This window comes from Chenopodium album, chromosome 7 (genome assembly GCF_948465745.1).
Source record: "Chenopodium album chromosome 7, dcCheAlbu1.1, whole genome shotgun sequence".
Taxonomy (NCBI): Eukaryota; Viridiplantae; Streptophyta; class Magnoliopsida; order Caryophyllales; family Amaranthaceae; genus Chenopodium; species Chenopodium album.
The window spans coordinates 53,496,209-53,568,297 of record NC_137840.1 but is presented as its reverse complement, the minus strand read 5'-3'; the positions used below and the strand labels follow the sequence as shown (position 1 = coordinate 53,568,297).

The following is a 72,089-nucleotide window of genomic DNA, read 5'->3' as shown; positions in this document are numbered from 1 at the left end:
TTTTGTCGAAATTTAATTAATTTTCGACGGAATTATCTGTTAAAAGTTTACGACGGAACTTAAATCCGTCGTAAAATACCTATTTTTCAACAGATTTACAGAATTTGTCGAAAATATCCGACGAAATGTAAATCCGTTGGAAAATTAAGTGTTTCCAACGGAATTCCGTGTCCGTCGGAACGAATCCTTCGAAAATCAGCTGATTTCTTGTAGTGATTTATCATACACGTTTAGGGGAACGTTAGGCATCAGACTTAGAAAGGCATCTCTAAGAGCCTTCATCGGTCCATCTGTTTCCAATGGGAGGGAGAAATTCGCCAGTATATTCGAAGGATCGTGTTCCGGAGGGATGTATGAGTTAAACGCCATCGCCGCCTTATTTGCTACAGGATGTACCACTATCAAGCTTGACCTCTCTATTGGATAATCCACAAAGGTTTTATAACTCGGTGGGATACTCAACTATAGGATGATCGGAATTTGCCAATGGTTCATTGTGTTCACAAAAAAATTTTCACACTCCTTCTAAGGTTGCAGCTCTAACTGGGTCACAATAGTTTCTTCAAGTAAATTCTTTTTTTCCACTTTTTCCAACCAATTTAGAATATATGGAAATATTCGAATATGATTTCTTGAAGCTTGGTTTAGCAGTAGATAACATTCTATTTTTGGCACTTAATGGCCATCTATTATCCTTTCCTAAATTTTTTGAGGAATTAGAAAGATGATATTTTGGGAAGATTTTTTCTAACTATCACCCAAAATCTTTTTGTTATTCAGGATCCTATCTTTAACCAAATTAATATGATTATCTTTTCCAGACAAATTCTCTTCTAAATCAATATGATTGGTTTCTCCAATTTTATTCTCTTCCAAAATACACCGATTCTCCCTAGTCAACTGTACTACTTTACTTCCATAACACTAGTTTCCAAATTCAAGTCCGAATTATTCCCTTGCACAAACTCTATTTCCATATGATCATTTTCCATATTCCCATTGATAGAATCATCTCATAAATATACACTTTGGACAACCTCACCATTGGTAGTGTTACTTTGCCCCACAAAGGTCTTCGAAATTAGAGTACGTTGTATTTTGTATCTAATTTCATTGGGTATTTGGGGGGATTATAATTTTTTTTAAGATAAAAGGAAAAAAAATAGTGTATCCTAATTTACTTTAAAAAATAAATAATTAAATAAATAAATAATGTGTCTTGATGAATATAATAAATAATAATGATCAAATAAGAAGAGGTCATTTAATAAGCAAAATAAAGCTTTGGGTTTCGAACTCACCACCTTATGAGAAATAAAGGAACTATATCTCAGCCATCAAGCCACAAGGCCACACAAAGTACTACCATCATATTTTAACAAATAATTTATATAACTAATAAAACAGACTAAAGAGCTGAATAAATTTGGGCCCTTTTTGGCCGTGGGCCATGGGCAGGCGCCTTGGCTGCCCTGGGTCAGATTTGGGCTTGAACACTGGGCACTCCCCATCCTTCTGGCCACACTTGAAACAAATCATTCGAGGACCTTCATATTGAATACGCCAAACCCTACCATTCATCTTGAACTTCAACAATAAGGGTTTTGTAAGATCCACCTCGATGCAAAAACGAACATATTGTCCTCTGTCTTTCGATGCAATGATCCTATCAATCTTAATAACCTTCCCATTTTTGAACCTATTTTAAAGAGAAAATCTCTATCAAAATATTCAACCGAGAGTTGAGGCATTCTCACTAAAGTCGTAAGCTTTTTAATCGGGTCTTCATCTGAGACAAAATTAGGCACCCATTTTCTTATAGTGAGATAACTATCGCTAGTCATCCATGGTCCTTTAGTGATCACAAACTCATAGTCATCCTTGTTATTGAACCGGACCACACTGTATGCATGACCTACTTCAGTGAGGGTTATTTCTCCCTTCAAACTCTATTTGAGTGTTAAGCGCTTCATTAAGACTTCATAACTAAGTCATGTATCAAACAATTTAATAATCAAAGCAACTCTCCAAGGGCTTCTCAATTTCTTCTTTTCCTCCTTCGTTAGGTAAATTATTGGGCAGCTTTCATCATCTAAATCACAATCCAATGGGATTTCATCATCAGAAACCGAATCCTCGACGTTTAACAAACCCTCATATAGCAAATTGATATTCTTATCGAACCCCTAGGCCATTTGACTATATGACCTAGTTTGAATGACTTCATTCGAGTGATAATTCGTCTTTGGTACAAATGAGACCTCTTCCATGATTACCTCTTGTGGATTCTCCCTTATATATTATCATTACCCTTTCCATTCAGATCTTGTTGTCCTCTTTTGAATTTCTTATTCGACCTTTGCAAAGGTCGTTTTCTTCGCTAGATAGGCTGTTTTTTCTCTTGCTTTCGCTCGCCATTACTACTGATAGTAATACTATAGAAAAAATAGTGTTATATTTTTAACAAATTTTGTATGCGGCTGACAACATGGTGCGACAAGGGTTACTTATAGGATGTTACTTGTAGGTACTTGTATTCTGGGGTTACTTGTAGGGTGTTACTAGTTTTGGTTAGGGTGTTACTTTTATTCTAGGGTTACTTGTAGAGTGTTACTGGTTTGGTATGGGAGTTTGTTCAGGGATTACTTGTAGGGGTTACTCAAAATACAAGTAAAACCTACAAGTAATCCCAAAACACAAGTAACACCTACAAAAAACCCCTGACAAAACCAGTAACACCCTTCTAGTAATCCCTGCCGCACCATGTGACCTGCTGCACTGAAAAAACCTCTTTATCTTTTTTTTTTTAGAATGAAGAAAATAAAGTACCAAAATCCCAACGACGCGTTTCTGGTGCGGCTGACCGCACTGTGCGACAAGGTGCCATATCAGTTTTTCCTCTAGTAACCCCTCAAGTAACCCAACTTAAGTAACCCCCCTAAAAACCCCCCAGACAAAGTAACCCCTGACTAACTTAGTAACCCCTAATTAAGTAACCCCTAGTAACCCCCAACCTAGTAACCCCATGTAACCCCTAACAGACCTAGTAACCCCTAACCTAGTGTAGGGAATATTTCAAGCATTATCCCTAGCTTGAACCCCACTGTGATCATACGCTAAAGCATGGTGGCGTCCAAAGGGAAAGAAGTAGAGCAAAAGAGTCGCCAACAAGTTTTAGGAACTTGTAAACCGTTCACGAGGTGAAGGTTACACCCCTTAACAATCCATGAGATCGTCAACTCCAATAGGTCTGGAACCATGACTGGTAGTTCGGGGATGAAGGTACAAATCCAACCTAAAAGAGATTGAACCTGCCCTAATAATAGGCCTCTACTTTATTCTTCTCGTATTCATGTGCGCTTTCTGACTAACATGCAATCAATAGGATTAACCATAAACCTTTTTATCTATGTTGGTTGAATATTAATGCACAAACAAAACTATTATTGGCGATCACCTCAATTATAATCAAATTAACCCTAAACAAGATTATTAATTATCTTATTAAGCGTGATTATAAGTACCAATTCCCTTTTAACATGCATAAAAGGTATGATCAAGCAATAACAATAAATATAATCAAGCAACATAATGATAATCATAACAATAATTATAATAATAATCATCAATAATCATAATAATAATAATAATAATAATAATAATAATAATAATAATAATAATAATAATAATAATAATAATAATAATAATAATAATAATAATAATAATAATAATAATAATAATAATAATAATAATAATAATAATAATAATAATAATAATAATAATAATAATAATAATAATAATAATAATAATAATAATAATAATAATAATAATAATAATAATAATAATAATAATAATAATAATAATCATGTTAAAGCATAATATTAATAGCAAGATCCTAGGCATGATACTAGCATGATTAATAACAAACCCTAGCATGTCACTAAACAATAAAAATCAAATATTTAGCCCTAACATGATACTAACATGAATATTAGGAAGAAAATAGGAAGCATCGCAGGAATCATAATTGTCATATTTGATATTATAACCTTTTCTCTAAACATGATACTAGGAATCAAAATAGGAACCTAAACATGATTTCTATATCATAAAATATCAATGAAACAATTAAACAATTAAAGCACTTACTTGGATGCCTCGTACCTCTTTCTAATAACAAAATACACACGTTAGTAACTTCAAGGAAAATAATAAACAACAATTAAATTAAATAATTGTAAAATAAAGATTAGGGACCAAACCCTCAGAAATATCAAACCTTTTACGTCTAGGGCGAAGACAACTTCGAACTTGGCTAGGTGTGTCTAGTGCTAATGTATGAGGAATTGTGTTTGTAAAAGGGTTGGTTTAGAAAGGGAAAGAGAATAAAGAAATTCTTGATGAGATTTGATGATTAAAAAAGGAGATTTTAGGAGGCTATTTATAGAGAAAATCAGCCGCACGGATAGAAAAATGGAATCAGAGTTTCGACGAGAATAAAACACAATTGGCGCCACATGTTGGACATTAGCGCCAGACGCTAATGGTTGTCGTCAGTCGCTAATAATCAGTTTCACGCGTTTTCTTAATTTTGATAAAATTTAGCCGTACAAAAGGGCAAAATCGTATTTTCCTTAAAAACACTTCTTTTATTCTCATTAAAACTCTAAAAAGTCAACTAAAGTCAATTTATCAATGCTAATTAAATTAGGAATGAAAAGAACCTTCTATAAGAATCTAGAAGACTAAAATCAATTCTAATTGCATTAGGAATGATAAATTCATGTTAGGCCCTCCTCTAGATCATTGGGCCGCATATAAGATCAAACCGGGCTCAGTTTAGTAATTTGGCCATAACTTCCTCATTATTCATCGGAATTGGGCTTATAATATATCGTTGAAAAGCTCTTTTTGAAACCCATCCAACTAAACCATTATTGGACCCTTGCCATTGACCAAACCATACTGGATTGTCTGTTTTCTTAAAATAGGTTTTCAAAAACAGAGAGAAAGAAAAGAATAAAAACTATCCGCAACACTAGACTTTCCACACTTTCACTTCATTCGATTATGATTCGACGCGAAAGGTACTCATCACTGGGTTTGGTTTCTGGGAGACACAAATGGGTGTCTACAGAAGGCCCCACTATGACTGGAGTTTGGAGAAACGTAAGTTTCGAAAACAAAAGTCAAAGTATCAATAGGGACGGAGAATGATTCAGAACGTTCTGTAGTCCTAAATCATTCTTGTAACGCTGATACCTACAAACTATCATTAGTTAAAACAGATAAGAGATTTAAGAAAGGCGTATCTTGCATCGTCGAGCACACGTCTCTGAAGGTAACCAATTTGTTGTCGTATTTCTGTAATTACCTTCCACACGCTAGGGAACGCCATCTTACTATTTTGTTGTTCACTCGTCTCTGAACAATAGATCTTTTTTGGACATGTTCACGCGTCTCTAAACAAAGAGCTTCTTTTTCTTGAATCATAGTGACAACCTTCCCAATCATAGCAAAAGTCACCGAAGACTGCCTCATCACGAACCGCCCTTCTCAAATCTCGGTGAAAACCTCCACAATCTTAGCGAATTCCGTCGAAGACCACCCCTCTCATGCTATCTTCTCAAATCTTGGTGACAACCTCTATAATCTTAGCGAATGCCGTCGAAGACCGCCCATCTCGTGCTATCTTCTCAAATCTTGGTGACAACCCCCACAATCTTAGTGAATGCTGCCGAAGACCGCCCATCTCGTTCTATCTTCTCAAATCTTGGTGACAACCTCCACAATCTTAGCAAATGCTGTCTAAAAATAACCTCTCTTGAAGTCATCCTCAGTTGTTGCGATAATATTCCAAAGAAAACTACCGAAGACCAACGCTTGTCGATCCTTAAAGCTCGCTTGAACTTTGCTTTAGCCGGTACGTCGGCGCTTCTCCTGCTTGTAAACTAGTATTTCGGTGTCTTGGATTGTGAACCTGTATGTCGGTGCTTCTGAACCAGTATGTCGGTGTTTCTAATTGTATGAACCATTATGTTGGTGCCTTTGCTGCTTATGAACCATTACGTCGGTGCCTTTGCTGAGCCAATGCTTAGACGCTTTAAGCTAAGTGAGACGATCATTCATCAGGTCGATCACTTATTGCGACTGTAATCAAGCAGGCTACTTAATCATGTCAAATTGCTTATAGGGGCTGACTGGCGTACCAAGGAACCCGAAATTGCTGTTCTAAGAGGCCTTGAGCTCTGTCGCTACTGAAATATCTCTGGCACCAAGAATTGGCTCCGTCGCCAGACGCTGGGATGTAGCGCCAGGCGTTGAAATCATATTTCCAGACGCTGGATGTTGTCGTCTGGCGGTGGAGTCGAATGTTTCGGGTATTTTTTGGATTTCCTCGGATACTGGTCACGCTCTCCTGGAAACGAGACTGAGACACCTGCAAAACAACGAATATTCCTTTGTAGGAATATTCGCCTCCAACGATCAAGTTAGTGATCGGAAACAGAAAAGGCTAGAGAAAGAAAGTAGAGAGAAGTTGGAGCTATTTAATGCTCTTTTCTTTGTAATGTCGTAATCCACCCCTCCCATCATAAATGATTGGGGTATTTATAAGGGTGGAAACTTGTGCCCCTTTACGGTTTGTACCCTAAAATTACGTGACGTGATTGGCTGCGCAATCACGCGATGCCACGTGTAACATGGGGGCGCCGTTTTGCGGCTTTTAGGGATATCTCTCGGGATTTGGGCCATGATGTAATGAGGCCCCTTTTTGTGCTGATTTCATGGGTTTTATATGCCCTAAAAACGTGGCGTCTTCTTGTAGTGACACGTGTCACCCTTTCATTAGGCCACGTGTCGCTACAGGATTGGCCCGTGCACTGGAGTTCTTTTAACCTGAATGTGTGGCATCTTCCCATAGTGGCACGTGTTACCCTCTCATTGGGCCACGTGTCGCTATGGGACTGGTCCACGTATATGGGGTATTTTTACCCTAAACATTTGCCCCTTAATGGGGGTGGCTCGAACGATATTGGCCGCCTCCTCTAACTTTTACTAGCTTTGATGCGTACGAGTGTATTATGATTTTGACAGACGACTTTTGTCCGCCTAAAAATTTTAAGCGAACGCCTATCTTTGCGGAGGGAGCGGACAAAGTAGGCCCCAATTTTCGCATAAAAGCGGACGTCAATCTATTGAGGAGGGAGCTTTAGCTCCGTCTTCTTGTCTGTTTATTTTTAGACATGCCGTTATTAGGCCGTCTTCTTTTCCGTTCATTCTAACGACGTTGTCCTTTTGCCCCTTCAAATTCTAGGTTAAAATTTCAAATTATAACCGTTTAACTTTTTTAGGCGGGAAAGATGAATTTACCATCTTACCCCCAGAAATTTTACCTATATATACAGAGGGTTTGACCTCATTCTCACACTTTGGAACTTTGCATTTTCTAGAGTGAAGTCAGAGCTTTTAGAGAGAGAAAGTGCTATTTTCTTTGAATCTTCAAGAGCTCCGCCGTACCTTTGAGTTTTTCGGGTACATTTTTGAGTTTTCCGGTCAGCCCTCAAGACTTTTCAAGTTTTCTACACGTGCAGAGGTAGGCTGAATGCTTTCTTTCCCTTTACTTATTATTTTTTACTTTTCATTTTTTAAATCTGGCTCAACACTCGGCTTCGTCCGTTTCTCCTCATGAGGCCGGCCGTTCGCCTAGGACTGAGGAGTCTAGAGTGGACGGAGATGAGTCGTCTCCTTCATGGAGTTGATCCATTTCTAGTGCGTACCAACTCACTTCCACCTATTCTTCTCTGTCCCTGCAGTCGAATATGGCAAGAACAATGCAGACGCATGATCGTCATGCGGCCAGAAATCCAGACGGCAGTCTGGTTAACCCTAGAACTCCTTATGACCCTAACAATACTGACTTAGAAATTCCTTCCACCACTCCTACAACCGCTTCCACGGGCACTCACTGCTTGGCCGTGGAAGTAACTTCTTCTTTTGAGGAGCGCCAACGTGCACAGGACGTCTCCTCTGCTGCTGGGGTGTCCAGGCCAACCCCTGAACAAAGGTTTTCACAACCAACCAACTCGGCCAGACAATCGGCCGGGTTGCGATCTCGTGAGAGACCTCCTACTTCTTCTAGGGCGGCCGTTTCTAGGCCGTCCTCTTCAACTCCCTTGCCACCCCAGTTCCAACATAGCAGGTCGGACAGGCCAAGAGTTGGAATTTCTATCAACGAGCCGTCCGACCTGCCCCCTCGCAGTAACCCTTCTTCGGAAGCCAGGGCGGCCGCTGCTAATGACAAGGGAAAAAGTCCCTTGGTTTCTGAAGAGCCTCCCTTGAAGGAGTTATGTCTTCATCGTGTGCAATTACTAGATATATAAATAGATCAAATTATGGAGATAATTAAGTTCGTACATTTGGTACTAACGATCTTTGGACTAGTAAAATATCCCAAAGCCTAATTGGACGGATCCTATAAGGTCACACAAAGGGGCTAGATCGAGCATTAGCGGACGAGGCCCATCATGGGCCTCATCACTCTAGGTGGCCGACCATATGGGGATTAAAAGTGGTTTTGGACTTCGTGCCCTAGTCTAATTATAATGAGATTATAAATAGACTAGGTGCCTAGGTTTGCAAGTAAGCAATTGACTGATCAGAGTGATCAAACCCTAATTAGCAAACACGAAACCCAACCCCCTCTCAAAGTCCTCTCTCTCATGGCTCTCTCCTCCTCCTCATGACGGTGGTGGTTCGTGGTGGTGGTGGTGGTTTGTGCGGTGGTCGGTTGTCTATAAAGGTGGTGATCGCAGTTTTCCTCAATCACTCGACCAATCTAGTATTGGTTGACGGCTCATTCGAATCTCGTGGACTAAGCAGAGGAGCAACGCTTGGGGCTCTATTCTCTCCCTGATTTGCCTGTTGAATAGCTTCGTGGAATTCACGCGTCAAAGGTATGATTATGTGTCTTGTGTGTTATGCATGTGATCTTGGGATTGATATTTGATTGAATATGATTCATATTATTTCCGCTGCGTAGTACCTATAAACTCCTAAAGTGGTATCAGTTAGCCTCTTGCATGAACGTGCTAGATCATAATAATACGATTATTTGATGTCCATGTTAATTTTATAATCAATTAAGAGGGAGAAATTAATTTAATTATGGTTCAATTATTATTTTAATGTGTTTAAACTTTTGGAATCGATTAAATATGATTTAATTATGCTCAAATAGCCATGAAGTTGACCGAATTCAGCCCTAATATGTTCGAAATTTTCGAACCCCCTAACCCTAAATTTCGAATTATTTGAAAATACTAGCCCTAAAATATAATTTTTGTGCTTGATTTTGATTTAATTCGATTTATTTTATGAGGTGAGGGCGGCGGTCCTGGTGGCTGAGGCAGAAGCTGTGCAAGCGTTGCACGCTGCTGCCGTGGCTGCCACTGCTACGGGTGTTGCTGCCTTGCGGCAGTGGTTGCTGCAAAGCAGCCAGCCACCGTGGCTAGCAACCATGCAGTCACGGTTTTTCAAATTTTTTTTTTAATTATCTTATTTTAAAAATTATTTCAAGATAATTATGAATTATTTTGGGATAAAATCAGTTTTATTTTGGATAAGATAAAATATTTTAAAAAATATGATCTTTTATTTTAAAAGATAAAATTGGTTTTATTTGGATAAAATCTTTTATTTTAGGATAAAATCGAATACTCAAACGTTGTTATATTTGATATTATCCATATTTAAATTTGTTAAATTAGGAATTATCCTAATTAAAGTGGTTAATTTTGGATAAGATTGATTAGGATGTTCAGAGCATATTCTATAAGGATAATAATTGATTTAAATAATGTGATTATCCCATAATTATATTAGGATATAATTGATTTTTAAATTATTTGATTGACTAGTAATTAGGATAGAATCTCCTAAATTTGTTAGGATAATCATGGAAGATTAAATATGATTTATCTTTCTTGATTAAAATATGATTTGATTCTATCTCATGACTAAATTAAATATATGATAATTTATAAATAGTCATGAAAATATATGATATTATCTAATTATGAATAAAATATAAGATATATTATGAAATGCGTTGACTTTATTATGAACACTCGATGTTGTAGTTTAGACAAGCATGTTGAGTGATTTATTATATGGCACTTTTATAATATATGATATTATGTTGTTGTATATAGACTAGTATGGCCCATAGATTCTTCAATACGATATGCGCATCGTGAAGTATTTTTGTAATCTAAATACGGACTGCGAACCGTTAAGTATTTTTGTAACTTATATTTAAAGTAAATAGAATAGTTATTTAAATAGTGTTAGTTCAAAAAAGCCCATGAAGTGAAGGCCCAAAGGATTAAGGTGGATGGAGATCCATGACGATTCAAGTGGGAGCATTTTCGTTTCTAGTTTTCTTAGGACTAAGGGGTCATACTATGTCATGCTTTATTTTATTGCATTAGTAGATTATGCATGTTAGATTTTATTTATGTTGATTGATGATGCACTAGAGTTCACTAAATAATCACAACATAATAAATCTAGGTCCCAGTAATATTGAGATTGCTTTTCCAATTAAAAACCCGATGAAACCTTTGATATTTTATGATGGGTCATGCCTCAGCTGGGTGTCATATTATATCTTAGGGGAGTGGGGGTAAAACAAATTTTACACTTTTAATTGGTTATGCTCAACAAGGTTACCTAAAGAGTTTAGAACCTTGAAGTAAAGGGAAATAATTAAACATGTGATGATTAATTATTCAACCAAGAATTACAAGAGTTGTAATCAATAAAGAGTTTACTCACCTTAAAAATGTAATGGTTGATGGTAGGGCCAAATTCCGGTCCATTATTGCACAAATAAAGGATCTTGGAATCACTTAAATTCAATTGGGATCAATTATTGAATAAAGTGTTTTAAAGTTACCAAGTGATGCATTTATGGTGCTTCAATTTAAAATTAAACATAATTATTAAACTTTGCCTTATTTTGACATAGATGGGTAGCCGTAATCACAATGACAACAACGTTTGCAATCTTCGACCATTCCTTGAGAAGGATAGGCTGACAGGGGATAACTTTTCCAATTGGGAAAGAATGCTAAGGCTTGTTCTGAAATATTAAGGTAAAGAGGATGTCATTGACACCCCATTGCCAGGACCCCTGCCAGAAAATCCAACTGCGGCAGAGATCAAGAAGCACAAGGAAGCTCATGACAGAGCTATACCTATCACTTGCTTAATGATTGCTACCATGGAGCCTAGTCTTCAAAAGCGTTTTGAGGACCAGGATGCCTACTCAATCATGCAAGAACTCAAAGCTATGTTTAAGAAACAAGCTAAAGTTGAAAGGTATGAGCTCCATTGTAAGATTCTGGATTGTAGGATGGAGAAGGGCGCCACATTTCATGATCGTGTTTTCAAAATGATCGGCCTAATTCAAAGTATGGAGAAACTGGGGCACCCATATAGTGATGATTTGGCAACAGACATCATTCTGCATTCACTACCAGAAAGTTTCAACCAGTTTATCATGAATTTTAACATGACTGCCATTGCAAAGACTATGAATCAATTGCATGCAATGCTGGTTAGTGCTGAGCAACAAATCCCTAAGGGACCTAAGAAGGAAGTTCTTATGATTCAAAAGGGAAAGGGGTTCAAGAAGAAGAGGCAAAAGGCTAGTGCCAAGAGCAAGGGCAAGCAAGTTGCCAAGGCTCCTGAAAAGCCTAAGACGACTCCAAAGCCCAAGGCTGCAAGTGAAAGTGAATGCTTTTACTGCAAGAAGAAAGGGCATTGGAAGCGAAATTGCCAGAAATACCTCGACTTCCTCAAGAAGAATGGAGCATCAACCTCAGGTATTATGTTATAAACATTTTAACTTTTACTTAGGTATGAGATACCAAGTTGCAGTGCTTAACATAGTGATGTTACGCAGGAATTGCAAACAAGTGAAGCTAGCAAGGAATGGAGCTTGAAGGTGCACTAGAAGTGTTTGAGTGACCAGAGATAGCTTCAAAGTTTTAAATTTTTATTAGTTTATCATGATTTTAGAACAATATCCAGTTTTGATGAGACAATATATCGGTTTTCTTGTTTTGAATACTGAATTTGGTTTACTTGGCTTAGACAAGTGTTGATCCATGACCAAGGTAATAATTTGTTTTCATTTTGCTAGATATGAGTTAATTTTGTTTTATGGAATTGATATAAGTAGATCACAAAGGTAATATTTAGATAATTCAAAATACACTTACTTATAACAAGTAAGGTTAGGTCACATTAACCATTTGCACATCCAAAGTTATGGATGGACTCTTATTCTTATATGATTATGAATCACTTGAGAATTAGAAGTCATGCTTGATAAGTTAGGATGACCAAGTTGCCTTTTAGTAGAAAGGGTAAAAGAAGCTAAAATGGCCTTATGGAACTTATACATATGATGTATATGAACCAATAAGTTCAAAATTGGCAAAGAGATTTAACTACTTCATTACTTTTACTAACGATTTAAGTAAATATATCGATAATTACTTAATGAAGTAAAGCTGGAAACATTGAAATGTTCAAAATTCCAAAATGAAATGTAAAACTAGTTTGAGATAAACAATTAACACCACAATATGATGGTTGTGATAAATATTTAACTCAAAAAGGATTGATCATCTAAATGGAATTGTTGAATTAATTCGCAATCCAGAAACATTACAATTAAAGTGTATATTTATGAAGAAAGAATCAAATTTGCTTGCCATTGTACGATCCAAGATTTAATGATTTACAAATATCGTTTTAAGGATATACATTACAACAACAATTGCGAATACACTAAACATGAAACTTAACGAAAGCAGAAGAAAAGATGTCATAAGAGTTATGATTTGGAAATGTTCCAAAAGTTATCTTTTCTAGCTAAACAAGATTAAGGGTTATGAAATCAATGTAAAATGTTTACAAAGATGACAAAATGCACCCTAAATCAGAAAAACAGTTCTTCATGGGTTTTCTCATGGAAACTAAGAGGTATTATTCCTACAATCGCGTAGAAACAAAGTGTTTGTTGCTCGCGATAATGTCTTTATAAAAAGAATGCCTTCCTACAAAGCCAAGTGGGTGTAAAGTTAGATCTCAATGAGATTCGAGACGAGAAACAAATGGATGTGGATAACAATACATCAGAGACGAATGCTCATGAAATCAGCTCATTTGATAAACCATGTGTCGAAGTAAGCTAATTCCACTAGCGAGGCTTCTATCGTCCCACTTGAATGAAATGCTTCAAAAAGTTGAAGAGAATAATTCTATTTTCGCTCATACCTATCGTAGGTTACATGGGATCAAAACAAACAGTTTGTTGAAATTCTGAGAAAAGGTGGATTCTAAAATTTTCTTATTGGGGTGGATTCTAAAATTTTCTTATTGGAATGGTTAGAACCATACCTAAAAGCAAGCTTTGGACAAGTTCCAACTCAGGAAATGGCTTAAAGCCATGAAATCCAGTATATACTCCATGTTTGTAAAGATGTGTTAGTCCATAATAGTCTTACAAATAGGGTCAAACCTATTAGTTGAGTAAGCCTATTCAGATTATTCTAGTTATGGATATCAAAATCACCTTCATGAAATGTTCTTGGTGGTAAGCATGTATATGATACAACCTAAGAGTTTGAAATCAAGAAATTCCTAGAAAGTTTTGCAAACTTCAGAAATTCATTTATGGATTGAAGTAAGCATTAAGGAGTTGGAACATTCGTTTTTTGATTAGGCAATCAAATAGTTTGATTTCCTTAGTAGAACAAAAAGGGAATCTTATAGAGAGAAGAAGTTTAGTGGGAGTAATTGGTCCTTTTAGTCTAGTATGTAGTTGACATACAATTCATATGAAATGATATATCAATGCTTGAATAAGTCAAATAATGGTTAGAAAGATTGTTTCTATATGAGAGACTTAGGAGATGTTGAGTACATATTGGGAATTAAAATCCATGGAGTGAATCTTAAAGAATGATTGGAATGAATCGAGAGACTTATGTTGATAAGGATCTTGACAAGTTCATGAAGCAAGACTCTAGGAGAGGATATCTTCCCATGTTTCATGGTATTACACTCAGCAAAACTCAGTGCCTTCAAAAACTAATAGAGTTGAGTTGTATGGATAATGTTTCTCATGCTTTTGCAAAAGGGTCCATTACTTGTGCCATGAAATGTAAAAAGCAAGATGTTGCATATGACTTGTGCAAGTGTAGCAGGTTTCAAGCAAATTCAGAATAAGCATCTGGAGAATTACCAAGAACAGATCCTTGAGTACTTGAGAAGCACTAAAGGGAATTCTTTTAGCTATTATGTTAAATGGTAATTTAAGCAAGTTGTCAAAAGGTTACACAAATGCAAGTTTTTCCAAACAGGCAAGATGATTCTAGATGGTGATCTACATGCATATTTGTGTCTGAATGGAGAAGAACAGTGAGCTTGAAAAGTTCAAAGCAAAACACTATTGCATACTCAATGTCAGAATCTATGTATTAAACTATAGTAAGATAGTTATAGAGCAAGTTCGGATTAAAATGTCATGTGACTAATAGGTTACCTTTGCCCAAGAACAAAGGAGCCAGAGTCACATCACAAATCCAAACATAAGGATATGAGATATAACCTCAATTATGAGATCATTGACTAGCGAAAGGTCGTGTTCTGAAAAGTTTTATTATGAGTGAGAAATCACTAAACCCCTTCCATGGACTAAGTTATGAGAGTCATATTAAAGTCTTAGGATTGAAGCAAGTTATGTAATTTAAGTTGTATATGTTTTGAGAAAACATATTACATGAGAAATGCATCAATTTGCAGAATTATGTTTAAAATGGAAATTATTATTTCTCTTATTTAATTATGGTTTTGGAAATTAAATAAAATGTCTAGAATAATTATGAATTGATGGGCTCACTAGGTTGATGACCTGGTGAATTGAAACCCCACAAGTGAACAAAATTCATATATTATTTAAAGTTCCTAGTTCGAGATCATTAAAGTGGACATAAATGATTTTAATAAATGATCTAGCATGTAAGATTGATTGGATAGCGCAGTTTCATGGGCTATAGGGGCATGGTGATGCTCGGTCAATCACTTGGATATGCATGAATGATGCATGATCGAACTATTAACCTACTTTGAAGTTCAAGTATAGAGCTTCCGTATATAGTAGTGGATTCCTTTGACATGAGTGGAACATTGATTTCATTCAATGGATGTTGTGACTGTGGTACTGTAGGCGTTGTTCGAAGTGCACCTACGTTAAAGCATGTGGTGAATATGCTTGACACTCATAGGAAGTGGGAATTGACATAATACGATTAGGGACAAATAAAGTAGGGAGTCGCCAACAAGTTTTTAAGGAACTTGTAAACCGTTCACGGATCATAAAAAGGCAACCACGATAAGGGACAACAATTGACCCGTGAAGGTTACACCCCATTCATAACCCATGAGATTACTAACTCCATATGGTTCGGAACCACGAAAGGAGGATCGGGGATGATAGTACGAAGTGAGTCATGGAGTCACATTCGCCCGTATTGGCCTCTACTCGATTCTTATAGTGAAAAGTGATTCCTGCGACCTCAATGGCATACAAACAAAATATTCAATTCACTCCAAACTATTATTAGGCTAAATTGGTCTAATATTAATGCAACATATAATTCTAAAATATTTGTGATCACTTGAATTAATATAACAAGATTAAAAGGAACCTAAACCGGTTGTCCAAATTATCTTATTAGGCGTGATTTTCAATTACATATTCCCTTTAACATGCAATATGGTGATCAACAAATAAATAGAATAAACATTAATATTGGAAGCAATTCAACAATAATTTCAACAATATAAAATCGTTAGAAAAATAATAGAAATAAAAGGAACATACTTTTTACTTTGATTCTGTTTGCTTGTAATTACAAAATAATAAACAAGTCAGTAACTTCAAGGAAATAATAATAAAACAATAATTAAATTAAATTAAATTAAATAGAGTTGATTTGGGGCCAAACCCTCAAACAGTTCTACCTTTCACGCCTTGGCTTAAGGACAGAACCACGAGTAAAGTATGGACTCCTTGGAGTGCTTGAAGAAGGAATTTTAAAGAAGAAGGGTAGGCTAGTGTTTAGGCTAGAGCATAGAAGAGAGAAAATAGAGAATTAATTGATGCCCCGTACATAAAAAATGAGGGGGTATTTATAGAAAAAATGTGCTGAGGGAACACACGGAACCCTAAAATGATAAAAACCCTAAAAAAGTATACCGCGACACAGCAAAGTGTACCGTGACACGGGAAATCCCACCGTCAGACGGGAAACATTCCCGTGTCACGGTGGACTATTGTGTGACGCGGTAAATATTTAGTGAACGGGAGAGAAAACGCGTTAAGGGTATACGCGGAAAGGACACGGGAACCCCCGTGTCACATCAGGTATCCTGTGTCACGGGGAATCTCACTGTCAGACGGGAGAGTTTCCCGTGACACGGTAGAACAATGTCGTGACGCGGGAGTTTTAAGCCCGTTTTTCCGTCCAAATTCTTTTTAACCCTAATTTCGTTCAGCATTTTAAGTGCCTATTGATAATTTCGGGCCATTTCTGATTTATTATTATTTGGGCTAAAATAAGAAAATAAGTAAATAAAATAAATAAAAAGTTTTGGCCAAAATAAATAATAAAACAATAAAAAAAAAGTTTTGGGTTAAAATTAAAACTATGCTTTGAGTATACATCAAGGCTGATCCATGGACTATTCAAAAATTGAATTTAATTAAATACTATTTTTTTAAGCACTCTCGGGATTAAATACTGAACCCGACCAATAGTGGCGGTGAAAGGTTGTTCATCATCGCGTTTGGTTTTGGGGAGATATTTTTAGTTGTCTACAGAAGCCCCCACTTTGACTAAGTTTGTAGAAACGTTAGTTTCGAAAACGATAGTCAAAGTAGCTGATAGGGCCGGAGAATGATTTAAGACGTTCTGCGATCCTAAATGACTCTGTATACGCCGATACCAGTAGAAAAATGTTAATTCCACAGATAAAAGAGTAAAAGGACAGAATACGTATCTGGCACCAGTGTATCGGTGACAAATGATTTTGGTAGCTTCCTATGCTTGAAGGAATCCACCGGATGACGTTCGTTGAAACGCTTTCCATGCCTGAGGAAAGCCGACTGAGGAATTTGGTAGCTTTTTAAGCTTGAAGAAACCTACCGGATAATACTTTCCATGCTTGAGGAAAGCCGACTGAGGAATTTGATAGCTTTCTAAGCCTGAAGAAACCTACCGGATAATACTTTCCATGCCTGAGGAAAATCAATGTATGAATTTGGTGTCATTCTATGCTTGAAGAAATCCACCGATAATGCTTTCCATGCTTGAGGAAAGTCGACTTGGCGGTTTTCTACACTTGAAGAAAAATCCACCGATAACGCTTTCCATGCTTGAGGAAAGCCAACTTGGCGGTATTCTATACTTGAAGAAAAATCCACGGATAACGTTTTCCATGCTTGAGGAAAACCGACAACTGATATAATTGCTGAAACTTGTAAGTATATGATGATTCGATTATCCCCGAACGTGGTCCCTCAGATGATTCACACCTTCAAGTCGACTATCCGACCATATTAGGTGTTTAAAACATCGACAAATTGACTTTGACGCTTGCTAGGGGCAAAATAGTAATTTTGATACCCTTTAAATGTCGGCTAGAATTTTCCGCGTAATTTTACTGAAAAACTAACCGTCCAATTTGCGGGGAAAAATCGTGCAATTTTGGTCAAAATGCCGGGAATATTCGCTGACAGCATCAAAGAGCGCGCAGGACAACAGACAAAGCTCTGCGCCACGTGGACAAGTCCCGCGACACGGTGCACAATTCCCGTCAGACGGTGAAATTCCCGTGTCGCGGGATTTTGTTTTGGCACAAAAATCCCACGCGCCACGTGCACCTCACCTTACTACGCGCCTAAACAGAGTTACTCAGTAACGGACAACGTGGAACGGTAACGGGGTCGTGTAACGGTCTCTTTTTGTCATTAAATTCGAGATGCTTTTCACCATTTTCGCCATTTTCTTGCTTTTTATGCTCTTTAACTTCTCCATTTTTTCTCATTTTAAGTTGCTTAGATTACCGAGCCACGGCGGGGCTACACCGGCGCACGACCGTCTTCACCGTGTCACTATTAGGTTCACCGTGATACGGCGGTTTTGCTGCTGTGTTCTTCTTTATTTTATTTATTTTTTTTCGCTACTGCTCGTTTCTGCTGCTGTTCCGGTGCTCGCCGCTGCTGGCCGAAACTCCATCGTCTCCCAGAATCACCGTGACACGGGACCTGAACACCGTGCAACGACTTTGGCTAACTGTGTCGCGGCAGCCGGCACTGCTGTCTTCACGGTTTTTCGAGCTTTGGAGCTCAAATCCTCATCAAGTTTGCCCTAATTTTTTGCTGTTTTCTTCATTTTTGATTCTCCACAAGGATCCATGTAAGTTGCCTTTGATTTTTGTCTCGAATTTTGCTTTAAGTGAGTAATTTCATGTAAAAACCCTTGAAAAATCAATTTGGGGATCTTTTGATTTTGAGGTTTTATGTTGAAAATTTTGTCATGAATTAGCTTGTATATGTATGTATGCGTGTTTGTGAGCGATATGAGACAAAAATTGCATGATTTGGTGAAGAATGGAGCAAATCACCATTTTTTGGTACTACTTGTGTGAAATGGTGTTCTTGTTGTTCATGTTCTTTTTCACTTGAAATGATGATATATTGGTTTTAGATCTTGTAAAATATGCCATGATGCATCGATCTATTGTTTTCGTGCAATTTTGAAACATGTATTGTGTTGTGTATGTACTACATTGTCATGGAGAACATAATATCATGCAATTAGGAGAACATAGTATTAGTTCGTCATGGAGAAACTAAATACTAGAAATAATTCCATTATTTTGCTAATTTTTAGCCTTCAGGTAAAAATTTAGCGTATAATAGAAAATGCAACTTGAAATAAATAACTATATAACTTAGGAAATGATGCTAAGCACTTAGATTTTTATTAAAATGCAACTTGAAATAAATAACTAAATAACTTAGGAAATGATGCTAAGCATTTAGATTTTTATTTTTATAATAGCATGCCTAGACGACGGGATCGCGATCTTTCCACTCATGGCCAGCGTCAGGATTTTCGGGAGGACACTCCCACTATTCCCGAGGGTATGGATGACGACATCTTAGAGTCTGAGCCTCGACCCTATACGGGTAGGGGTAGGTGGGCTCCACCTCCGTGGGCACCAGACCAGTTGGTTTCTGTCGTGAGAACCACGTTTCTCATCGTCCACTTGCCGGCATAGTCGATGGCACGCTTCTCCATCACGGTTCTGGAGCCGGAGACTTGATTCCTCGACTTCATGGGATTATCACGAGGGATCTTGTTACGAACGCCTTGTGGGAATCTGCTGGTCTAGTAGACTTTTATTCGGCGATTGTAGGGTTTCGCAGCCCTTGGGGTTGTGGCGCAACAGTCGTTCGCGTGTTGTTGGAGTATTTTCAGGACACTACCAACAATTTTCAATTTGCTTGGGGGGAGATGACAGTGACCCCTCTGGATTTTAGCATGATCAGTGGTCTACGCTTCACTGACCGGGCCGTAGGGCAGATGTCTGATCTTTCTTGGGGGGCGGCTGAGGCAGCCGATTTGTTAGGTCCGATCGTTCAGCATATCAAGACTCAGGCGGTGTCTCAAGGTGGTCCTAGGAGCGGGAGATTAGAGTTAGCTTCTGTTCTGGCTCGTGGTTTTGACATGGAGGAGACATCACCTGAGCAGCGAGTGCGAATCTTCATTTTGATTCTCATTTCCATGACTTTTTCTCCTGATAAGAGTTCGCGTGCGCTCGTTTGCTACCTTCCTTCTTTGCTTAGGATCAGAGAGATAGGATCCTTTAGCTGGGCCAGCCTTGGATATGCCGATCTTCTCTTGTCGTTACATCATAGCTGTAGGCAGCTGAACGACTAGTCCCCTGTCACTGTCTGCGGTTTATGGAGAGTCGTAGAGGTGACGATCCTTTCCTCTTCTTGTTTTGTTTTAATTTGTTCGACTCATGTGCTCAAAGATTGCTTTTCATTGCGGCTATGGTTCTATGAGTACTTTCCGGGATTGGCCCTCGACGGCGTCGTGGAGAAGTTCATGACTTCCCTGTCAGAGCCAGCTGGCGTGACCGAGGCGAGTCACGAGTGGAGTCTGTCTCTGGGCTATGCGGGCTGCTACACCGAGGCACCTCTTCTCTTGCTGTAAGAATTACTTTTGTAGCCCGTTGTTTTCTACCTTAACGTTATTTTTATCGTTTCATTGCAACTTTTTGTGATTTTCTGGTTGCTATTGATGTCCAGTATCGGCCTTGGGCTGGGATGACTAACCTTCCCGAGGCCTTGCAGCTTTCAGCGTACCGCACTATTTTTGTTGGTACTGGACGCTTTGTCTAGTATCTGGGGGAGCGTGTCGCTCGTCAGCACAGTGGTGATCGCTTTATGGTGCCTTTGTCTCCACCGGAGTCGATGCTGGACTCACGCTTGCTTAGGGGATTGATAAACAGGGGAGAGCGCTACACTTTTCCTTGGCAGGAGATTATGCGTATAGAGGGCGATTATGCGCAGGATTTGCTTCCCTCCTTGGCTCCTCCACCCCGTCTTCCCGAGGTATGATTTCTTTTGAGGAGTTTTTTGCTAGTCTTTGTTTAAACCGTCGAATAACTTGATTATTCGATCGTATTTTCAGACGACTATTCGCCGTGTGGGGAGGATTGAGATTCCGCCTCAATCAGTCCACTACCCAGGGCCGATTGGTAATACCGAGGACCATATTGCTGACGCGCCAGAGGGATTCAGACAGGCGCAAGAGTCTTTGCCTGATGTTTTTGAGCCGGTAAGCTTTTGATACATTATTCATCCTTTTTAATACCGCTTGTTACTGATTTTTCTCTTTGCTTTGTTCTCAGCCTACTCACCTGGAGGTGATGGGCTTCATGAAGCTGGTTGACGCTTTGAAGTGCTAAATCATCAAGCTTCGGCGTGGTGCGAGTTGTCAAGGCGGTTCTAGCGATGTTCTTGAGGTATGTTCACTTTTTCATTTTTACCATTTGTTCTGTCTTTCGCCATTGACATCTTTTGATTTTGTGTCTTTCAAGAGCGACGGAGGTCCCGCTCGCGCTCGAGGCATAGAGGCTCGAACGAGGGGGAGCCTAGTCGTGGCAGACGATCTCCTAAGGTTCATCGGCATTCTCAGTCTCAGCCTCAGATTTCTCAGCTGTTTCAGGAGGCTTAGTGGCAGCAGCCTCAGTCTTCCCAGTCGTTCCAACGCTGTCAGGGTCAGGGTCAGTGGCAGCGACAGTCGTTTTCACAGTCTTCACAACTTGAGTTCAGGCCAATTATCACTCCGTGGATCAGGGCCTATACTCAGCTCCATCGTTCGGGGCGCTTCCTCCCCCAATGCCAGGCTTGTTTTCAGTTCCAGTGTATGGGACGATGCCTCCACCGACACTTCCTACTTCTTTGAGTAAGTCTACACCGTTTGCCAGTTGGACGGGTCTTGCTTTGAGTTTGATTGCTACTGGAGTTACAGGGACTAGTAGGGATACTACTCCTCGTACCCGGATGATGGCGGGACTCTTTGGCTCACCGCTCCCATATTCAGAGGCTGGAGATGACACTGATCCTCACTCTTCTAGTTCTACAGATTTTTGACCGAGGATCTTTATTTGTACATATTGTGATGACACTTGACGCTGCTTATTTATTATGACTCATTTTGTACATTATTCACAGTTTATGTATTTATTAGTGTGTATTAGTGTGTGATTGAGACTTATTGTGTGTGATTGTGTATGACGTGAAAAAAAAAACCGTAAGTGGAGGGTACCGACCTTCCCCAAAAGAAAAAAGAAATAAAAAGAAAAGAAAAAATGAATAAGTTTTACGACTCCTCCAAAATAAATAAGTGTGGAAATGGGACAAGGTTTACAACTTCCCCAAAGAAAAAAAATAAAATAATAATAATAGAAGTAAGAGTAAATAATAAAATAAAATAATAAATAATAAGGATGAATAGAAATAATAATAAAGTAATAACAAAATAAAATAAAATGATAAAAATAATAAAATTAAAAATATTAATGAAAAAAAGTTGAGAATTTTATTAGGAATGAAACTCTCGAAAAGCAGAATAAACGATGAAGATAAAACAATAAAAATCCGAATAGATAAAGGAAAAGGATAAAAAAAGAAAACGCGTGGGCACCGCGACACAGCAGTACACCGTGTCACGGCAAAATCTGCCGTGTCCCGGCATAAATTCCCGTGACACGGTGGAAACTCCCGTGTCATGGTGCGCGTATTCTGCAACGGTGTGGTTTACGCGTATAGAAAGATAGATTCTGAGTATTTTCGAGCGTTTTTACTATAAAATAGGACCAGTATATTCATGATATGAATAATTACGAAACATAAAGTAATTAGAATTTCATATTTCAATAATAATATCTCAGAATTTTGATAATACACTGCGCGACTGGTCTTATTCTTTGACCAATGCTGACAAAAGAGAGATGAAGTTGTTTCATGTCAGGGGTTTATTAGCCCTGAGACATGTAGCGATTGAACATGATTTTCTTAGGGCACCATTAGACTATTGGAGTCCAGAAACACATTGCTTTAAATTTGATTACAATGAAATCTGTCCCTTGCCGGAGGAATTCGGTGCCATCTTTAGATTTCCTACCAGAAATCTTATTGCCATGCCTACCATACGTGAGTATTATTACCAAGACTTTGAACACCATCTTAATCTAACAGATCCAGATTTAAATAAAATTGTGTGTGGTAATGAGGTAGACTTAGAAAAACTTGCAAATTTATATTTCAATTGCCCTATCTCTGAATCTTATCATGTATACCGTAGAAGGGCTTATATTTTTTGCATGTTTAGCAAGCTTTTATTTGCAAACGGTAGGGTAGGACATGCTTGTCTAGCATCTGTGCTTGAACATGTCAAATCTAGGAGATCTCCTATGCCCACGTGCCTTTGAGAAACTTTTCGCGGCCTTGAGGAAGCAAAAGCTAATCGGAAAGCCATCAGGAAGGGCTCTCTAGTACTGCTGCAGGTAAAAACACGCTCTGAGTAGCCCCCATGACACAAAACAGGCACCGTGTCACGGTGCACTTCTGCCTTGTCACGGTGGAATCTGCAATTTTTTTTTGTTTTGCAGATTTGGTTGATGGAGCGTTTAGAACTTTTTGAAGCCCCCGACGATATTGAAAAATATGGTCCCAATGATCTAGTCCGCAGGAAGAAGAATTACTCTTTGAACATGTTGTATGAAGATTGGAAGAATTTCTTTGCAAAGAGAGAATTTTCCATTCGTTGGGTGGTTCCTTGGTGGAGGCTTACAAGGATGGTTGGGACGAATGATACTCTGTATTGTCGTGTTCCTAGTATCTCAAGACTGACTTTTTATTGTCCTTCTCGATTGATGCGACAGTATGGACTTGAACAAGTAGTTCCACACTATAACGATAGTCCTTGTGAAGTATCGTTTCATGAAAGTAACGTTCACAAGTACGAGGCTTATTGGATTGGAAGACCTTTGTGGACTGCATGTAACCAAGCTCCTTCTTTCTTATCTAGTGCATACAAGGCATGGTTAAACCCTAGAAGTAGAAGGGATCGAGTCGAATCACACAAATCTGATGTAAAGGGCCATCTTAGAAGTAAGAAAGCGCCTCCTAAAGATCGTCTAGGTCCGAGAACACAAGGGATCGAGTTTTAGACTTCTATAATGCTGAAAAGGAAGAATTATGTGAAAGGGAAGGGTAAGGAGAAGATGGTTTACAGAGAGAAGCAACCAAAGAATTTTAAGAAAGGTGAAAGGGGTGAAAGTTTGACTAGGGGTGTGACGGTTCGGGCTACAAAAGACACATTAATGTTGAAGGCCGAACTAGTTGAAAAAGAGAAGGAGGTTCCTAAAGTGAAGAAGGATTAGATCAGTATTGCTTTGCTTATATGATTTATAATTTTTAAAATAAGGCGCATGATGCCAATAATTGTAGTCACATTTATTTCAATAATAATAGAATATATATTTTCGCCTTAAATAAAAATTACAATGACTTTTTTTTTATACGAGTCAAGAAGTCGGACGCAATGGAAGAATAAAAAAAAACGTCGAACAAATAACTGAATTCGCAAAGACTGCGTTACTAAAAAAAAATCGGAAAGTCTGAAATTCCACCGTGCCACGGTGGGAAATGCCATGACACGTTGGAAATTCCCGTGGCGCGGCAACTATTTTTTTTTTGGCTGCAATTCCACCGCGCCACGGTGGACTCTGCTGTGACACGGTGGATAGTCCCGTGGCACGACAACTTTCTTTTTTTTTTTTTTTTGCTACAATTCCACCGCGCGCCACGGTGGACTCTGCTCTGACACTGTGGATAGTCCCGTGGTGCGGCAACCTTTTTTTTTTAAAAAAAAAATTTAGCTCTGTTTTATCGTGTTGCAATGCTTAACTAGCGTGTGTACTCAATCGACGGAGAGAGGATTTTATTTTTAGTGGCCGGGCCTCCTTGAGGGGTTGCCTATGTATCCTTAAAAAGGAATCAGGCCAAACGTAGCTCTATTAGGTCATGAACCCATGCAGCTAGGCATAGAATTTCGTGAGTTAATCCAAGTTGGTTAAATTGTGGAAACCGTTACCGTCCATGTCTACCGATTGTGCCGCTCCGCCAGACAAGATGGCTGTGAAAACGACTGTCGCTGCCCCTGACTCTGGCCCGGAAAGCGTTGGGAAGACTGAGGCTGCTGCCAATGAGCCTCTTGAAATGGCTGAGTAGTCTGAGGCTCTCGCTGAGAATGAGAACGCCGGTGAATCTCAGGAAATCGTCTACCACAACCAAGCTCCTCCTCGTCCGAGCCTCTAGGCCTCGAGCGCGAGCGGGACCTCCGTCGCTCCTGAAAGATACAAAATCAAAAGGTGTCAACAGTGCAAAATAAAACAAATGGTAGAAGTAAAAAATGAATGATACCTCAAGAACGTCACTAGAGCTCCGACAACTCGCACCACGCCGAAGCTTGATGATACAATACTTCAAGGCTTCAACCAGCTTCATGAGTCCCATCATCTCCGGGCAGTTAGGCTGAGGATAAAACAAAGAAAATTCAGTAACAAGTAGTGTTAAAAGGATGAATAATGCATCAAAGAAAACTCACTGGCTCAAAGACCTCGGGCAGAGACTCCTGCGCCTGTCTGTAACCCTCTGGCGCGTCAGCAATATGGTCCTCGGTGATACCAATCGGCCCTGGATAGCGGACAGACTAAGGAGGAATCTCGATCCTCCCCACAGGGCGAATATTCGTCTGAAAATATGATCGAATAATCAAGTTATTCGACTATTCAAAACAGAGACTAGTAAAGAAGATCCTCAAAAGAAATCATACCTCAGGAAGACGGTGTGGAGGAGCCAGAGAGGGAAGCAAGTCCCGCGCATAGTCACTCTCCATGTGTACAAGCTCCTGCCATGGAAAAGTATAACGCTCTCCCCTGTTGATCAACTCTCTGATCAAGCGTGAGTCCAGCATCGACTCTGGTGGAGATGAGGGCACCACAAAGCGATCCCCGCTATGCTGAAGAACGACTCGCTCCCCCAAATACCAGACAAAGCGTCCGGTACCAACCAAAATGGTACGGTGCGCTGAAAGACGCAAGGCCTCAGGTAGATCAGTCATCCCGGCCCAAGGACGATACTGGACATCAATGGCAACCTGGAAACCATAAAAAGTTGGCGTGAAACAACGGAAACAACGTCAGAAGGAAAAAGGCAACAAAACTAATCCTTACGCCAACAGAAGAGGTGCCTCGGCGTAGTAGCCCACGCAGTGCAGGGACAGACTCCACCCGCGACTCTCCTCGATCACGCCAGCTGGCCCCGACAGGGAAATCATGGACCGCTCCACGACGCCGGCGAGGAGCCAAGCCTGGGAAGTACTCGTAGAACCATAGCTGCAATGAAAAGTAATCTTTAGCACATGAGTCGAACAAGCTAAAGTGAAACAAAAAATGAAAAGATCATCACCTCTACGACTCTCCACAGACCATAGACGGTGATGGAAGACTCGTCATTCAGCTGCCGAAAGCCATGACGTAGCGATAAAAGAAGATCGGCGTACCCAAGACTGGCCCAGCTATAGGATCCTATCTCATGGATCATGACCAAAGAGGGGAGATGGCAAAGGAGTACGTGTGAACTCCTATCAGGAGAAAGGGTCATAGAGATCAAGATCAGGATGAAGATCCGCACTCGCTGCTCAGCCGACGTATCCTCCATGTCAAAGCCACGAGCCAAAACTGAAGCCAGCTCCGATCGTCCGCTCCTAGGACCACCTCGAGACACTGGTCGGGTCCTGATATGCTGAACGATCGGACCCAAAAAAACAGTTGCCTCAGCCGATCCCCAAGATAGATCAGACATCTGACCTACAGCCCGGTCGGTGAAGTGCAGCCCGCTAATCATAATGAAGTCTAGAGGGGTCACCGCCATCTCCCACCAATCAAAATGAAAAGTGTTGGTAGTATCCCAGAAATACTCCAACAATGCGCGAACGACCGTCGCACCGCAACCCCGGGGGCTTCGAAACCCTACAACCGCCGTATAGAAATCTACTAAACCAGCCGATTCCCATAGGGCGTTCGTAGCAGGATCCCTCGTAATGATCTAGTGAAGTCGAGGGATCAAATCGCCGGCTCCAGAACCGTGGTGGCGAAGCGTGCCATCGACTATGCCGGAGAGTGGGCGATGAGAAACATGGTTTTCACGGCAAAAAACCAACTGGTCTGGAGTCCATGGAGGTGGAACCCACCTACTCCTACTCGTAGAAGCCCGAGGCTCGAACTCTAAGACATCGTCGTCCATGCCCTCAGGAACAGTGGGAGTGTCCTCCCGAAAAGCCCGACGCCGGCCGTGGGTAGAAAGATCGCAATCTCGTCGCCTAGGCATGCTATTATAAAAATCTAAATGCTTAGCATCATTTCCTAAGACATTTAATTCAAGTTGCACATTTATAAAAATAAAAATCTAAATACTTATCATCATTTCTTAAATTATTTAGTTATTTATTGAATTATACGCTAAATTTTTACCTCCAGGCTAAACATTGGCAAAATTATGGTATTTAGTTTCTCCATGACAAACTAATACTACAGTTCTCCTAGCCGCATGATACTTTGTTCTCCATGACAATATAGTACATACGCAAAATATGAATCAATACATCATGAAATATTTCACAAGGTTTACCACCATTTTTTCACCATTTCAAGTACAAAGAAGTAACATGAACATCATTTCACAAAGCAGTACCCAAAAATGGTAATTTGCTCAATTCTCCATCAAATCATGCAATTTTTGTCTCAAATTTCTCACAAACACACATACATACATATACAAGTAAAATCATGGCAAGAATTTCAACATAAAACCTCAAAATTAAAAATCCCAAATTGATTTTTAAGGGTTTTTCATGAAATTACTTGAAGCAAATTTGAGATAAAAATTAAGAGGAACTTACATAGATCCTTGTAGAGAGTCGAAAATGAGGAAGGTAGCAGAAAATTAGAGCAAAATTGGTGAAAATTTGAGCTCCAAAAGCTCGAAAAATTTCGAATAAACCGCGCAGCCGCCGTGACACGGTTGAGCTTGGCCGCTGCTCGATGAAAGGGTGACGTGTCACGGGGGTCTAGTCTCGTGTCATGGCAATAACGAAGTCGCCGGAGCTGCGGTGACTCTGACAGCAACCTCGAATAACAGCAACAACAATAGGCAGCAATGAAACAACAGCAGCAGCAGGTCGCAAAAAAAAAAAAAATAATAATAATAAAAAAAGAAAGAGAAGAGGCAAATCGCCGTGACACGGTGGTGAACTCCGGCCGATGGGAAGCAAAACCGGGCGCCGGTGAGCAGTCGATGAGTCACGACAAACTAAATTTTTTTTTGAGTTTTTCTGGGTGAGAATCGGACGAGCAAGAGAATGAGCAAAATGAGGAAAATGTGTGATATTTAAAACATAAGAATCCCGTGCAACGGACCCCGTTCCCACGTAACGGTCAGATTTTTGTGTGGTGCACAAGCTTTGACCGGTCAAAGATGCTTTTTTGGCCGTTTTTCATCCACTTGATTCCCGCGACACGGGACTCCCTTGCCGTGTCACGGGAGGCAGTTCCGCGTGACGGGGGACCCTTGCCGTGTCACGAGAATGTTTTTTTTGTGACACGGTGGTTTGGTACCATATTTGCGAATATTCTGACATTTTGACTGAAGTTGCACGATCTTTTGCATAAATTGGACAGTTATTTTTCGCTGGAATTACGCGGAATATTGTAATTGGTACTTAAAGGGGACTAAAATTACCATTTTACCCCTAGCAAGCATCAAAGTCTATTTTTCGGCATTTTAAGCACCTAATATGGTCGGATAATCGACTTAAAGGTGTGAATCATCTGCACCCCACGTTCGGGGATAATCGAACCATCATACACTTACAAATTTCAGCAATCGTCGGCTTTCCGCAAGCATGGAAAGCATTATGGGTGGATTTTTCTTCAAGTATAGAAAACCGCCAAGTCGGCTTTCCTCAAGCATGAAAAGCATTATCGGTGGATTTTTCTTCAAGTATAGAAAACCGCCAAGTCGGCTTCCCTCTGGCATGGAAAGCGTTATCGGTGGATTTTTCTTCAAGTATAGAAAACCGCCAAATTCTTTTGTTGGTTTTCCTCAAGCATGGAAGGCATTATCGGTGGATTTCTTCAAGCATAGAATGACACCAAATTCGTTTGTCGACTTTCCTCAGGCACGGAACGTATTATCCGGTAGGTTTCTTCAGGCTTAGAAAACTACCAAACTCTTCATTCGGCTTTCCTCAAGCATGGAAAGCGTTTCAACAAATGTCACTCGGTGGATTCCTTCAAGCTTAGGAAGCTGCCAAATTCGTTCGTCACCAATACACTGGTGCCAGATACGTATTCCATCCCTTTACTCTTTTATCTGTAGAACTAACATTTTTCTGCAGGTATCAGCGTATACAGAGTGATTTAGGATCGCAGAACGTCTTAAATCATTCTCCGTCCCTATCGGCTACTTTGACTATCGTTTTCGAAACTGACGTTTCTACAAACTCAGTCAAAGTGGGGTCTTCTGTAGACACCTAAAAATGTCTCCTCAAAACCAAACCCGATGATGAACAACCTTTCACCGCCACTATTGGTCGGGTTCAGTATTTAATCCCGAGAGTGCTTAAAAAATCGTATTTGATTAAATTCATATTTTTGAACAGTTCATGGATTAGCCTTGATGTTTGGTAAAAGCATAGTTTTAATTTCAGCCCAAACTTATTATTTAATTTCAGCCCAAACCTTTTTTTTTATTATTTATTTTTGGCCCAAACCCTTATTTATTTTTATTTAATTATTTTCTTATTTTAGCCCGAATAATAAAAAGTCAAAAAAGGCCCGAAATTATCAATCGACACTTAAAATGCCGAAGGAAATTAGGGTTAAATAAGTATTTAGACGAAAAAATAGGCTGGAATTTCCCGCGCCACGGCAGGTACCTACCGTGTCACGGGAATCCTTCCCGTTTCACGTTGGGATTTCCCGTGACACGGGAGGTATGCCGTGACACGGGACATTCTGTGTCTTTTCCGCGTAAACCGTTAACGCGTTTTTTATCCAGTTTTCTGAAAATTTCCCGCGTCACACCAAAAATGTACCGTGTCACGGGAAAGTGTGTCGTCTGACGGTGGAGCTTCCCGTGTCACGGGACACTTTTTTAGGGTTTTTATCATTTTAGGGTTCCGTGTGCTCCCTCAACAAATTTTCCATATAAATACCCCCTCATTTCTGATGAACGGGGCACGGAGTAATTCTCTTATTTCATTTTCTCTCTTCTATGCTTTAGCCTAAACACTAGCCTACCCTTTTCACTTCAAAATTCCTTCTTCAAGTACTCAAAGGAGTCCATACTTTTCTCGTGGTTCTATCCTTAAGCCAAGGTGTGAAAGGTAGAATTGTTTGAGGGTATGGCCCCAAAATCAACTATACTTTATTTAATTTAATTTAATTATTGTTTATTTATTTTCTTGAAGTTACTAACTCGTTTATTATTTTGTAGTTGCAAACAAAGAGAATCAAAGTAAGAGTCATGCTCCTTTTATTTTTATTATTCTTCTAACGATTTTACGTTGTTGGAATTGTGATTAAATTGGTTTTAATATTAATGTTATTCTATTGTTATTATTGATCACTATATTGTATGTTTAAAGGGAATATATAATTGAAAATCACGCCTAATAAGATAATTTGGACAACCGGTTTAGGTTCCTTTTTAATCTTGTTTTTTAATCAAGTGATCACAATATTTTACAGTAATGTGTTGCTTTAATATTAAACCGATTTAGCATAATAATAGTTTGGAGCAAATTGAATATTTTGTTTGTATGCCTTTGAGATCACAGGAATGCTTTTCAATATAAGAATCGAGTAGAGGCCAATACGGGCGAATGTGACTCCATGACTCACTTCGTACCATCATCCCCGATCCTCCTTTCGTAGTTCCGAACCATATGGAGTTAGTAATCTCATGGATTATGAATGGGGTGTAACCTTCACGGGTCAATCGTTGTTGCCTATCGTTGTCCCTTATCGTGGTTGCCTTTTTATGATCCGTGAACGGTTTACAAGTTCCTTAAAAACTTGTTGGCGGCTGCCTACTTTATTTGTCCCTAATCGTTGTTCCTAATCGTAATGTCAATTCCCACTTCCTATGATTGCCAAGCATATTCACCACATGCTTTTAACGTAGGCGCACTTCGAGCGACGCCTACATCTCCATAATTTGATCCAATTATATATCTAGTAATTTTACACGACGAAGACATAACTCCTTCAAAAACATTTATTTCCTCCTTCATGCCTCCTTTTTCGCCCGTGTTGGTATGTTGAGAAAGCCCTCCTCTTTGAGTTCTCTCGGACATAAGCTTTCATCCGTGTTGGCATAATGGAAGAGAGCTCCGTTCCATCTCCACACGGACACTGATGCATTGCTCTGCTTATATTTTACTAACTTTTTATGCTCTTTTCAGCTATCAACCCCAACCCCGACGGCCATACAAAAGTAGTCGTCCTCGGCTGCAAAAAACGACAAGGACGGGAAGACGTCCAAACAAATGAAGACGGTCGCATCTAAGACCACTTCCACCACTGCGGCAAAGACTACGTTGCGGACTGTTTCCAAGCAGTACAAAGGAGAACAACCCCGACTGGGTGATAGCGTGGCCTCCAAGTCCATGGATCCGGCCACCATGCCGATCCATGATAAGTTCGAGAAATCGAACGATAGGGGAAAGTCGACCCCGGCAAAATCGAACGGGCCAGAAGTGACTCCGCCCATCCAAAGAGTCCAAAAATTTGATTGGCTTGAGGCCTCTCAGTCAGCCGGCGACCCGCCTGGCCGGATAAGTGAGGAGGTGACGAGCCTGCACAACCTCCTCCATTCACCTTCAACCCTCTCACTGCTCCGAGCTTCTTAGACGGTCAGTTTAAACAACTTTGCACTCTTTCTTTTTAAATCGTCTTAAACTAAAACTCTTTGCACTCGCGTGTAGATATTACGAAGGAGTTGACGATGAAGCTTCTTCGCCAGTCCCTCACTGGGGCGGACAGGAAGGCCATGAGGGAAGCCATGGCCAGGGCCATCCCCGCTGAGCAGCAAGACAAGTTGCGGGGAATTCATGAGGGCTTCCTCGGCCTAATGTTCAACTACAGCGCTGAGGTAGCTTTTTCGACCTTCATACTTAGTCACTTTTTCATTCTTGTTCTGCTAACTGATTTTATTTTGTACTCAGATTTTCCTGCAGCTGACCGCCTTCCTCGAATGGAAGGACAAGGAAAATGAAAAGCTGAGGCGGGCCTGGGACAAGGTTCAAAAGGCCCAGGATGTCGTTAGTGCGGAGACGGTCGTTCAGTGCCGATACTTGCAGACCCAAATCAACACGACGTCCGACTAGGTAGTGCGGCAAGCGGAAAATCATGTGAAGCTTGGTCAGGCCCTCGAACAAGAGACCTTGGCCAAGGACACCATGAGACAGGAGAGGGATCAAGCTGTCCTGGACAGCCACCGTTGGAAGGAAGGGTTCGAGGCCTCAGAGAAGCTTAAGGGCGATGTGGCCTTAGCCCAAAAGAATTTGCAAGAGGCCTTGGATGAGGCGGACGCTCTCTGGGCCGAGGTGGGAACTTTAAAGAAGTCCGTTGAGGACTTAACCCAACAGCTGAAAACACCTCGGGCCCCTAGCGCAGACGAGGTCGTCCGCATTGAGCAAAATGTTGAGGATAGGTTGAAGAGCCACTTCTTCGAGGCATTCGAGCTCATGGTGGACGAGGATGAGGCCACCTTTTATCAGGAGCGCTTCACCAAACGCCTCAACTTCGTTTGCCTAAGGGAAGAGGATAAGAAGGCTGGGCAGCCCTCCCCCGAGTTGGACAACGAAAAGGTGGCGGACGGAGCTGAAGGCGAGGAGGAAAGCAAAGAAAATCTCGCTGATGATGCGTCCCTTACTGCCTCCGAAGAGCATGTCCAAGGCCAAGACCCAGCTAATTAGAGCCCCGGTCGCTCCCTGATTTCAGCTTTTTGTTTTTCTGCTTTTATTGAAAAATTTTATTTATTTTAAGTGCCGCCTTTTTTGAGCGGTTTCTGTAAGATATTTTGCCGCCCTTTGAGCGGTATTTAATTAATTCAAGTTCTTGTTTAAATTTATTTCGTACTTAGCAAATTTTACATACTTTTTGCATGTTTCTACGTTTTCGTACGCGTTTTCGTTTCGTACGATGGGGGGGTATGCCTCTTTATTCGGCGTTCGCCTAGTCCATACTTTGAATGGTTTGATTGACTTGGTAGTATTTATACCTTAAAGGGTATGACTACTAGCAAGTTAATCAAATCATAGTAATGATTGCCCTTGGACTAGGTGATACGCCGAATCAACAGATTATTCGGCCGTTTGAGTGGCTTTATGCGAGTCGTCTGTTGAAGCTATCGCTTGGACATACTCAAGAAATTTCAAGTATTATCTCAACTTAAAAATTTTTAAGTTTGGCTGGGCTAGGATGTCTAGGTACGCCCTTGCCCCATTAAAGGGGGTAATTGCATTTGGCTAATTTGGGATACCTTAGCTTGCCTCTACCGTCCGTCCAAATGAGGGACGGACGTATATCGTGGCTTAAAGTCAAGTTTTTTTATTATTTTTTTTATTTTATTTATTATTTTTTTCGATTTTCCCTAGCGACCGGGTTGCTATGTTGCAAGCGATCTCGTAACCTTTCTCACTTCAGCAATCTTATGGTTTCACTCGGCGTTTCAGCTTAAACCACAGAAGTGCAAATAAGCATAAGTAGAGTAGCAAAATATTATAACAATGTTTGACTTTTCATTAATTTGTCAAAATTACATTATTGGGCCATACGACTTTAATTACAAGGCTCGCCGATTAAGACCAAGTTGTATATACAGCTTTTGGTTAAGTACAAAAGCTTCTAAACATAATAATTTTTTAGATTGTCCGTATTCCATGTATGCGGAATCGGACGGCCGTTCAAGGCTTCGAGACGGTAAGTACCATCTTGGACTTCTTCACTAACTCTATACGGTCCCTCCCAGTTTGGGGTCAGCTTTCCATCTTAATTTCCCGGCCTACAGCCTCCATTTTTTGAAGCACCAGATCTCCCATTTTTAGCAGACGCTTTGACACTTGGAGATTATATGTCCTTGTCATCCTTAAGCGATAAATTTCGTGCCTAAGTGCCGCATTGCCCCTAGCTTCTGGAAGGAAGTCTAAGGCAGTCTTCATGGCCTCCCAATTGGCCGCTTCATCATATAACATCACTCTAAGAGTAGGCTCATATATCTCAATTGGGAGAACAGCCTCAGCGCCGTAGACCAAAAAGAATCGGGTTTCCCCTGTGGAACTCTTGGTTGTTGTTCGTATGGACCACAATACATTAACCAACTCATCAGCCCATAGGCTGCCCGCCTTTTCAAGCTTGCGCTTGATACCATTGGAGATCAACTTGTTTTATGCTTCTACCTAGCCATTGGCTTGTGGTCGGCCGACTGAAGCAAAGCAATGAGCTATGCCCTGGTCTCCCAACCATTCCCTGAGTTGAGGCGTTTCGAACTGGGGTCCATTGTCAAACACCATAGACTGAGGTACACCAAAACGTGTAATTATACTCTTCCATATGAAGGCTGAAACATCCGTCCACTTGATGCCCCGGACAGCCTCGGCCTCTACCCATTTTGTGAAGTAGTCTACTGCTACGAACACATAACGTCTTTGGCCAGATGCTAGCGTGTAAGGACCTAAGCTATCCATCCCCCATTTAGCAAAGGGGAGCGGACTACGTATAGCCGAGAAACTTTTAGCTGGGCGATGGATGAAGGTTGCAAATCTTTGGCACTTATCACATTTTTTCACCATTTTCATGGCGTCCGACTTTAAGCTCGGTAAGTAGTACCCCAGATGGGTAGCCTTTTCAGCCAAGGCTCGCCCTCCAATATGGGAGCTGCACTGCCCCTGGTGGAGGTTGTCCAAGACATCATGCCCCTTCTCAGGGGTAATACATTTCAGATACAGCTTCACAAATGCCTTTTTAAACAACTCCCCCTGCTTCATTTCGAACCAGGCCACTCTCTTCTTCATCAGCCAGCTCTCTTTAGGATCGGCCGGAAGTAATCCATCCCTTAGGTAAGAAGATCCCGTCTATCCAAGTGGATCTTCTATCAATGATTTGTACTGGCTTGGCATCAATACTCCTTCTTTCTTTCACTTCCCCAAATACTGATCTGGGAGTATCACATGATGCTGAGGATTCTAATTTAGAGAGGGTGTCCGCTTGATGATTAGACGAACGAGGAACTTGTAGTAGAGTAAGATGATCTAGCCCTTGGCCTCCTCTTTGACAATCATCAAATATTTCATCATAGCCGGCTCCCTTGCCTCAAAATCCCCATTTACCTGGCCGACTATAAGCAAGGAGTCTGAGCTTACATCCACTTTTGTTTCTCCTGCCGCCTTACACATTCTAAGGCCGACCAAGAGAGCTTCATACTCGGCCTCGTTATTAGAGGCTTGGAATTGAAATTTCAAAGCATACTCAAACTTATCCCCTTCGGGAGATTGATAAATAACTCCAGCACCACAACCGGTCGCCGTTGCACTACCATCTACAAACACCTTAAAGATCTGGTCTCCGACCGGTTGTAAATCCGGCCGAGTCATCTCAACCAAAAAATCAGCAAAGGCCTGCCTTTTTATGGCTTTTCTGAGTTCGAACACAATGTCCAAACCCCTTAGCTCTAAAACCCACATAAGCATGCGGCCACTGGCTTCTTAGGTTTCAAACGGATTTTTGAGTGGTTGATCAGTGTAAACCACTAATGAGTGTGCTAGGAAATACACCCGCAGCTTTTTAGATGCCATGTACAACGCCAGCCCAAATTTTTCAATAGGGGGGTACCTAGGCTCGACATTATGTAGCACATGGCTAATAAAGTAGACTAGGATCTGGTGGCCGTCCCTTTCAACAAGCGGGACGACACTTAAAGAATATTCTGAGACAGCGAGGTAGATGTACAACTTCTCATCCTTGAGTGGAATAACGAGTCGAGGCAATGTATGTCGATGACTTTTTAACTGTACGAATGCCTTCTCTGTCTCCTCTGTCCACTCAAACATAGCTTTCTTTTTTATGGTCTAAAAAAATTATCGGCACTTGCCCCCTGATCTTGACAGAAACCGACCGAGTGCTGCCAAACATAGCTTGAATTTTTTAGGGTTGGCCTCAATTCCACGATGATCAATTAAAAATCCGAGAAAATTACTGGACTCAACGACGAAGACACATTTCTTCGGGTTTAACATCATCTTGTGCCGCCTGAGTTCGGTAAATGTTTCTCGTAGATCTTTTAGATGGTCGGCCAGCTCCTTTGACTTGACAATCATGTTGTCAATGTACGCCTCCATGTTCCGGCCGAGCTGATCTCTAAAGACCGCGTTGACAAGTCGCTGAAATGTTGCAGGGGCATTTTGGAGGCCGAACGACATTACCTTGTAGCAATACAGCCCCTGCTCAGTCACAAATGCGGTCTTCTCTTGATCTTCTTCCCATAGAGGAATATGATGGAAACCAGAGTATGCGTCCATAAACCTCATGAGGGCGTGCTCGGCTGTATAATCAACCAAACGATCAATCTTTTGCAAGGGAAAGCTATCCTTAGGGCATGCCTTGTTCAAATTAGTATAGTCCACGCACATTCTCCAAGTTCCATTCGGCTTATTTACAAGTACCACATTAGCCACTCAATCAGGGTAATAGCATTGCCGAATGAAACCGGGGTCCAGCAGCTTTTTTACCTCAGCTGCGGTCGCCTGATTCCTCTCTTCTCCATGATTTCTCTTCTTCTGGCGGACAGCTTTAACAGCTGGGTTCACAGCCAGCTTGTGCACAACCAGGTTAGGGCTTATACCTGGCATTTCACTAACTTCAAACGCAAAAACATCCTTGAATTCTCTCAACAGCTGAATTAACTCGTCTCCAAGCAGACCCATGACTTTAGTGCCGACACTGACCATCCATCCTGGCTGATCGGGGTCAAGCACTACATTTTGCTGGTTGCCGGCTCGCTTGGGTCTCAACTCTTCAGGCCGGCCAACAGCCATTAATTGCTATGCTTGGTCGGCCATGATCTGCTTTCGCTTTTGGCCGACCTGGTATGCTTGGAGTGAGGGTTCTTCCCCTTTCAATTCGGACGGTTTTCCTTGTCCGTGAATTGTTGGCTTAACAGCTAACTGGTTGCACTCTTTTGCCATCTTCTGACTTCCCTAAATCGAACCAATCTTTCCGTCTGATCGTTCAAACTTTAACAGCATTAAATGGAGGACAATCACAGCCTTTGCAATATTTAAGGTGGGACGACCGAGCATGACATTGTAGCCGGTCTACTCCTTTACCACTAGGAATCGAACGACCATGTCTCTTCCTTCTTCTTTCTGCCCAAATCGGACTAGCAGATCTATTTGTCCGACTGGGTGAATGATATTTCCCCCAAATCCCACCAAGGGGTGCGTGATGTCCTTTAGAGCGTCTTCTGGGAACTTCAAATTTTTCAGAGCGGTCAAACTGATGACATCGGATGAGCTGCCTGTATATATCAGTATTCGGCCCACCTTTAAATTGGCTATCTTCATGATGAACGACATTGGGTCATTGTGTAGGGCTTTGACTTCCCCCTGGTCATCCTCAGACACGGTTACCTCGGGAAAGGGCTCGGCTTTTACAGCTTCCGCTTGCATCACTTTCCCCAAATTCCAGGCATTCTGCTTAATTCCCTTCATGGTTGGGCCGCCTGAGGCAAAATCCCCCGATATTACGGCCACAAAGCCCGAATCGGTACTATTCCCATCATCTTTATAATTTTTCTTCTTTTTCGCGGACGTGTTGTCTATCCGGGTATATGTGAACTTGGACTTCGTTGCATAAGAGTTCAGCATGCTTTTCTCGGCTAGCTTGTCCAATAATCTCTACAAATTGACACAATCGTTCGTGTCATGTCCCACATCCTTGTGGTAATGACAATACTTGTTCTTGTTCCTGTTCTGAGCCGAGCCTCTTAGTGGCTGGGGCTTTTCAAAATCAAACTTATCTTTGATTTCCATCAGGATGGAGTAACAATCCTTGTTGATCTCATAATGGGGCTCGTACGTCTTAACCTTCTTGGATTTCTGTTGCTGGCCGTCGGCCACCCAGACTTCTTTCCTTTTGTTTCCATCTTTCTTTTTTCCAACCAAGTCTTTCTGAGTAGAATGCTTCTTCTTAGCTCCCTTGGCCGGTGCCTCTGCCTTTGTAAGAGAACAAAAGTCGGCTACTTCAATATAAGCTTCAGCTTCCCGCAAAACACATGCGTATGTCCGAATCTTTTTCCTTACCAGGTCAAATTTAAAATCATTATGCCTTAATCCCCAGAGAAATTCAGAATAAGCCTTTTCATCCGGCAGATTATGAATTTGGGCTTTTTCTTGGTTAAATCGCTGGACGTACGACCGTAGGCCCTCATTTTTTCCTTGAACGATTGTTGACAAATTAAGGCTTGTCTTTCGAGGTGGTATGTTGTAAGAAAAATTTCCCACGAACAGCAAACTAAGAGTAGTAAAGCATTTGATACATCCGACCGGGAGGCTGCTGAACCAATCCTGTGCCATACCCTTCAAAGTGGTCGGGAAACATTTGCACCAGGTAGCATCATCTACACTTTGCAATTACATCAGGTTTTTATACGAGGTGATGTGTTCTTATGGGTTTCTCGTGCCATCATAGGCTCCCACGAGTACACTCTTCACCTTCGGTGGCTGAGGAGCAATTAAAATATCTTGCGAAAACGGAGGCGTCTTATCCCCAAGATTCAACAACTGCATCTGCCAATCAATTGGCTGAGCCTGCATAGGCTGTCCGGCCATATAAGGAGTCTTACCGAACGTCTGAAAGAACGACCCATATTGTCCTAAAACCTGGGGGCTCGGCTGCACAATGTCGTTAAGACCCTAAGGGGGCGTATACTGCGGCGCTGCTTATGCCGGAGGTAGTCCCTTGCATCCTTCCATCTTCTAGACATCTCAGGCTCCTCTCTTTGTGGCCGCCTACCTCTCCCCCCAGCCGATTGGGTTTTCGCCAGCAGATCAGAGAAATTCGTCCGTGGCACCCTTGGAGACCTACCATTCGTTTGGCAAAATGGGGTGTTCCCAGCATCTGTTGCATTGGTTGCCTAGTTTTGAGCTTTTTTTTAAGCCCTCTCCCCCCTCTTTCCTAGGCGGCTGCCTAGAGGTACAGGCTCTGTTGCTCTCAAACTCCTTCCAGAGCTTGTTAAGCGCGACCTTTAGAGATGTTGCGATAACAGGAGGGTCATCGGCCTCTTGAAATGAGGCAGTTAGCGAATTTCTGGTTAGGATTGTAAGGATTATGTCCTCTACATGGCCGTCCTTGCCTAGACGAGGGCCGGGGTTAAGTGTCTGACCGTCTATTTCCATAACGGACGAGTATCCTCACATACGGCGCCAAATGTTTCAGGTATTTTTTGGATTTCCTCGGATACTGGTCACGCTCTCCTAGCATCGAGACTGAGACACCTGCAAAACAACGAATATTCGTTTGCAGGAATATTCGCCTCCGGCGACCAAGTTAGTGATCGGAAACAAAAAAGGCTAGAGAGAGAAAGTAGAGAGAAGTTGGAGCTGTTTAATGCTCTTTTCTTTGTAATCTCGTAATCCACCCCTCCTATCATAAATGATTGGGGTATTTATAGGGGTGGGAACTTGTGCCCCTTTAGGGTTTGTTCCCAAAAACTACGTGACGTGATTGGCTGACAATCACGCGATGCCACATGTAACGTGGGGGCATCGTTTTGCGACTTTTAGGGATATCTCTCGAGATTTGGGCCATGATGTAATGAGTCCCCTTTTGTGCTGATTTCATGGGTTTTATATGCCCTAAACACGTGGCGTCTTCCTGTAGTGACACCTGTCACCCTTTTATTGGGCCACGTGTCGCTACAGGATTGGCCTGTGCATTTGAGTGCTTTTAACTTGAATGCGTGGCATCTTCCCATAGTGGCACGTGTTACCCTCTCATGGGGCCACGTGTCTCTATGGGACTGGTCCACGTATATGGGGTATTTTTACCCTAAACATCGGGTCTTCCCTATTCTACTCTTGCTGCCGCTGTTGCTCGGTTACGCTCTGAACTTTGAAATTGGTCGTTTCCTTTCAATCAAATCCGCTCAAATATTTTGTAAATTAAAGCTCTTCATCTCTAATTTACCGATCAATGTAACTCCTCTTATCTTGGAAGAATCTCATGTGTCATATTCGCGGTTTTTTTCGAAAAAAGATCTAGGAATGTCCTAGCTTGCTGGGATGCAGCTGCATTTATATCTTTGACTATAGGACTTTGCTAATCTCTTTAGGGTTGATCTAAGGTTTAGTGTTTCTTGACTCATTGACTTGACACGACTCAAGGTATAAATTTGACTCGCTGTGATTGACTCGAAGTTGACTCGACTCGAAGTGAAATGACACGTGTGACTCATGACCCGTGTGTGCATCGTATTGTGATCGCGCGACTCGAAAATGTAAAAAAAACAAAAATTTCCGTCATTTTTGTGGAGGGTACCGACTTTATCCCGAAAAAGAAAGACGCGAAAAAGGATCGAAGTGTTTGAAGGGACATGTTGAATGAGCTTAGTTAAATATTGTTTGATACTATCTCTCAAGGTGCAAAGATTAACCCATCCTAGGCTATCTCAATTGACTCAATAATGAGAGTATGTAGGTAATTTAGGCACGGAGGCTAAGCACTTCATACTTCGATGCAATGATGATTATGATTGATGAGTGATGTTGATATGACAAGGCATGCTTCAACGTTGTGTTAAGATTTCATGACAAAGGGTTCCTAAGGGAAGTATATTTGGTCATGTATCTATGCAGTGTGTGAAAGTGACACTAAAGCTATGCCGCAAGGGCTAAGTGTGTGGAAAGATATTATTTCAAGAAGAGTCAAATGATGGTGACTCTTTAGGCTAGGTAAGCTAATGATGTAAGGATCAAGCCCCCAAGTCTAGCTCTAAGTGAATAGGGAAGAGCAAAGGGGATCCCTTGATATGATCATGATGTGTGAATGTGAATGTGAATATGAATGCATTTTTATTACGGCCGCACCTCGATGTGAGGTTGCCTACGTATCCGTTAGGAATCAGGCCGAATGTAGTTGTAGCCGAACCTCGCACAAGTGTGTGTATACCTCAAAAAGGTCTTTTGAAGGGTTATAACGTGGTTAGGATAAAGGTTATAAAAGAAAGGGATAAAGGCTCAAGACCCTAGATAAGCCCCCAAGGTGTGTAACCTTGCTTTAGGAATATTTGTATTTTTATGCTTGAGGCTTTCTACTCTTTTTTAGCTCTCTCTTTTGCTTTAGCATTTATTTTATTTTTATAAGTGTGGGCAATCTCGATCATGCGGTCTATCACTCACTTGGTATTCATGTTTCTCAGGCACGGTATCGAGCACTCGATAAGAGACGCAATCTGGGACGTGTTCATATCCAAGATATTTTCATATCAAAGTCATTGGAACACTTGCTCTTTTGTACACTTTTATTTATTTTTTTTGCTTATTTTTTTGATATTTTAATCTTTTGAATCACTCAAGCTTTTTATAAAATTGAAAATTGCATAAGTTGCGCACCATCCCATCCCAAAGTTAGGTAGATGTGGGTTGAAGAAATAAAGGTCTATTGTTAGACGAGGCTCAAAGGGATTTATCAAAAAAGGATTGCATATTTGAAGGGTGAAAGGTGATATGATGTGGCTACAAGGGGTGCCTCAAATCATTGGTATACCTTGTGCTTAATTCGACATGAATTTTTTTTTTTTTTGATGCAATGCAATGATCATATATAAGGAAATAAAATGCTCATTTTATTTAAAAAAAAAAGAAATAATGATCCTACAAAATAAATCTAAGGAGAATAAAAAGGTTCCTATGCTAGACTTATTGGGGAAAGGGTAAATAAAAAATAGAAAAAAGATCATGAAATCTTGTCGTTGAAGCTTACCTCTGTCTTGTGTCGTTTGCTTTATCATCACTCGCTCTTCTTACTAGCTGGAGGCATGGGAAGCTTATTATTGTCGATCAAATGTTGGATAGCCTCCTTTAGCGTCCAACAGCTCTCAGTAGTATGACCCCTTCCTTGATGATATTTGCAATGTGCATCTGGATTCCAACTAGAGAATCTCTTTTTGGTGCAGGATCTTGAATAGGTTCAATGGGAGTAATGAGTCTCTTGGCGTGGAGTCGATCGAATGCAGTATGGTAGCTCATCCCAATGAGGGTGAAGTCTTTCCTTAGTTGCTTCTTAGGTCATTGGTTATCCATGGCTAAAACTTCACTGAGATCATAGGTACTAACATTGTTACTAGAGTTGGCGTTTTCGGAAGAAGAAGGATTGTCGTTCTTCTTTCCTTTCCAGCCACCGTGGTTTCTATTGTTAGTAGTTTTTTGTTTTGCGAGGTCACCTTCGATCTCGATTCCGATATCATAAACAGCTTTGAAAGTATTCAAGTTATGTTGATATTTTAAATGCTTCGAATACTTTTCCTGGAGATTTTTGACAAACATCCTTACGAATTCTTTTTCGGTGGGCACCTCAATCATCTTAGCGGAAGTTTCCCTCCACTTATTGAAGAAAGAAGTAAAGCCTTCATTTTCTTTTTGTTTTAGTATCTCGAGTTGTCTATAATCGGTTTCGACTTGAATGTTACACTTGTATCTATCAATGAAAGCGTTTACTATCGATTCCCAGGTAGAGGTTTTCTCTTTGTCAAGGGAGAAGAACCATTGTTGGCAAACGGTTTCAAGAGATAAGGAGAACAAGGAATGAAAGACTTTCTTATCAATCCCCTTAATGTTCATTATAGTTTCAAAGGCTCTTAAGTGAAGATAAGGATTATCTGTTGCCTTGAATTTAAGGATGTCAGTGGCATTGAACTTCTGTGGAAGAAGCTCCTTGTCCACCGAGACCCCTTGTGAACTAATGCCCTGGAACTTGTAGTTATTGGATAGCTTGCTCAAGCGTTCTTGCATGAGATCCATTTGTTGTTGCTTCACAGGGTCATTGATTTTGAGGGTTAAAGCCTTCAATGTCTCAGTCACGTCATCCAACTGCTTCTTGAGTTCATTGACTTCTTCTTGAATTGTCATTATCTTCTTAGCATTTCTTTTCCAACTTACTGGTTTATCAAAAAGTTGAACTTGAATGAAGGTGTTGTCCTTGATTAATCGTCCTTCTCTCCTTGACCAAGTACTGTGGAAAGGGAAATTAAGGATATTCATTGTTTATTATTTGACTCAAACTCCATTCAACATGCAATAGATGGAAGAAGGAAGGAAGAATGAATATTGTGATATGGGGAAAACATGTAGAGAATGAAAAAGATGAATTAGATCACTAGTGGAAATAGTTTCATTTGTAACGGGTTATTTATAACGGGCAAAGCTATGCCCGTTACATTAAATACATTTGTAACAGGCAAAATATTGTCCGTTACGAATAAATATTTATTCGTAACGCACACCATGGTGTCCGTTACGAATATTATATTATTTGTAACGGACACCATGTGTCCGTTACGAATATTTGGCCCAGCTGAAAAGGGGAGCCCATGAAAAGAGGAGGCCATTACTAATTATTAGGGTTTCACACTCCTAGCTGTCAAACACTCAAATCCCCTATTCTTTTCTCTTTTCTCTCTCATTATGCTAACTCAATCTCTCTCTTCTACGACTGATTCACCTCACTCAATTCACTTAATCTCCTCCATTTCACCACCCTAATTCCCAAAATTTCCCCTCTTTCTCTCTCCTCTGAATCGTATCAACGGTAGAGGACCCAATTTAGGATGTCTTTTGTACGTATCTCGTTACTTGGAAGTGGATATGGTGGTGACGATTCTCATAAAAAACATCAGAATACGTTATGGGTATGGTTCTATCTCTTCGATTTTTTTCAAGCAAATTAGACTGGAGAAGATCTAGGTTTTGTTGATTTGTTTCAGGTTTTTGTTAAATTATTGTTGATTTAATTAATGTGTTAATCTGCATGTGAGATGTAACTATTTGTTTGCTGGTTTTGATTTCATTATTTTGTTTTTTTAAGCTAATTTTTGTAATTAGATTCGTGATTTTGAGGTTTTGTTTTTTATTTTGTGATTTTTAGCAGTTAAAATGTTGGTTTATAGCTTAATGTTGAATCTATTATGACCCAAAAATGAATTGAATAGGAGATCGTAGTGGCAAGATTTGATTGGATATTGTTGAGGCAGTGATGACAAAAACATTTCTGATTTGCATGTGTAATTCTGGCTAATTTGTTGTGTTTGATGTTGTAGGGGATTAGAATCGATTCAAAAATGTGTCATCAACACCAGAGGAATGACAAGGAAGAATTTGTGAGGTGCACCAAGTGTAAAACCAAGCGGTTTTGTGTTCCCTACATACAAAATTGGTCTTTTTTTTTAATCTTTTTTTTTTCCCACTCTTGCCATTTGTTGTTCCTTAACTTGTGTATTTGTCAACCTGATGAATGTTACTTAAAAGAAAGGACTAAACTTTAAATAAATTAAATGTCTTGTTTTGATATGTTTTAGGAACCTGCTTTGTTTCACACTCATTATTTGCTTTGCATATTACTTGGTGTTTATTTTTATGGTTTTCATTTCTGTTGTCATAATTGTGAATCCATCTTATTCTAGGGTCACTCCTTTTGCAAGGGTTTTATTACTAATCTATTATATTGATTTCACTTGTTTGTTATCAATTTTTTGCGGTGAGACTACTTAGTCGATTATTTGCTATCATGGCCTTTTTACACCCAATTTTCCGTAGTAAACTATCTTATACTCTACTAAGTTCAATTAATGGGAAAAAACTGTTTGTGGTTACCAGGTATAGAAGTTTAGCAATGAAGTTTTATTGGGTTGCTGTGTGACACTGCTACATACACTGTCCTTTTTCACTTATACTGTGATTAAGTTGTTTGAGACTAGTTGTTTGAGACTAACTGTGAGTATGCATATGATGCATTGCATCTTATTTACTCTACTTCTCTACCTCTACGTTTGTTTTCAGATTGAACTTGTGTGTGGAGTTTATGATATGGATGTGTAAAAAACTTAATTGGAACAACCTTACTAGTTACTAGGAAATTGTTGCTTCAGGTTCTCTTATAACTTGCATGCAAATTTTAGTTCTGATGCTGCTTACAGCTATGGTTTTCCAACTCAGAAATCCTAATTTATTATCATAACATTGGTGTTAGGGAGGTGAACAGGATATGGAAGTTGATACTACAACATCTGTTGTGCAACCTTCAGGGAAAAGCACTTTACCTGAGCTGGAAATCTTCTGTTACTTGATTGTCTTGTTGTTTCTAATTGATCAGAAAATGCACAATGTGGTGTGCTCTGTTTCAAAAACTACTTTTTCACTGTTCATTGTCATATGTGTTTCAAGCTAACTCTGAAAATGTTCAAGCTAAATCTTGTGCTTCTGCAAGCATTGCTCGTTTACAATCATTGAAAAGAAGGGTTGATAATGTGTAGGCATCCAAATTGTATTCTTTCTATTCATTGAGCTATGAGCTCACTGGTGATCTTGCTGAAATCCGTGGGTAGGCTCAGAATTGCTATTTGCCTTAATATCTTGTAATGATATAAGATTAACCCTAATGTACATAGGTAATCAAGAAATATGTTTCATAAAGTTATTGATTTTGTTTTGCTTCTGCTTTTGTGCTTTAATCTAATTCTTTTCTGCTCCAGTGAACTCCTCACCTTGCATCGGCTAGCTACATTGCACCATGATGAGCTTGGTCAGGTTTGTATGCGGTCAATGAGAATTATATATATTCATAATCTGATTTATATGCTGAGAACTTGAATTACATGTGATTTATCTATGCTGCAGGAAACACTTCTTAACCTTATGCTTTGCAATTACCTCCATTACAACTTGTATGATCAGGCTGAAAAGCTGAGGTCCAAGGCACCTAGATTTGGGGCTCATTCCAATCAGCAGGTGTATGATCAGGCTGAAAAGCTGGACTACTCAACCGCTATGAAACATAAGGCTCTTCTGGAGGATTTAAGTTTGGCTAAAGGTAGCTTAATTGTACAATGACAAATAAGTAAAACATAATGCCTTTAGACGAGACAAGTGTAATTTTTGTTTTTGTTTTTTTTTTTAAACCAGGAAAACAAGTGTACTTGAGATTTGGTTTAATTTAGCTGTTCTTTTAAAGTTTTAGTTAGTAGTTTAATAATATTAATTGTATATTTTTTTTGAAAGAAATATTAATTGTATACTATATTTGTATAAAAATATATACATCTCATTAATGATAAAATGGTGTGCAAAATCCAGCATTTTGCTGGATTTTATTTTTAAATTTGATTATACAGTATTCGTAACGGGCAAACCATGTCCCGTTACGGATAACTGGGTTATTCGTAATGGGCACCTAAAAAAGCCCGTTACAAATAACCCGTTTGTAACGGGCTTTTCAGGTGCCCGTTACGAATAACCTATTATTCGTAACGGGCGATGCATGAACCTAAGACATGGTCATGGTGAGAAATGGGCACCTAACAAAGCATGTTGCTCGTTACGGATGACCTTTTTTCCACTAGTGGATGGTGAGAAATGGAAAAATTAGGAATAGAATGTACCCCCAACCCAAGTGACGGAAAGAACGACTCATGCATGAACCTAAGACATGGTCATGGTGACATATACACAAAGTGTGTGCTAAGACTAGTGAGTGTAGGTAACATGTTAAGACTCGTGTCATGATCATGTGGCTAGACTATGTGACTAGACTCGAACAAAGACTAAGTTAAGACCTCACGTATATGCATTAAACTGGACAGGCTGTGGTATTTTAGTCATAACTTTTGATCTGTGACTCTGATTAGGATGAAAACAACGCCAAATTAAAGATAAAACTCGGGGCTACAGATCCAAAGGTTGTAAGACACGTAGTTCTTCCTAGAACTGCGGCTATGACCAAAACAAGTTGACACTTGTGCAGTATACGGGAATAAAAATCCGGGTTGACTTAAAGGAACTATGACTCGATATACGGTATATTTTTTTGTAGCCCAAATTAATTAATTAATTAATTAAACAAACTCCTTTAGTCATTAATTAGTTTATTAAGACTTATTTACAAACACAAGTCAAATCAAACGGTTAGTTTAGTCACATAATAAGTATGCACAAGTAAGAGATGCACAAGTAGTCAAGTAGCCGCAGCATGATGCAATGAGTTTGCAACCTAACCATGGCTCTAGTTCTCTAAATTTCAGGATATGGGTTAGTCAAAGAGGGTCCATGGTGGAGTCGCCAAAAACTGTAGGGAATGAAATCAAGCGTTAATCCCCTTTGCTTGAACCCCACTGTGATCATACACTAAAGTACGGTGGTGTCCAAAAGGGAAGAAGATAGAGCAAAAGAGTCGCCAACAAGTTTTTTTTAGGAACTTGTAAACCGTTCATAGAATGAAGGTTACACCCCTAAACGATCCAAGAGATCGTCAACTCCATAAGGTCTTGAACAAAATAGGGTTCGGGATGAAGGTACAAATCCAACCTAAAAGAGATTGAACCTGCCCTAATAATAGGCCTCTACTTTATTCTGATCGTATTCATGTGCGCTTTCTAATTAACATACAATCAATAGGATTAACCTAAACCTGTTTATCTATGTTGGTTGAATATTAATGCACAAATATTATTGGCGATCACTTGAATTATAGTCAAATTAACCCTAAACAAGATTATTAATTATCTTATTAAGCGTGATTACAAGTACAAATTCCCTTTAAACATGCAATAACGGTGTGATCAAGCAATAAAAATAAATAAGCATCAAGCAACATAACAATAATAAAATAATAATTATAAAGTTATAATAAAAATAATCGTGATTAAAATAATAATCAAAACAATAATCATCATAATAACAATCATAATCATCATAATCATAATAATCATAGCAATTATAAAATTATAATCATAATCATCACAATTATAAAAATAATCATAAATCATGTTAAAGCATAATAAAAATAGCAAGATCCTAGACATGATACTAACAAGTTTAATAACAAACCCTAGCATGTCACTAAGCAATAAAAATCAAAGCTTTAACCCTAACATGATACTAACGATCATAAATATTAGGAATAATATAAAAGGCATCATAACAATCATATTTAATATTAAAATTACCCTAGACATGATACTAGAAATATCATAATAACAATTCAAACATGATCTCTACATCATAACATCAATAAAAACCATTAAAGTACTTACTTTGATGCCTCGTACCTCTTTCTAATAACAAAATACACACGTTAGTAACTTCAAGGAAAATAATAAACAATAAGATTAAATAATTGAAATAGAGATTTGGGACCAAACCCTCAGAAATTAAACCTTTCACGTCTAGGGCGAAGGCAACTTTGAATATGGCTAGGTGTATCTAGATCTTGCGAATGTAGAATTTTGTATGTAAAAGGCAAGTTTAGAAAAAGAGAGAGAGAAAGGGATGGATTAGAAGAGAATGAAAGAATTGAAAACTGATTGTAGGTGAATGAATAAGAATTGATGAGAATTGGTGAAAGAAAACGGAGTTTTTAATAAGTTATTTATAGAGAAAATCAGCCAAAAAGATAAAATTAACAAAACAGAGCATTGGCGCACAAAAAAACGAACTTGCACCAACGCTGGCTGTTGGCGCCAGGCGCTACAGCTGGCGTTTGGCGCTGATTCTAGAAATTCATGCGTTTTCTAAAATCAGATAAAAATTGCCGTACAGGAGGATAAAATTGTATTTTTCTCAAAAATGCTCTTTGATTTTAATTAAAACTCTGAGAAGTCAACAAAAGTCAATTTATCAATGTTAATTGAATTAGGAATGAAAAGAACCTTCTAAAATAATCTAGAAGACTAAAACCATTCCTAATTGCATTAAGAATGATAAATCATATTAGGCCCTCCTCTAGATTATTAGGCCGCACATAAAGCTCAAACTGGGCCCTGCTTAGTAAATTGGCCATAACTTCCTCAATATTCGTCGAAATTGGGCTTATAATATATCGTTGGAAAGCTCTTGTAAAGCCCCATCCAACTACACTACTATTGGTCCCATATCATGGACCAATTAAACTGGATTGGCTGTTTTCTTAAAAATAAGTTTTCAAAAACAGGGAGAAGAGAAATGAAATTAAAAGTGTCCGCAACACTAAACTTTCCACACTTTCGCTTCATTCGATTATGATTCGACGTGAAAGGTACTAATCACTGGGTTTGGTTTTGGGGAGACACAAATGGGTGTCTAAAGAAGCCCCCACTTTGACTGAGTTTGGAGAAACGCAAGTTTCGAAAACAAATGTCAAAGTATCAATAGGGACAGAGAATGATTCAGAACGTTCTGCGATCCTAAATCATTCTTGTAACGCCAATACCTGCAAACTAGCATTAGTTAAACAGATAAAACAGTTAAGAAACGCGTATCTTGCACCGTCGAGCACACGTCTCTGAAAGTAATCGATTGCTACTGTATCCTTGTTTTAATGACCTCCTGCAAGCTAGAGAATGCCATCCCGCTTGAAAACCGCTACGCCTGTAACTGCTTCCAATATAGAAGATTGCTTCGCCTGAAACGATCCTCCTCCGCTTTGATAATATTCCACGTCCAAGGGAATACTATCGAAGATTGCTTCTCTTGAAACAATCCTCGTCCGCATTGATAATATTCCACATCCAAGGGAATACTATCGAAGATTATTTCTCTTGAAACAATCTCCATCCGTATTGATAATATTCCACGTCCAAGGGAATACTATCAAATATTATTTCTCTTGAAAAAATCTCCTTCCGCATTATGACCATCTTCCACGTCTAAGGGAACACGGTCGAAGACAACTTCGCTTGAAATTACCTTCAATTGTTTGTGACAACTCTCCACAAGCTAGGGAATGTCGTCGAAGATATCCTCGCTTGAAGCCATCCTCATTCTTTGCGATAATTTTCCAAAGAGAATTACCGAAGACCTCCACTTGTCGATCTCTAAAAGCCCGCTTGAACTTTACTTCCGCTATGCCTGTACGTCGGCACTTCCGTTGCTTTGAACCTGTACGTCGGTGCCTTTTGCGAATAAATGAACCATTATATCGGTGCCTTTTGCGAATGAACTAGTATGTCGGTGCCTTTTGCAAATGAACCACTATGTCGGTGCCTTTTGTCAATGAACCACTATGTCGGTGTCAATGAGCCAATTCTTTAGGCGCTTTAAGCTAAGTGAGACGATCTTTCATCAGGTCGATCACTTTATATAATCAAGCCGATTACTAAAAATCGTGTCAAGTTCCTTAGAGGGGCTAACTGGCGTACCAAGGAACCCAAAATATATTGCCAAAAGGTAGAACAACCTCACCGAGTGGCTGAGCGTTCTGGCGCCGCGAAGTTGTTGAGCATGTCAGAGGGAGCTAGTCCCCCTTGGCGATCTTACATGATCCCTGGGCGATGCTATGCAGAGGAGCTACTGTCGTTGTTGGCTCCAGTTCCTGTACCGGCTGAGGATGTGGCGGTACGATTTTTTGCTCTTATCTTTCGTTAAGTAGCCCCCAAGTAATGCTTCACAGACTTGGTTTTGCTTTATCAGGACGATGCTGATGAGTTCGTGCATACGGGTCGACTGAGGAGATGATTCCTCGCCACCAGACTCGAGTAAGCTTATTTATCTGCAACTTTGCCCACATATATTATGCATGTTTACTGACTTATTTCTTTGACAGTTCTCGCGCGAGGTGGCTTGTACCTGTGCTTTTTATTATTTATTTGACTTTGTATAGAACTTTGCCTTTTAGTTAAACTCATTTTTTAGACATACTATTATGAGTTTATTTATGTTTGCTATTATTATTTTTATGTGCATGTTTGTGTGTGCAAGAAAAAGTGTGACAAACAATTTTACGCAAAAAATTCCGTCATTTTTATTATTGATGGAGGGTATCCGACTCTCTCCCCAAAAAAGAAAAATGAAAAAAGGAAAAGGCCAAATAAAATATTGGGTTTATAAAAACTTGGAAATTAACCTAAATAAAATCCAAAAAAGAATAATATAACTAATATAATAGTTATATTAATTAGAAAACAATAGAAAGATGTTTAAGAAAAAAGATAAACAAGCCGTAAAGTCATTAGCAGAGTCAGATTAAGGTAAAAACGCGGTTTTAGAAAGCGCGGATGACGTGGCAGATTGGCGCCAGCTGGCGCCACGCAATTGGGTGTAGCGCTAGGCGTTACACTTGGCGTGTGGCGCCAAGCCTTGGCGTCTGGCGCCAATTGTGGAGTCTGACGCCAATTAGCGTTGTCTCCGTATTTTATCCTGATTAAAACTGCTCGTAAATCGTGCATAAATAGCCCCCATGCCCATCCGATTCTTTTCATAATTCCAGCGAATAAAATAATTCTTGGCCATAGAAAAAAAATATCATGTCTCTAGTAACCAAAACTTTCACCCAATACACCCATGAATGGTGTCGATCCCTTAATGCTAGAGACAGAAAAGAATTAGACTTGTTTCACTTGGGGGGAATTTATGGCATCAAAGGGGTAGATCTTGACATAGATTTCATTCATACTGCTCTAGAATATTGGAATGTTGATACTCATTGCTTTAGAATAGGGTATGATGAGATTAGCTCTTTGCCAGAAGAATTTGGTGCTATTAGGTTTCACTGCAATAGACCTCATAGTAATCCCTAGAGTTGATGCATATTATTACAAGGATTTTGAGCGCTTCTTTAATTTAAAAGAAAGGGATTTATCGAAAATAGTAGATGGCAACATAGTTAATTTGAAAGAATTTGCACGCCATTATTTTGATAAACCTCTTTCTAAGTCTTTTCATATTTATAGAAGAAGGGCTTTCTTATTTTGCATGCTTAATCAATTTTTCCTTAGTAGTGGTAAAAATAATGAAGGCCAATCAATTATAACCACCGTACTAGAACAAATTGAATCAGGGAGAAATCCAATGCCATTGATAGTTGGAGAGACTATGATTAGTCTTGATGAATTGAAAAGGAACCCAAAAGCACCTTTCCGCGGCTCTCCAATTTTATTACAGGTAGAAAAATAACATTTTAAATTACAGAAATCAAAAAATATATTTTTTTATTGTAATAATAATTTATTTGCATTGCAATTTTTTTTACAGATGTGGCTAATGGAAAGGCTAGAATTAATTAGCCCTCCGGACAACATTAAGAAGTACACTCCAAATTGCTTCGTGAGGAGGAAGAAACGCATTTCTAAAATGAGGCGCCACGAGTGGAGAAGGGTCTTCGAATCTCGCAATTTTGCTATCAAGTGGGTCGTCCCATGGTGGAAAATAGAAAGGATGGTTGGTGTCAACAAGCAACCTTTCTGCCGTCTTCCAAGTTTGTCTCGTATGACTTATTATTATCCTTGCAGGGTAAAAAGACAATACGGCTTGCTTCCGAATATTCCTTCCGGGGATCTTCGTCCTCCCTATGAGTACCCTGTTTCCCAGGAAGTAGACAGATTTGATGCTTATTGGAGTGCTAGACCTTTATGGGAAGTAATTACCCAAAAGGTTCCTCCTTCCTTGCCCAATGATGTGAATAAGTGGTTGCTCAAGAAACCTTCGAAGGATTCAAAGAAAGACCAGGGTAAAACTGATGTGAAGAGTCGTCTTGGTGACAGGGTGATTCCTGCCAAGGAACGTTTAGGTGGAAGAGTTGAATTCAAAACACCTACAATGCCTAAGAAGAAATGTACTACCAAAGATAAGGGAAAAAGGAAAGCTGACACCATAGAGAAAAAAAACTTGGGTAGAAAAGAAACATGGAGTCCTAGCTAAAGGGGAGACTATCTACTCTAAGATTGAATGTAGGTCCTCTAAAGGATGCCTACTAGCTAAGGTTATGGATGATAAGGAGGAACCAGACAAAAATTGGAAAAGAGCTAGGAAAGAAAAGAAAGATTAGGAGCATTGCTTAATTTCAAATTATTAGACATAGTTTATATTTTTCAGTTAAAGTTAATTTATTTCAGCTTCATTAAAATTCCATCAATAATGTAATTTTATTTTATTAATGAAATTTCAGTTTTTAATTAAATTATTTGCTTTAAATTTATTTTTATTAAAGCAATGAAAACCGAAAAAAATAATTTTCTAGAAATTCTTCGAGTACGGAAGTCGAAATTTTTTCGAAAAACACCGAAATTTGCCCAGGATTTATCTGTGAATTGGCGTCGCTTTTTTACGACTGGCGCCTGCCAGGGAAGTCTGGCGCCAGGCGCCAGTTCCATCGGCTGCCGCTGATGGTCTCTGTTTGGCGCCAGAGTTTTCTCTGCGACGTCGATATTTTGCCGATCTTCTGTTGAATTTTTAATTAATTCTAGGATGCAAGATTTTCGAAAAATAAAGTGGCCGCACCTGTAAAGGGTTGCCTACGTATGCGTTCTTAAGGAATTAGGCCAGACGTAGCTCTCTTGAGTATCCTACTCAAGTAATTATGGGTAGTAAATCTTAAGTTGGTCAAGATTTGTCATGTTCAAGAACTCATTGCCATCCATATCAGTTAGTTTTGCAGCTCCTCCTGACAGGATTGTTTTGACAGTGTAGAGGCCAGACCAATTAGGTCTAAATTTCCCACTTGGATCTAAAACATTTTTCCTTAGTGCTTTTAACACCAAGTCTCCTACTTTGATGTTTCTTGTCTTGACCTTCTTATCAAAATGCCTAGCCATGCGAGTTTGATAACATTGAGTGTGATGCAGAGCTTCTAGTCGTTTCTAATTGAGTAGAATTAATTCTTCATATCTTTCCCTAGTCCATTCAACTTCATCGAGTTTACTTTCTAACGCAATGCGTAGAGATGGTATTTCTAGTTCGACAGGTTGTACGACATCCATTCCATATACCAAAGAAAATGGCGTATTTCCTGTTGATGTGCGAATTGACGTGCGGTAACCCCACAATGCGAAGTGAAGTTTGTCAGGCCAATCTTTATAATTTTCCGTCATTTTCTCGATGATAGCCTTTAGGTTTTTATTAGCTGCCTCGACTGCTCCATTTGCTTGAGGCCTATAAGGGGAAGAATGATGATGTTGAATGCCGTATTTTTGTAGCAATTCTTCACATTCGGCTTGAAAGTGAGTTCCATTGTCACTTATCATTTCATGTGGGACTCCGTATCGACAAATAATATTTCTCTCGATAAAGAGTGCTACATGTTTTGCTGTGAGTTTAGCGTATGATTGTGCTTCGACCCACTTTGTGAAGTAATCAATCGCTACTAAGATATATTCGTGGCCTCCTGTTCCTGGGGGAGTGATTTTGCCAATGATGTCAATTCTCCAAGTAGAGAATGGCCATGGCGATGTGTAGGTGTAGAGCAAGGATGGAGGAACATGTTGTAAATTGGCATAGATTTTGCACTTAGGGAATCTTTCTACATATTGATGGCAATCCCTATTCATTGTAGTCCAATAATATCCTTCTCGCATTATTTTTTGGACTAACATTTTGCCATTTATATGTGTGCCACAGATTCCTTCGTGGACTATCCTCATTGCTCTTTGTGCATCCTTCTTTCCTACACATAAGAGAGGTCGACCCTTAGGTACCCTTTTATGTAGCTCGTTGTCTATGAGTACATATTGGGAAGCCAAAAGCCTTAATGCTCGTTTTGCTCTTTTGTCAGCACGGGGAGGGTATTCTCCTTTGGTGACGTAATTGAGTATATCCGTGTACCATGGTTCTTCATCTTCTTCTTCTTCTTCGTGGACTACTTCGTCGTCTTCTATAGCCTGGATGTATGCTGGCTTGTGCCTTTTTCCTATGGTTAAAGGCATTTGCTCGATTTCCGTGGGAATCCTAACCATTGAGGCGAGTCTTGCCAAGGCGTCATCAAATTTTCTTTCTTCCCTAGGTAGATTTGCGCATTCTACCTTCTCTATCTGACCGGTAAGAGTTTCCAGATAGGTTTAATAAGGGGCTAGGCTTTCGCTCCTTACTCTCCACCTTTTAGATATTTGATTGATGATCAAAGAAGAGTCGCCGAATATCCTTAAATTTTCTACTCCTAATGCCAAAGCTGTTTCAAGGCCTACCACGCATGCTTCATATTCAGCAGCATTGTTTGTAACGTCAAAATCAAGCTTTATAGAGATTGGAACATGCTCTTCTTTAGGTGATACTAGTAATACTCCAACGCCACATCCCTTTTGAAAGGAATGGTGTCCTTTGAACAAGTGTATTATTCTTATAGCGGGTTCAGAATTATTAGAAAGCTAATATATTCAGTAAGGTCAAGTGATCGGAATGCCTGGGTGGAGGCCGCTTCCGATCAGTAATATTAATATAATTAATATTACAGCCTAATCTTGACTTAATCCTTCGGGTCACACCCAAGCAAAATATACGAACCGACTCGACGAATTAATTCGGAAGAAATTAATTCGTCGCCCGAGTGTTAAATATTTAGACGTCGGTAATTCCAGCTTGGAGCGTCGAAACCGATCGTCGGAAGTCTAGTAAAAAATAATAAAAAGATGTGACGCGCAAAATAATAATAAATCGACCATATTCCAAAAATACCCCTAGCATCGGAGTGCCCCGAGCATCTGAATGCTAGGGGCAAAAATGTCCAAGCATAGGTGGCTAGCAAGCGCACCAAGCCGAGCCTAGCATGGCTGGCTAGGTGCGTGCTAGCGCACCGTGCTAGCAGCCACGCACAGCAGCATCTAGCAGCCACGTGCACGTGGTGCATGCAGCAGCTAGCTGCCACAAGCTAGGCGTGCTAGCAGTGCACGCACTAGCAGCCACGCTCAGCAGCAAGCCCGCACCAAGTGCGTGGCTTGCGCGCATAGCAGCAGCCCGCATCTTGCTGTGGGGCTAGGCTCGTGGCTGGGCCATAGGGCCGATCACTATGGGGAAGCTTGAGGAATATGGGAGCAAGTGGGTAAGGACATGTGGCACAAGGAGAGTATTGAGTGGGGAGCAAGTATGGTCCTCTACTCTCCATGTGGTCCTCACCAACCCATTTCACATGGTAATGCCACTTGTAGATTTATTATTAGTTCGCAATTTTAATTTAATTTAGCTTTAAATTAATTTGTGGAATTTCATGATCCCACATTGATGGGGTAGAAATTCCCAATCATACTTTCCTCTATAAATACCAACCTTGGGATTTGGAGTAAAGTGCTTGAGTGGGAGTTAGAAAGAGCATTCCATATTTTGGAAAAACTCTTAAACTCCATTAACACTTGGGTTTTTGTCGGACCTTGCTAACTCCAAGGTAACGGACCTAAAAAGTCGTGTTCGTCCTTTGTGGGTGGATACCGTTGGAGGCACGGCATTTGCTGTGCTCAAGGCTTTCAAGTAAGAGCCCGTTTTTAGATGGCGAAGCTCGCTTCAAGGGTATGATTCGTTTTTCCTTCTCTTGTGCTTATTTATTTATGCTTTATGGTTTTATTAATTACGAGTGGTTCCTTGGGTCGGGGTTGTTCTGTGGTGAGTCGGACTCACCAAACCCCAACAGCATTTGGTTTGAGGCTCCGTCGAAGTATAAGGTCCAAGTGTCATCTTCAGTGACCATTAAGTCTTCATTTGGAAATTCATTGTCTTGTATTAGCGTCGAGTCTTCTATTGGAAAATCTGCTAGAATGTCTGACATCACAGATCCTTTGATAGCTTTTTGTGGCATGAACCTTACATCAATTTGGGCTAGATTGACTATCCATCTCGATATGCGTCCATTGAGTGTAGATTTATCAAATTGATACTTGAGTGGATCTAATCGGGAGACTATGAAGACGGTATGCACTAGCATGTAATGTCTTAACTTGGTTGTGGCTCACACCAAGGCAAGGCACAACTTCTCGAGTGGCGTATAGCGTGCTTCGTATTCGAGCATCTTCGTGCTTAGATAGTAGATTGCATTTTCTTTGCCTATTACTTCTTGTGCTAGCATAGCTCCCATTGTCTCTTTGGTAACCGTCAAATATAACCTAAGAGGTATTCCGGGAAGTGCTGGTGCTAATACGGGAGGATTTGTGAGGTAGGCTTTGATCTTTTCAAAGGCTTTTTGACACTCGTCATCCCATATTACTGGTACATTCTTCTTGAGCTTTTTGAAGATTGGTTCACATATTGTCGTCAATTTTGATAGGAATCTACTTATATATTGTAACCGGCCAATAAATCCTCGAATCCGTTTCTCGATTTTGGGCGGTGGCATTGACATGATTGCTTTGATTTTGGTTGGGTCTACCTCTATTCCTCTAGAGCTTATGACATAACCCAAAAGCTTGCCTGAGATGACTCCAAAAGCGCACTTAGATGGATTCAACCTCATGTTATATTTTCTTAGCCTTTCGAAAAATTTCCTTAAGGCTACTTGATGGCCTGGACGGTCTTTTGATTTCACAATCATATCGTCGACATATACCTCGACTTCTTTATGCATCATGTCATGGAGTAAGGCAGTTGCTGCACGTTGGTATGTAGCAACCGCGTTTTTCAACCCGAATGGCATTACCGTGTAGCAGTAAGTGCCCCATGGGGTTATAAAAGTTGTTTTCTCCATGTCTTCTTCTGCCATGAGAATCTGGTTGTAACCTGCGTACCCATCCATGAATGAGAGAAGCGCGTGATTTGTCGTGTTATCCACCAGAATATCGATGTGTGGCAAAGAGAAGTCGTCCTTTGGACTTGCCTTATTAAGATCTCGATAGTCGACACACATTCTTACCCTTCCGTCTTTATTTGGAACTGGAACGACGTTGGCGACCCATTCGGGGAATTTTGATACCTTGATGAAACCTGCAGTTATTTGTTTTTGAACTTCTTCTTTTATTTTAAGAGCTACGACGGGTTTCATTCGACGTAACTTTTGTACGGGTTTCATTCTTGGAATTAGTGGTATAGTGTGTTGAGCTATTTCTCTATTAATGTCTGGCATATCTTCGTATGACCAAGCAAATACATCGATAAATTCTTTAAGTAAGTTAATTAAATCTGTTCTTTCTTGTTTATTCAGTGTTAATCCGATTTTAACTTCTCTTTTATGGGTTGAATCATTTCAGATATCAACCGTTTCAGTTTCTTCAATTATCGGTGTTTTCTTTTCGAGTGTTTCCATTGCTTTAATAATTTCTTCGTCTTTTTCATTGTTAGTTAAGCAATGCTCGTCATCTTGGGTTAGAGAAGAACAAAAGAAATAAGGAGAAGGAGAAATATTATTATACTCTGAGATCATTACATCAAAGAGTGATATGTCCTCAGGGACTTTATCACTAACTATTCTAGGAGAAGAAATCGGAAGGGAAGGTGCTACTACTAAAGACTTAGAAGACTCTACAGGGAGAGACTCGAACTCAGACTCAGACTCTGACTCAGATGACTCTTCAAACATCGGTCCTTGCCCTGTCGTGATGGATATCTTCCTTCCACTTGGAGTAGTGACCTTGATAGTCTTGCGCCACCCTTGTAGTGGTCCTTTTGCTGGAGTGATTAGCTTCGAGGGATCGAAGCTTTCACTTTGTAGGACTGTTTGAATGAGCGAGGAGTTATCCTCTTTATAAGTTGGCTCATTCTTTTCTCGCCCAAATAGTAATCCCATGACGTTAAAGTCAAAGCATGGGGGCGCTTTCTCCTTGTGGACGGGAGTTGGGATTCAATCAAAGAGGTAGCAATCCAAGAAAATCTCAAATCCCGGTTGCCTTATGCCGTTTACGACAAATGGCTCGGGAAATTCATGACATGGATAGTCCTCTCCTTCTTTAATGAATTGACCATTAAGTGTAAGAGGGTACTGATCCAGTGTGATTGCTTTCTTTTAAATGCGAGTGTCCCTACGTGCCTTTCACTTTTCCTAGGCTCGCTTGAGATCTTTCCGAGTCGGTTCGAAACCAAGTCCGAAAGTGTCTAACTTAGGGAGGCCAGGTGACTCTAGCGGTTTTGCCGTTCGTTTCTTTTTTCCTGGGGTCATCCCATGAAAATGTCCTTGTTTCTTCAGCATAGCATTTATAATGATTTTGGAATGGGGGTCATGGAAAAGAGGGGTCCTTTCATCCTCCTGGATTAAGGAGACTTCTTTGTTAAATCCCCATAAGTCTTTATCATCCTCGTCGTGCTCCACATTAATGATTGGATTTTCTATAGACTTGATCCTCATGGGCGAAGCCTCGATGGTGATAGGAATTCCCCCAACTATAGCTTTTACTTGTTGGTGGAGAGATGAGGGGACGACCTTTAGGTCATGAAGCCAAGGGCGTCCTAACAACAAATTGAACGAAGCTTTAATGTCTACTACTTGGAAAGTAGTAGCATGTTCTATTGCTCCCGCTGTAGGCGTCGCTCGAAGTGCGCCTAAGTAAAAGCATGTGGTGAATATGCTTGACACTCTTAGGAAGTTTGAATTGACGTATACAATTAGGGACAAGGAAAGTAGGGAGCCGCCAACAAGTTTTTAAGGAACTTGTAAACCGTTCACGGATCATAAAAGGCAACCATGATAAAGGGACAACGATAGGCGACAACGATTGACCCGTGAAGGTTACACCCCATTCATAATCCATGAGATTACTAACTCCATATGGTTCGAAACCACAAAAGGAGGATCGGGGATGATGGTACGAAGTGAGTCATGGAGTCACATTCGCCCGTATTGGCCTCTACTCGATTCTTATATTGAAAAGCATTCCTGTGATCTCAAAGGCATATAAACAATAATTCAATTCGCTCCAAACTATTATTTAACTAAATTGGTTTAATATTAATGCACACATAATTCTAAAATATCGGTGATCACTTCAATTAATAATAAGATTAAAAAGGAACCTAAACCGGTTGTCCAAATTATCTTATTAGGCGTGATTTTCAATTAAATATTCCCTTTAAACATGCAATATGGTGATCAATAATAGAATAACATTAATATTAAAACCAATTAATCACAATTCCAACAACATAAAATCGTTAGAAAAATAATAATAATAATAATAAAAGAGCATGATCCTTACTTTGAATCTGTTTGTTTGCAACTACAAAATAATAAACAAGTTAGTAACTTCAAGGAAATAATAAAACAATAATTAAATTAAATTAAATGAAATAAAGTTGATTTTGGGGCCAAACCCTCAAACAATTCTACCTTTCACGCCTTGGCTTAAGGACAGAACCTCGAGTAAAATATGGACTCCTTTGAGTGCTTGAAGAAGGAATTTTGAAGTTAAAAGGGTAGGCTAGTGTTTAGGTTAATAGCATAGAAGAGAGAAAATAAAAATCATAAAATTCTCGGTGCTCCGTTCATCAGAAATGAAGGGGTATTTATAGGGAAAATGTGCTGAGGGAGCACACGGAACCCTAAAATGATAAAAACCCTAAAAAATTATCCCGTGACACGGTCAGACTGTACCGTCAGACGGTACACTTTCCCGTGACACGGTACAGTTTTGGAGTGACGCGGGAAATTTTCAGAAAACGGGATGAAAAACGCGTTAAGGGTTTACGCGGAAAGGACACGGTACGTCCCGTGTCACGGGAAGTCCCACCGTCAGACGGGAAGCATTCCCGTGACACGGTGGCAGTCTGCCGCGGCGCGGGAATTTTTCAGTCCATTTTCCGTCTAAATTCATTTTTAACCCTAGTTTCTTTCGGCTTTTTAAGTGCCGATTTATAATTTCGGGCTTTTTCTGACTTTTATTATTCGGGCTAAAATAAGAAAATAATTAAATAAAAATAAATAAAAGGTTTGGGCCAAAAATAATAAAATAATAAAATAAAATAATAATAATAAAAAAAAAGGTTTGGACTTAAAATAAGTTGGGCTAAAATTAAAACTATGCTTTTACCAAACAACAAGACTAATCCATGGACCATTCAAATATATGAATTTAATAAAATAGGTTTTTTTAAGCACTCTCGGGATTAAATACTAAACCCGGCCAATAGTGGCGGTGAAAGGTTATTTATCATTGGGTTTGGTTTTGGGGAGACATTTTTAGGTGTCTACACCCGCCGTTACATTCAGGGTAATTTTACCAAGAGCTTGATGACGAGTGTTGTCATAGGCCCTTATTCCTTGTGTAGACGGAGTTAAATCTTCATCCCTTATGCCTAGCATCCTCGCAGTTCTGAGTGGACAGACATTGATGGCCGATCCGTTGTCTACAAGAGTCATAGGAACATTCATCCTCTTGCAAACTACTGTGAGGTTTAATGCCTTGTAATGTTTGTCACCTTCCGGGGGTAAATCCTTGTCAGAAAAGGTGATCAAATTAATTGGACTAAGAAGATCACTTGTGAGGAAGTTGGCTAATCCCTCAGGAGTAGTGTCAGAATCTATCCCAATTTTGTCTAAGGCATTCATTACAGCCAACCTATGTTCTCGAGATGTTGCCAAAAGTTTCCATACGTTCATCTCAACTTTCGTCTTCTTAAACTGTTTAACAATATCATTGTCTTCAATGATAGGTATGGGAACTTGTTGTGTGGTTGGCATAGGTTGTGTTGAAAAGGGAGGTTGCATTTTCCCAGATCTTGTGACGACGTCTATCGATGGGTTTTCTTCAGCCCAGAAGTCATTTGTGGTGTATGAAACAGAAGGTGGATATCCTATTATGTCTTTTAAGTAGACATCTTCTTCATCACTGTCCCAAACTCCATTAATGTTTGAATCATCTTCTTGTTGCACTTGGACTAGTTTCTTTTCATCAATCATTTTCTGAACCAAATCGTTGAATTTGAAACAGTTTTCGATAGTGACCCCCTGATTGATGATATTGACAGTAATATCTATCCGTCCTTTTCAATGATTCGAATGGTCTCGGTTCGAGAGGTTTAATCTCGCCACTCTCGGAGAGCATTTCGAACATTTGTGCATATGGGATCCCAATTGGAGTGTAGATTCTATTACTCTTCTTGGGTCTTTCAATGACTTGTAATGGAAAACGCTTTGCCTCATAAGTCGTTCTCACGGGTGTGAATTCTCTCTTAGGTTCATCTTTTGGAAGTGGAACCTCGTCATATTTCTCTTTAGGTTCCCTTATAGCTTTGAGAGCTTCACGTAGTAAATGTGATACCTCCATCACAGACAGTGTGAGCAATTGTATATATTCCTTACTTGTCGGTTCTGGAATGTTATCACTGACATCAAAAAAGGTTTCCTCCTCTTTTTCTGTGGCATAGATTTCTTTGACAGGTCTAATGAGAGACGAGGGGTCAACCTCGTTTTCCTCATCAGAGATAGCCAGGGCATGAGCGACAGGTGCATTATCAATGCTTGGCTTCTTACTGGTAGGGGGCAATGTCAGCTTGTTGTTGTCGATTAAGTCTTGGATAGCTTCCTTAAGCTTCCAACAGTTTTCGGTGAGATGGCCCCTTCCTTGGTGATACTTGCAATGTGCATTGGGGTTCCAATTAGCCGACCTCTTCTCGACTGGTGGGTCCCCAAATGGTCTAATAGGAGTTATAAGACCTTTTTCATTTAATCGATCAAATGCGGTGTCATAACTCATGCCAATAGGTGTAAAGTTCCTCTTTAATGGTTTCTTTTGTCCTTAATTGTTCATAGCAAGGACTTCTCCTAAATTAAAAGTGCTAACGTTGTTTGAGTGGATGGTTTTGGAAGAAGAAGGATTGTCGTTCTTCTTTCCTTTCCAGCCACTGTTGGAGTTATTGTTGGAAGCTTTTAACTTAGCCAGGTCGTCTTCAATGTTGATCCCAATGTCATAGACGGCCTTGAAGGTGTGGAGATTATTTTGATACTTGAGATGCTTGGAATATTTTTCTTGAAGGTTCTTGATGAACAGCCTCACAGACTCTTTTTCGCTGGGCACCTCAATCATCTTAGCTGAGGTTTCCCTCCATTTGTTAATGAAAGAGGTGAAACCTTCGTTCTCTTTCTGCTTGAGGATTTCAAGTTCCCTATGGTCAGTCTCAACTTGAATGTTGTGTACCTATCAACGAAAGCGTTTGCTATGGACTCCCAGGTACAGGTCTTTTCTTTCTTGAGAGAAAAGAACCATTGTTGGCAAACGGTCTCGAGAGATAGTGAGAACAAAGAGGGGAAAACCTTCTTAGCGATACCCTTAATACTCATTATTGTTTCGAATGCTCTTAAATGAAAATAAGGGTTATCAGTTAATTTGAATTTTTGGATGTCGTTGCATTGAACTTCTGCGGAAAAAGATCTTTTTCCACCGAGACCCCTTGTGAAGTAAGCCCTTGAAACTTGTAGTCGCTAGATAGCTTGCTTAGACTCTCTTGCATGAGGTCCATCTGTTGTTGCTTCACGGGATCATCCACCTTGAGTGTGAGGAGCTTCAGTGTTTCAGTCATGGTAACCAGTTGGTTCCTGAGCTCATTGACTTCTTCTTGTGTTGCCATTATAGTCTTAGCTTTCCTCTTGCGAGCTATGGGTTTGTCGAAAAGTTGGGTTTGTCGAAAAGTTGGACTTGTACAAAAAGGTTGTCTTTGATTAACCGTCCTTCCTTTCTTGACCACGCACTGTAATTTAAACCATTTTGCGTTTTAATTACTTGACTCGAATCAATATGACTTTACGGTTTATTTTAAGGAAAAAATAAGAAATAAAAAAATCGGTGCATATTTTTGGTAAAAATAATGTACATATTTTTAGGGAATTAAGTATAGTTTTAAAATTGGAGGATTAATATCCAACTTACCCCGCTAAAAAAATGACGGAAAAAACGCGCATGCGAGACTCTCTTAGACATGGTCAAAGTATGTGTATTGGTGTGTGCGCTGAGTGTAAGTGACATGCTTGGACTCTTGTGTAAGACCATGGGACTTAGTGCCTAAACTCGATTAACGACTAAAACAAGTACTATTGACAGAGAAAATTAACCGAATTAATTAGCAAACTGGTTAATTAGACACTAGGCGATGACTCGACCAATAATCCGAACTGTCGGCAAAACGACAGAACTGGCGCCGCACTGTGTGGCTTGGCGCCAGACGACAGAGCTGTCGCCAGGCGCCACACTCCACAGGGTGGCGCTACAGCTCAGATTTTGGCGCCAATACTGGAGCTTCAATCTGGGACTGTTTTCGGTGTTATTAATCAAAAGGGGTATGCCTAAAGTCGTACTAGGTCAATTATGATTAAAATATTAGACTTTGTTGACTTAAATTACTTAATTAATTAATTAATTAGGCAAATTTTTTTAAGTCATTAATTTATTTAATCTCAACACAAGTCAAACAAACGGTTAAGAAATCATAATATATATGCACAACAAATAATGCACAATTAGTCAAGTAGGCACACTATGATGCAATGAGTTTGCAACCTAACCATAGCTCTAGTTCTTCTAAAGTTCAAGATATGGTTTAGTCAATAGAGGGTCCATGATTAATTGTCCGGATGCACCGCGCTGAAGCTTAACCGTGAAGGGTTGGCGCGAGTGGATGGGACACCGCGAGCTTTAGAAAAAACTCGCTTCCATGGTTTGGTGAATTCAACATTCTCGGATGTACCCTTTGTTGCACAGAGCGTTCAATCAGGTAGATGGAGCATGATTTCCCAGAGGATTATGTCCACATGTAGAACACATATGGGTTTCAGAAAAGTGAGAAAAGATTCAATTAGGAAGTAGGATCGAGCAAACAATACGAAAAACCGGTCGAAATTAGAACTCATATTTCTGGATCGGTATTGGGGGAAGTTGGCGCCAGCAAACAGAGACTGGCGCCAGGTTGTAGCTGTAGCGCCTGGCGCCAATGCTGGCGTCTGGCGCTACAGTTAAATGCCTGGCGCCAATGCTCTGGTCATTGGCGCTACTTCCCACATGCCTTAGCAACTTTCTGTGCTCGATAAAATTTTCCAGTTTCGCGCGGTGTTATTTCGGTCCTAGTTGTGAAAGATATTTCTCAAATTTCCTACGTGTAAAATCCTATGTTTTTAAATCATTACGGATGGTCTTTCCAATGAGATCTTTTTTATGCATATGACAATAATGTTAATCAAAATTACGCACATGAAATACTTAGAACCTTTCGAGTCTCATCCACTCATTCTAAATCATTGCCAAAACAAATTCAGGAATTAAAATAGAAATCCTCCCTAGTGGAGTCGCCAAAAATTGTAGGGAATGAAATCAAGCGTTAATCCCCTTTGCTTGAACCCCACTGTGATCATACACTAAAGTACGGTGGCGTCCAAAAGGGAAGAAGATAGAGCAAAAGAGTCGCCAACAAGTTTTGTTTAGGAACTTGTAAACCGTTCACAGGGTGAAGGTTACACCCCTTAACGATCCAAGAGATCGTCAACTCCATAAGGTCTTGAACCAAATAGGGTTCGGAGATGAAGGTACAAATCCAACCTAAAAAAGATTGAACCTGCCCTAATAATAGGCCTCTGCTTTATTCTGATCGTATTCATGTGCGCTTTCTAACTAACATACAATCAATAGGATTAACATAAACCTGTTTATTTATGTTAATTGAATAATAATGCACAAATAAATCTATTATTGGCGATCAATTGAATTATAGTCAAATTAACACTAAACAAGATTATTAATTATCTTATTAAGCGGGATTACAAGTACAAATTCCCTTTAAACATGCAATAAAGGTGTGATCAAGCAATAAAAATAAATAAGCATCAAGCAACATAACAATAATAAAATAATAATTATAAAGTTATAATAAGAATAATCGTGATTAAAATAATAATCAAAACAATAATCATCATAATAACAATCATAATCATCATAATCATAGTAATCATAGAAATAATAAAATTATAATCATAATCATAACAATTATAAAAATAATCATAAATCATGTTAAAGCATAATAAAAACAACAAGATCCTAGGCATGATACTAACAAGATTAATAACAAACCCTAGCATGTCACTAAGCAATAAAAATCAAAGCTTTAACCCTAAAATGATACTAACGATCATAAATATTAGGAATAATATAAAAGGCATCATAACAATCATATTTAATATTAAAATTACCCTAGACATGATACTAGGAATATCATAATAACAATTCAAACATGATCTCTACATCATAACATCAATAAAAACCATTAAAGTACTTACTTTGATGCCTCGTACCTCTTTCTAATAACAAAATACACACGTTAGTAACTTCAAGGAAAATAATAAACAATAAAATTAAATAATTGAAATAGAGATTTGGGACCAAACCCTCAGAAATTAAACATTTCACGTCTAGGGCGAAGGAAACTTCGAATATGGCTAGGTGTATCTAGATCTTGCGAATGCGGAATTTTGTATGTAAAAGGCAAGTTTAGAAAAAGCGAGAGAGAAAGAGATGGATTAGAAGAGAATGAAAAAATTGAAAACTGATTGTAGGTGAATGAATAAGAATTGATGAGAATTGGTGAATGAAAAACAGAGTTTTTAATTCGTTATTTATAGAGAAAATCAGCCAAAAAGATAAAATTAACAAAACAGAGCATTAGTGCATAGAAAAACGAACCAGCGCCAACGCTGGCTGTTGGCGCCATGCGCCAACACTAGCGCCAGGCGCTACAGCTGGCGTTTGGCGCTGATTCTAGAAATTCACGCGTTTTCTAAAATCAGATAAAAATTGCCGTACAGGAGGATAAAATCGTATTTTCCTCAAAAATGCTCTTTGATTTTAATTAAAACTCTGAAAAGTCAACAAAAGTCAATTTATCAATGCTAATTGAATTAGGAATGAAAAGAACCTTCTAGAAGACTAAAACTATTCCTAATTGCATTAGGAATGATAAATCATATTAGGCCCTCCTCTAGATCATTGGGCCGCACATAAAGCTCAAACTGGGCCCAGCTTAGTAAATTGGCCATAACTTCCTCAATATTCATCGGAATTGGGCTTATAATATATCGTTGGAAAGCTCTTGTCAAGCCCCATTCAAGTACACTACTATTGGACCCATATCATGGACCAACCAAACTTGATTGACTGTTTTCTTAAAAATAAGTTTTTAAAAACAGGGAGAAGAGAAAAGAAATTAAAATTGTCCGCAACACTAAACTTTCCACACTTTCGCTGCATTCGATTATGATTCGACGTGAAAGGTACTCATCACTGGGTTTGGTTTTAGGGAGACACAAATGGGTGTCTACAACAAGTAAGAGATGCACAAGTAGTTAAGTAGTAACAACATGATGCAATGAGTTTGCAACCAAACCATGGCTCTAGTTCTCTAAAGTTCGGGATATGGGTTAGTCAAAGAGGGTCCATGGTTAATTTTTCAGATGCACCGCGCGGAAGCCTAACCGTGAAGGGTTGGCGCGAGTGGATGAGACACCGCGAGTTAAAAACTCGCTTCCATGGTTTGGTGAATTTAACATTCTCGGATGTACCCTTTGTTGCACAAAGCGTTTAATCAGGTAGATGGAGCATGAATTCCCAGAGGGTTATGTCCATATGTAGAACACATATGGGTTTTAGAAAAGTGAGAAAAACTCAATCAGGAAGTAGGGTCGACCAAACAGTGCTAAAACCTGGTCAAAATTAGAACGCATATTTCTGGCTCGGTATTGGAAGCACTTGGCGTCAGCAAACAGAGGCCGGCGCCAACGATTTAGCTTTGGCGCCTAGCGCCAGAGTCAAATAAGTGGCGCTAGACTCTGTTTTCTAACGCTAGTTCCTACATGCTTCAGCAGCTTTCTGTGCTCGATAAAATTTTCCAGTTTCGCGCGCATTATTTCGATCCTAGTTATGAAAGATATTCCTCAAATTTCCTACGTGTAAAATCCTATGTTTTAACTCATTACGGATGGTCTTTCCAATGATATCTTTTTTATGCATATGACAATAATGTTAATCAAAATTACGTACATGAAATACTTAGAACCTTTTGAGTCTCATCCACTCATTCTAAATCATTGCCAAAACAAATTCAGGAATTAAAATAGAAATCCTCCCTAGTGGAGTCGCCAAAAATTGTATGGAATATTTCAAGCATTATCCCTAGCTTGAACCCCACTATGATCATACGCTAAAACATGGTGGCGTCCAAAGGGAAAGAAGATTTAGTAATTTGGCCATAACTTCCTCATTATTTATCGGAATTGGGCTAATAATATATCGTTGGAAAGCTCTTTTCAAACCCCATCCAACTACATCATTATTGGACCCTTTCCAAGGACCAAACCATACTGGATTGTCTGTTTTCTTAAAATAGGTTTTCAAAAACAGAGACAAAGAAAAGAATGAAAACTATCCGCAACACTATACTTTCCACACTTTCACTTCATTCGATTTTGATTCGACGCGAAAGGTACTCATCACTGGGTTTGGTTTCTAGGAGACACAAATGGGTGTCTACACCTAGTAACCCCAAGTAACCCCTAATCGACCTATTAACCCATAACCTAATAACCCCAAGTAACCCTAACTGACCTAGTAACCCCCTACCTAGTAACCCCTGACCGACCTAGTAACCCCCGACCTAGTAACCATTAAACCACACCTCAAACCCACCGTAACCACCACCAACACCAACCTTTCTCAAATGCCGTCCTCATAACCTTAAACCCCACCACACCACCAACTCCCGTACCACTAACAACCATTAAAATTGTTTAAAAAAAAATTAAATCGAACAAATACCTCAAAATTAATATTGGCTTCGAATTTCACTTGAAATATGGCTAAAAAGGCCAAATCCAGCCATAAAAACTCTAAATCTAGAGTTTTCATGGCTGAATTTAGCCTTAAAACCTCTAGCTTCTTTTTCGGCGACGGAGTACGAGGAGCTTCCTTACCCCTACCACTGTTGCTCCATTTAACTTGTTTCATTTGAGTGGGCTAACTAGAGAAGATGAAAATAGGAGAGAGAAAGAGGAGAGATAGGAGAGAGAAATAGGAGAGATAGAAGAAATTTTGGGAAAGGGGTGTGTTTAGGTGGGAAGAAGAAAATAGGAAAGAGAATAGGAGATAGAGAAGATAGAGAAAAAAAAATTTTAAAAAAAATTATATTGCGGCTGGCCGTACGGTGCGGCCAGCCGCATATAAAACTTTGTGAAAACTCAAAATTTTTCCTAAGAAATTGATACTCTATATTTTGTCATTAATGTCAATCTTACAAAATAATAAAAATTAAATAGATAATTGTAAATAGTGAATTGGAATGGTGTATTCTTTTCCCAAAGGAAAATTTGTTCAAAAGGACCACTTAAACGGTTTCTTTTGTTTAGATAGACCAATTAAGACAAAAGTTGTTTAAAAGGACCACAAAACACACTTTGGGTTATTGAGGGGGACCTAGTCCTATTTTCAGGCATGTAAACACCAGACTCCGCCGTTGACCGTCACATGCCAGGCATGTGACTCATTAAGTTGAGTCTTTTTTTTTCTCACTTTTTTCACAATATTCCCCCAAATTCCCAATTACCCCCAATTTTTTTCATTTCTTCTTTCACTCTACTCAAAGTATAAACACCAAATTGACTGGAATGTGCAATTGCGCCTTCTTTCTCCTAACAAATTCATCCACAATACAATTGAGGACAAGTCACAAAAGGTATTAGCATTGTGAATTGTGAAATTTTTTCGAATTTGTCGAATTTCTGCAATTTTGGTTGATGTTGTTCGTTTTTGTGTTTATTTGACAGGGTAAAGTCATATCACCTTAATAAAAAATAAATACCTAAGTCCTCTAACAAAAGTAGATAGGGAAGTAGGGTCGAACTCCACAGGGAAACAAGTCTTTTTACTCCTAATTATTTATTATAATCTAAATTATCTAAGTAACCAATATTTTTGGGAATAAATTCTATACTACGAAGATTAAGTTTAGGGAGAAAAGAAACAATAATAAGGAAGCCTAGGGTCACAGGTTCACCAATAATTAATATTCCGGGATAAAATGAAGTAATTAATAATTAACATTGCACAAATATCATGATTAACAGGCTCTCGCAATTTATTAATCAACATAGATCTAACAGGCTCTCGCAATTTACTAGATCTAAGTTCCTATTAAAAATAGCCTTTAATATTAAATTAACATCTGCTCGATTCATCAATTCAATATTGCTAAACATTCACAATCAAATTACATCTGCTCGATCCATAATCTAATTGCAAAGAATTAAAACAATTCAATAGGAAATTATCATGCAATACCAATCATCAATAATAACAAATTATCCCTTCATATTAATTATGGATCCCCATAAACCCTAGAATGAAACTACTCACACATAATCATAACTAAACTAATCAAATAAATAAAACAAAACATAATCAAAGAAGTAAATGAAATAGCTGAAATTAAAGGAGAAGAAATTGTTACCAAAGGAAATCTGAATTAATGGAAGTAATTAAGAACAAGAGTTGAGAGAGAAATTAAGAGAGAAAAATCCTAAGTAGAGAGAGAAAATCTAAGAAAGAAGGTAATCCTAAAATTACGTACAAATCTCGTACTTAAACAACCAACTAAACAACTCCTCATTAGAAACTAAGTGGTCGTCTAACAAAGCCTTCCAGAAACACGTACCCGATCAGGCTAGAGGTCGCCCGATCGGGCGCGCCTTTTTGCCTTCCCCGCTGCTCGTGTGCCGCGCCCGATCGAGCTTATGTTCACCCGATCGGGCGTGCCTTTACTTTGAGGGTCTTTATGCGCGCAGCCGCCCGATCGGGTGTTTGCTTGCCCGATCGGGCCCGGTCTTCTTCTTTGAGGCTTGGATTTCGATTGGGCTCAATTCCTCGGCCCAATCTAAGTTTCCTCATTGGGTCTTGATTAAACGATCCAATAGCCTCGGTATCTCATACCGAGCCCTTAATCATCGGCTCTCACCAATCCTGGGCTTCAAAAGTGGTCGTGTCCTTCTAGCTTCCGTAGTTGATCCATAAAACCCGGGAAAATGCTCCAAAAGTGCAATTTCCTGTAAAATACAACTAAAACTACGAAAACACTAGAAAACACAAATTAGTAATAAAAGTGGCTTGAAAGAGCCAAAAACACTACTAATTATGACCAAGGGACGGGGGTAAATTACTACATAAAATGGACATATCAAACTCCTCCAAGCCAAACCTTTGCTTGTCCCTAAGCAAAGAGCTCATCAATAAACATATAAAACATGCCTCACCCCAATAATCAAATCAAGCACAAACGATTCAAGGCAAATCTAATGAACATGCTTTAACATCAATCAATCTTATTTATCTATTCACCCTTCCTCCCTAACAATTGTCAAATAGAGCAAACCACAAGAGCATATAGAATTCAAGACTAGTGCTCACACACTCAACTCTCATTTATGTGGCGAGTAAAAGATGTACTCGATCGCTCTCCAACCAACCCCTTTATTTGTGAGCAATGCCCACCCATCTCACACTCACGTGTGTTTAAAATAATGAACGCTCAACCTACTAGTCGACTCGAAATATGTCAAGTCATAACTTGCATTGATAAACAACATTTTCACATTTACACAACTTTATTATGCACAAGGTCGGAAGGTCTTTAAAGCTTTTAATGTAAGGCTAGGGTAAAGGGTAGGATAAATTTGGGAGTATGTGAAAGAAAAGCTATGCATTAAGGGAGTCAAATCCTAACTAACCCATGATAAAAAATAAATGATGATCATACATCTCCAACAACATAACTAACTCCAACAATAACCACCAAATACAACTCCAATCAACATAAGCAAACCCATTACTTCAAAATTCACTCATAAAAATTTGATAATGTAGAACTTGAGTGAAATACACACTTTGAACTCATTCTCTTTTTTTTTTTCTTTCTTTTCAAACTTGAAGTTTTTTTTTTTTTTTCCTTGAACACCTTCAAATAGAACATTTGAGCATTAAAATTTTTTCTTTTGCTCTTTTTTTTTTCTTTTTAACTCATATTGGAAATTTCAACTTTGAAACACAACATATCAATATTTTCAAATCAAAAATCAAAGAACAATCACTCTTCTTTTATTCCCACATTGTGCAAATAATGTGCACACTACAACTCCCTCACCTCACCAACTAATAGCTCCCCCAAGCCAAGCTTGGGACTAGTAACCAATGGGGCTCATATAGGCTTGTAATTTGGCTAAATAAACAATAAAAGGGCACAAGCAACAACATGGATAGCAAGAAGGGAACAAATGTATCTAAATACTCTGAAAGCTACCTAAAAGAATGAACGCCTTCGTCCTCCTCATGTGCATAATAATAAGTCATGAAACACTACTCATAGTTG

The 72,089-nt window shown here is 39.6% G+C and overlaps 1 long non-coding RNA gene across 1 annotated transcript; it reads left to right on the top strand.

Moving 5' to 3' along the window:
- The first annotated feature begins 43,492 nt into the window (after positions 1–43,492).
- LOC145637917 (uncharacterized) lies at positions 43,493–46,153 on the top strand. Its single transcript, XR_014114542.1, has 4 exons — positions 43,493–43,753; positions 44,162–45,508; positions 45,593–45,647; positions 45,738–46,153. It is a non-coding gene; the product is annotated as an uncharacterized LOC145637917 (long non-coding RNA).
- Positions 46,154–72,089: the final 25,936 nt, after the last annotated feature.